The 72,089-nt window shown below is 39.9% G+C and overlaps 2 protein-coding genes and 2 long non-coding RNA genes across 5 annotated transcripts; 2 read left to right on the top strand and 2 right to left on the bottom strand.

Annotated features, from left to right (window-relative positions):
- Positions 1-19,299: 19,299 nt before the first annotated feature.
- ugt8 (UDP glycosyltransferase 8) lies at positions 19,300-41,681 on the bottom strand. Its single transcript, XM_026171075.2, has 6 exons — positions 41,501-41,681; positions 36,173-37,005; positions 31,987-32,129; positions 25,792-25,868; positions 24,535-24,754; positions 19,300-23,499 (listed from the first exon to the last, which is right to left on the bottom strand). The coding sequence occupies exons 2-6, from the start codon at positions 37,001-37,003 to the stop codon at positions 23,121-23,123; spliced, it is 1,650 nt and encodes a 549-aa protein (XP_026026860.1). The 5' UTR covers positions 37,004-37,005; positions 41,501-41,681; the 3' UTR covers positions 19,300-23,120.
- On the top strand, positions 41,647-47,521 carry LOC113024213 (uncharacterized). The gene is made up of 2 exons (XR_003272638.2): positions 41,647-41,781; positions 45,561-47,521. It is a non-coding gene; the product is annotated as an uncharacterized LOC113024213 (long non-coding RNA).
- Positions 47,522-48,493: 972 nt separating this feature from the next.
- Positions 48,494-49,852, bottom strand: LOC113009215 (uncharacterized). 2 transcript variants are annotated; one of them, XR_013909694.1, is made up of 3 exons: positions 49,542-49,852; positions 49,389-49,452; positions 48,494-49,086 (listed from the first exon to the last, which is right to left on the bottom strand). It is a non-coding gene; the product is annotated as an uncharacterized LOC113009215 (long non-coding RNA). The 2 variants fall into 2 exon arrangements; XR_013909693.1 differs by having other exon boundaries at positions 49,547-49,852.
- Positions 49,853-53,784: 3,932 nt separating this feature from the next.
- spock3 (SPARC (osteonectin), cwcv and kazal like domains proteoglycan 3) lies at positions 53,785-71,398 on the top strand. Its single transcript, XM_026171080.2, has 11 exons — positions 53,785-53,934; positions 54,105-54,227; positions 63,735-63,774; positions 65,488-65,596; positions 66,314-66,422; positions 66,563-66,671; positions 66,907-67,020; positions 67,111-67,332; positions 68,143-68,205; positions 68,290-68,427; positions 69,448-71,398. The coding sequence occupies exons 2-11, from the start codon at positions 54,105-54,107 to the stop codon at positions 69,600-69,602; spliced, it is 1,182 nt and encodes a 393-aa protein (XP_026026865.1). The 5' UTR covers positions 53,785-53,934; the 3' UTR covers positions 69,603-71,398.
- Positions 71,399-72,089: the final 691 nt, after the last annotated feature.

Raw genomic sequence — 72,089 nt, 5'->3', positions numbered from 1 at the left:
TACCTCTCTAGTCCTGCTGCCTCCCTTCATCCATTGAGGAGAAAGATCCTATCTGTTCACCCCACCCCACCCCTGCATCCCTGTCCTCTTGACCCACGTGAAGGACAAAGCAGGCCAAGCCAGCAAACTTGGCTAAGGCCTAAACACTTAAAAATAATCCCCTTTTGTTCTTTGTCCTTCCTTGAAACATGCCTGCACTAGACATTTTTTCCTGTCGCCTAAACTCTTTGTGCACCTCTGGGGTCTCATTTTTGCGAGTCATTAACATGTATTACTGTCTCCTTTGCCTCTAGCTTCTAGTCAAACTCATCCCCTGAACTCTATATCTATCTATCACAGCTCCATAAAAAAATAAAAAAAAAACAGCATCGTCAAACACTCTGCAGAGGGTCACTTTAACATAAAATGAGAGGGTAAAAATAAGTCCAAAGCTCACTAATTTTTGTGAGAGGAATAGGAAAAGGGATGAGGTAATGAGTGGAACAAGAGCAGTCATGACTGCAATTGGTGGAAACCAGCACTGATTGCATAGCTGGTAATGTTTTTACCTTGTGAATCTGTCTGTCTGTGTCACTGTGGAAAAATGTGTTGCACAAATCTACTATAGTTAGAACTGCAGCAAAGGCAGTTTTGAGTAGTTTGGTACAAATGTATCTATCTGTCATTGTCTGGATGGATTTTGCCAAGAGAACTGCACGACCACCGTGCAAGATTACAGTAATCATGTAGACCATTACAAAGGCTAAATTCAAACATGCATGTGTCTAAATCAAGTGGAAATCCTTGGGGCTGAAAAATTGAGCTAATGAGCAAGTTTCAAAAACTGCGGTTCCTCAAGTGGCCACTTGAGGCTGGCTCTAAAAGCGACCCAGTCCCCACAGAAACCCCATGCAGAGCAGAAATGAACAGCTTATCAAGCCAGGACAAAATTTGTTTGGGTCTCTGTGGCAAATGGTTTACTTTGCAACAACTGTACAGAGGTTTAAACTCTTTAGATCTAAATTATTTAAATTTCAAGACTTCTTAACATCTGTATCAGTGTGTGGTTGCCAGGTGAGTACAACTAGGCCAGTGGTTATCTGGGCACCTCAACTAATTCAAGTCAGTGAAGCAGAACTCTTGACTTAGTTTTGGAAGTTTGTGCAGTTTAATGAAATTATCTGATGAAAAATATGGCTCGCATTGTGGTTAATTGTAATCATAAATGAAACAATAGGTTTGTGCTCCATTTTTGTTTTTATTATTTGAATCTAAAGTACTGCAAAAAGTCTTGAGCCATGCGTCATGTTTTATTTCTGAGCTACCAGATAGTCTTGTAAATGTTTAAAATGATCTTAAGCAATACTTCTCCAGGATTTTTGGAGATTTCTTTGGGCACTGGCTGCTTTTTCACTCTTTCTACTGTACTTGAGCATTTACAGAGGAAACTTTTGTGTTTGTTTGTAAAGCCACTGATTTATGAATCATTCAAGTATAAAAAGGGCGGATAACTCAAGGGATGAACCAATGTTGTGTCAACACATAACAAACAACGCAGCAAATAAACAGTTTTGTCTTTAGGCACTTTGTTCTTTAGTTGAATCTAAAAAGTAATTTCTTTTTTCATTAACAAGGCTCTGAAAACGTGGCACACACCAGTGTGGTGTCCAGAATGTGCTTAGAAAAATGGCATTAAACTGGACAAATGGAGGAAAAAGGAAGCTTTCTACCGCAGTTTAACCCTCTGGGGTCCAGGGTATAATTGGCCGTTTTTGACTACTTTTGATTTTACCTCTATATTTCACCTTTAAAATATGTTTTTCTTGCCTTGTTTGGTATCATTATTTTCAGCACAACCTCAAATATCTGAAATTTGAGTTATTTTTTCATTTTGGTATACTATATTAGCACAGTTGATCTAAATTCAGACAAAAAATTCAAAACCCGAGTAGAAAAAAGTTATATTTTTTACTGTAAAACCCACAAGCATGTTTAACGAATCATTTTCATAACTTGAAATGCAAATAGAAATTGTACATTTCTAAAAATTATGCACAAGTTTTGCAAACAACAAAGTTATATGGTACTATTTACCTAAAAATGCACCGGGGCTTCAGGTGTTTTTTATATAACCGTTTAAATCTATTTACAAAACAATCAGGTGTGCTGCATCAAATAAGAAGGCACACAAATTATTTGTGCCAGTCCAAAAAATTTAGTTTGTGTTCAGTATAAGACAGAGGAGAACACCATAGGCCTAAACCCTGCAGGTCTGACAGCAGGAGGTGCATGAGTCCAGTTTTCCATGTGGGAACAGCGTTTACACTGGAATCTGCCTTTGACGGCTTTTTTTGGAGAAAATGTGAAATTCAGCAGTCTAACTGGCACACAATACAAGACAATAACCACACAACCCACTAACTACAGCCTCCAAACACGCTAAACGTCACTAATGTCTCACATATGAAAACTCGCTCTCTCTCTCTCTGTCGCTCGCCCGCTTTCTGTCGCAGGTGTCACTCCTAAAAACTTCCCCTTCTCCCTAAACAACCAAATGTCACATGTTGCCATATCATTCTTTTTCATTGGCTGACATGGTAAAACCTAACACCAATAGGGAAGGGGTGTTTTTTCTTTTTCTTTTTTCACTCGCAAGCGGAGAGTGTTTGCTAGCGCTGTCTGTAGAAAACGCAGTTTTTCCCGTTCTTCCCACTGTAAACACCGGTGTTTTGTTCAGAAAAAAACATTGCGTGTATTTTTTATCATAACTCTGGTTTTACGTAGCCCATCGACACAATTCACAAACTGGTATATAGTCTGAAGTCTGCACTTTCGACCCAATTTGAAATGGAGAGTCTGACTTACTGCATCTTGTAGCTGTGTCGTCTTAAATTGGTCATGTGATTTTGACGCACCGGCACGTCCGGCGACCCCAGAGGGCTAATAAGGAGAAATTATTTGGAAGAATTTGAATATGATTTATTGAGGTGGAGAAATTTATGTATTTATTGATTAGATGGCAGAATCCCAGAGGTGAATGAATTTGAGTCTAGACACTGGTAGTGGTGAAGATGAAGACTGAGGTTTGGATGGAGCTCTGACTGAGGTGTCTTTGAGGTGGAGATGCAGAGGAGGTGGGGAGTCTGAAAGGGAGAATGATGTGGAGGCTTATTGGCCCAAAGAAAGCAGGCAATAAGATGACTGGACTAGAGTAATGTTGACAGTATTGAGATTGACAGCGTGGGAAAGAGGTAGTGATGTAGAGAACAGAAAAGCAGCACTCAAGAAAGCAGGCAGATGAGTGATTACAGAGCTCCCTTACTGAACTTGCGCATAAGCTTGATATGAACAGTATCTGAAAGCTCTGATACAGGACCCGAGAGATGCATCTAGCCCTTCAGTTTATCCATGTGTTGCTCACTGAAGTTGCATCAGAAATGGGTGGCTCTCAAGAAGCCATTTTTAAGGAAGGGAAACGGTGAGAAAGGGCTGATTATTCCAAATTACACAAGAACTGGACTGAAAATAAGTGGGAACAGGTCTGATGGAATGAAGAATCCAAATTTGAAAATTTTTGGTTCAAATTGTTGTTAGTATATCATGAGAGGATGGTTTCCGGTTGACGGCATGTCGGAATAGTCGCTCTTCGCAGGGCTCCTACTTTTATCACAACTACTTAATAATTTTCTCACTACCTGCTACAAAGTGGGGACTTATATTGGTGGTATTGTTTGTCTGGTGTCATAATCTGCCAAGATGACCAGTAGAAACACCAGGAACCAGGAGCAAAAAAGAAATGAGCTCGGTGCAGCTAATGAGGCTATCATGGCTATGCTAAAGACCACGCTGGATGAGCACAAAGCCTCGCTTTCGGCAGAATTCAAGACATCCGTTCAGCGACTTGAAAACAAGCTGGACAGCATCCAAACAACTCTCAACAGCCATGACCAACGGATTACAGCTTTGGAAACCACGGCCACAGCTACAAATGCGGAGCTCCAGGATGTGGTGGCTAAGTTAGCGGTAGTGGTAGAGGATAGCGATAAGCTGAGAGCTAGGCTAATCGACATTGAAAGCAGAAGCCGCCGCAACAACATTCACCTCTTGGGGGTCCCTGAAAATATTGAGTGGCCCAGGCCAACTGTGTTCTTTTCTCAGATGCTTGTGGACATATTTGGAGTGGACGTTTTGAAAACGGCCCCGGAGTTGGATCGAGCCCACCAGGCGCTGGTAGCAAGACCAGGCCCCAACGTGAAACCTCGAGCGGTTGTTGTCTATTTCCATAGCGATCAGACCCATCAGCTCGTTGTGTGCAAAGCTCGGGAAATGCGGGGTAAACTGAAATATAAGGGCACCCCCATCCATATTGTCGAGGACTATTGCCCTGCGGTGCTGGAACAATGGTCCGCTTACCGCAGAGTTATGAAGGAGTTGTATGATCTTGGACTCAAGCCTCAGCTTCGCTACCTGGCCAAACTGCTCATTATGACTGACGAAGGGAACCGGAAGCGACTGGCGTCACCAGGCGACGCTACATCGCCTCACACCAACCTCTGAGTTTTAACATTCTGGAGACCTGATCTGAAAACATGGTCATGGTTGGATCCTGCCACTTCCGTAGAAGGGCTCATGACATTTTAGTTTGATGTTTGGTATCTAGAAGACAGCATGGTATGAGTGATTCTAACCTCATTCTTTTTCACTGTTCTTCTCTCATTTTCATTTACAATACCCCTGTTTATACTATTGTTCTAATGCCACTGTTGGCATGCTCACTAGTCTGCTACATACACATATATGTATATACTGTTTTACTTTATATAAACACATATTCTTTTATTATTATTACCTCTCCTACAGTTTGATTCCTGCCATGTACAAATGGAGGACAACAATACCTCAGCCTGCCCTTTGTTGTGCTTTTCTTCTGTCCGTTTTTGTATAGTAAGATACATCCTAGTTCCTCAATTTTTCTAGACGAATATAGACAAGGTATATTTTCATAGTGAGACCTTGCCGCCAAAGGGAAGCCATTTGATAGAGTTGTGATGGCAAAGTCTTCGCAGGGGAATGTTTATACCCTGCTGTGCAATGGACACTTGCAAGTTTTGTTTTCAGGAGTTTCCAGGTCCAATTTATGTTGTTCAACGTGCATGTATGTATTGTCCTGTTTTATGTTTTTTCTGTTTTGTTTTTTTTCCCCTTTCCTGTTCACAGCCTATTACCTCAAGTACAGACACCAGTCTTCCCCTGGCCACTGTCAACTTGTCAAATCAAAGACCTGTCTGAATACAGTAAGGTATGTTGAACACAATCAGCGGTCTTAGAATTGTCTCCTGGAACGTGAGAGGTGTGAGGAATGCAACCAAAATTAACAAAGTTGTGGCGCATTTACAGCAGCTTAAAGGAAATGTGTTTTTTCTTCAAGAGACGCATCTCTGCAACAAAGAAGTGAGGCGACTCAAGAGAAACTGGATCGGCAATATATATCATTCCAAATTTAACGCCAAGGCTAGAGGGACAGCCATACTTATTCGTAATAATATTCTGTTTGAGTAACATAAAGTTATTGCTGATCCAGATGGCCGTTTCACATTTGTGTCAGGAAACTTGCAGGGCTCACTTGTAATACTGGCTAGCGTGTACGGGCCGAATTGGGACGATGACTCTTTTATAGCTAAACTTTTCTCTTCACTTCCAAATTTGGAAAACTATCATCTTATTATTGGAGGGGACTTTAACTTGGTTCAGGACACTCTGCTGGATAGATCGTCAACTAAGGCCTGTTCCTTAAGTAAATCTGCTAAAACCCTAGAATTTTTCAAAACTCAGCTGGGGATTGTGGATCTATGGCGACATGCAAATCCTACTACTAAGGCATTTTCTTTTTTCTCTCATCCCCACCATACATATACACGTATAGACTTTTTTCTTATCGATATTAGGTTTCTGTAAAATTAGCCATTGTGAGTATCATGTTATCGCCATTTCAGATCACTCACCAGTTTCTTTTGATGTGGTATTAGCGACCCCCTCTCGACCCATTAAACATTGGAGATTTAACTCTAGCCTGTTGATAAGGGATGACTACACAAAATTTTTGAGATCACAGTTCTCACTTTTCCTTGAATTGAATAACTCTACTGAAGTGTCAAGAGGTGTACTATGTAGCAGTTACAGACCAATTTCTCTTTTAAATATTGATTTTAAAATACTATCTAAAATTCTCCACACATCGTGCAACTCAATTCCAGAGGTTGTGGTATCTCTTGACGCGGAGAAAGCCTTCGACCACGTCGAGTGGAGCTTCCTCTATGAGGTGATGGATAGTTTTGGCTTAGGGGTTGACTTTATTCTCTGGGTTAAGCTACTATATTCTTCGCCATCCACCTGTATTCGTACTAACAACAACTTGTTTTCGCCTTTTCCACTTGAGAGGAGCACTAGGCAAGGGCACCCTCTCTCACCCCTCCTATTCGCCATTGCTATCGGGCCTCTTGTAATATGGCTGCGTTCAGAGGATAGATTTAAAGGCATTACAAGGTTCGGTGTGACCCACAAACTCTCCCTTTATGCAGGCGACTCCTGTACATTTCTGACCCTCTAAACTCATTCCCAGTGCTTTTTAACATACTGGACCAATATGGTACACTGTCAGGATATAAGCTCAATTATCAAAAAAGCGAGTTGCAACCCCTCAACTCCCTGGCCAGAGCTCTTCCCCACTCAATAGTGCCCTTTAAGTGGGCAGAAACCGGATTTAGATATCTGGGGGTTTTTATTTCCGCTTCTATACCTAAAATGATGAAGGAGAATTTTCTATCCCTACTAGACAATGTTGGGAAAGATTGTGACCGTTGGACTTCACTATCATTGTCAGTGGCAGGGAGAGTTAACCTGATAAAGATGAGTGTCCCCCCCAAATTCTTGTATCTTTTTCAACATGTCCCAAGTCTTCTTACTAAGGCATTCTTCGACAAGATAGAAAAAATTCTGTCACATATCATATGGGGAGGGAAACAAGCTAGAATTCGCAAGTCTATTCTTCAGTCCTGTAAAACTGACGTGGTCTTGGTCTGCCCAATTTTAGACACTACTATTGGGCAGCTAACATACAAAAACTCTTACATTGGGTTCACAACAACCCCCTGTACCAGCCTGGGTACAAATGGAAACTGCATCTAGCTGTTACTCATTATCATCAACACTCAGCTCACCACTCCCTTTCTCTCCAACCCTTGTTGGGGATAATCCAATAGCTAAGGAAGCGGTAACTATTTGGCGACAGTTCAGAAAATACTTTGGGCTACTTGGACTGTCTTTGCTAACACCTTTATTAAAAAATTGTAATTTTGCACCTTCAAACATTGATGCGGCCTTTAGAAGTTGGAAAGATAAAGGACTTAGGACTGTTAAGGACTTGTACAGTCAGGACACCTTTCTATCTTTTGCTGACCTATCGTCTAAATACGACCTGCCTAATTCCAATTTTTTTTCGTTATCTTCAGGCTAGAGGTTTTGTAAAGACGCAGTTCCCTCACTTTCCCAATCTGCCTCCAGAAACAAATCTGGATATCATCCTGCAGACGAACCCTCATCAAAATAGACTGATATCAGCCTTGTATAAAATACTAGATACTTTGGTCCCCAAATCCATTTCTCATACTAAGTTGAGATGGGAGGAAGAGCTACAGACAACCCTGCCAGAACAGCAGTGGGTGTCATGCGGTGTAGTAGGACTCAGGCGCAGAGCAGTGTTCAGGGGAAAACAACATTTATTTACACAATCACCAGATGCAGATATATACAGTGAGGGGAACGGGGGTCCTAGGTCCGAAAGGGAAGTCCGGGATTGGAGTCACTCACACGCTAGCTCTTCTTCTTTACAGTGGTTGAAACAACAGGTTAGTCACAGGTCCGGGGAAAACTGTGCACAGGGGAAAATAAGGTTACACAGAGATCGCAGCAAGTTTACAAAGCTTAAGGATTCGAGGCAGAGGTTCACTGACGTGTCTAGCATAATCATCCAGCAGTGAGGCTGTCTGCGTCCCGGCCTTAAGAGCACAACCCGTTATCAGAGCCTGACGAGATGCAGGTGTGCGCCAAGGGCGGGAACCTGCAGTGAGCTCCGCCCTGGCGAGGAGGAGAGAGGAGAATGTACACCAAACACATGTGGCCTTGTGGAGCTGGCCGGGCAGACACGGGGACCATGACAGTGGGATTCTGCTTTGAAATTGATACACTCGTCCTCAATTTGTGCCTGTCATGCTTTGATTCAGTGCAAGGTGGTCTATAAAGTACATTATACAAACGCAAAATTATCTAAAATCTATCCAACCATTAGTGATCCCTGTAGCAGATGTGGACTATCACCTATGAACCATGTCCACATGTTTTGGTCTTCGACATATTCGACAAACTTAGCCAAGCATATGGCCAGACTGTCCCTCCTAATCCACTCTCCGCAATTTTTGGCATTCCTCCCGACTTGAACTTATCTGGCCCCCTCAAACAGGCCCTAGCCTTTACCACTTTACTAGCTCTGAGGCTTATTCTGTTGAAGTGGAAGCTTCCTCACCCCCCAACTCATAATCATTGGGTGAGAGATGTACTCTTTAACTTAAAGTTGGAAAAACTTAGATTCTCTCTAAAAGGTTCTATTAGGAAATTTAACATAATCTGGAAATCATCTCTCTTACTGGTGGAGTCTGAAGTGAACTGAGTGAAGCTACATTATAAAGTTTGGATTTTTTTTTTTTTATCTTATTTTTACTTTATTTATTTGTTTTTCCTTTGGTTTTGTTTGGTCCCTTTTTTGTTTTTTGTTTTTTGTTTCTGTTTCTGTTTCTGTTTTATTTTGTTTTTTGTGTGTGTGTGTGGGGGGGGGGGGTTGTTGTTGTTGTTTTTTTGGGTTATGCTTGCTATGTGTATGGGTCTTGTGATATTCTTTTTTTGTGTGTGTGGGCAGAGACTGGCTCTCTGCGGTGTCTTGTCTAGTGTGGACCTGGTAGGGGGAGAATTCGTGATGGGGGGGTTGGAGGGGACAATGGACATACAACTGTTCTGAAATCAAGATCGACTTTGCTGTTGCTAACTTTGTATGTCATCGTTGAAATCAATAAAACAAAGTTGGAGTATATCATGAGAGAGGCACAACAGTGAATATCTACAGCCATCTACAGGCCCTGCCATGATTTGGGGCTGCATTTCAGTCAGTGGTGTTGATTCATTCCATCAAAATTGATGGCATGACAATAATCTCAAACACACTGTCAGTGCAGTATAAACACACACACAATGGAACATTAGCAGTCATGGATCGGCCTCTCCCCCACATAGCAAGGAGGTCTGGCCCAGATCTGGTATCAAGGCGGCACTGCTGGCTGACTTCTGGCGTGATAAGGTGTATGTCATCCAGATATGGGCCAGGCCTGGCATAGATGGCACTGTCTATGTGATGGCATGCCATATCTGGCCCGATTGTGGTTTGGTTTATGTGGCCCAGGCCCATAGAAAACAGGTCTTCCCTGGATCAAGCTGGCACTTCTGACTGACTGCTGTCATGGCAGGGTGTATGTCTACCAGATGTGGGCCGGGTCTGGCAATGATGGCACTATTTATGTTCCTATTTTCCTATTTTAGTTAGAAGACCCAAATGCCATGTTGCAATACTATACTGCTATGGTAGCCAACGTTTCAAATGCAGGTTTGACAGGTTTGTGAGTGTACACTTTATCCAAAACCTAGTGACAGTTTACTCATCTTTGCCAGTGGGTGGCTGTAGCTCAGGAGGTAGAGCGGGTCACCTACGGATTAGAAGGTTAGTGGTTCGATCACTGGCTCCTCCAGTCTGCATATCAAGCGTGTGAATGTGTACGAATGTAGTTAGGAAGCACTCAGTTTAGAGAAAGTGGGTGAATGTGGCATGTTACATAGAGCACAATGAGCAATCCAGGAGACTAGAAAAGCGCTATATAAGAGTCAGTCCATTCACTGTCTGAGCAGAGTTTTGTCATGTTACTTTTGCATGTTGTGGCACATGTTGTTATTACATGGCTTGATTAAGATACACATTAGGCTGACATCTGGGGCCAGAGCTGAAACTGTTCTGGGCCAGCACAGGGCCAGCAGTGTGTCTGCAACTGGCCCGTGGCTGCACACAACTTACACATGGCCCACATACTGCAAAGAATGACCGCCGTTTGGTGGCCCAGATCAGGTTTGCCAGAGGTAATCCACACATGGGCCAGCACAGGACCACCAGTGTGTCTGCAACTGGCCTTGTGATCTGGCAAACCAAATCTGGGCCACCGAAAGGCCGTCATTCTTTGCGGTATGTGGGCCATGTGTAAGCACATTGTGTGGGCCAGATCTGGACCATACCAATTTTGCTATGTGGGCCTGAACTTGAAGTAATGGAACAAATGGCAGAAAGCATCATAAAGAAGACCTTTGAACATCCTTCAAGAAGCCTGGAGAAGTATTCCTACTTAAAGAAATAACCAGAAAGCTTGCCTAAGAGAGTTCAGGCTGTGTTGATGAATAAAGGCGGTCATGCCAAACGCTGACTTTCAGGTTCATTAGAATTATATTACAGCACTTGAAATCGTGACGATAATAAAAATAATAATAATATATGAAGCATGGAATAATATATACTATTATCTGGCAGATCGTGGTCTGACAAACAAATAATATTGTATTAAAGGAATTTTTTTCATATGGTATTATATGAAAAATTTAATATGATATTAGGAGAAATCTGTGCCTGTGAGTGAAAGCTGCTAACCTTGCTAGTATGAGCTGATAGGTTACCACCCTATCGTCTTTACTTCAAACAGCTCTTCACAAACCAGCAGTTGACATGTCAACCTTTTACACATATACTGTATACATGTATCATAGTAGCATTAACTGCTGAGAAGCCATGGGCAGAAGATCATGATGGGCTATGCTATCCTCCCAAGATGCTCTCTAATTTCTATACTGCAAGAAAACAAGTATGCGTATTTGAATTCAAACTGATGAAACACAAAGTGATGGCTCATTAATTTTTTATATAATAATGGACAAAAACAAAGAAAATGGACACAGCCATCCAGTGTAAAAGAAACAAGTAAAGAAGCCAAAAAAACCCAAACAAACTACCCTTTTACTCACTGCTTTGGCTGTTATTGTTCCACATTGCTACTCCAATAATCCTTTTAGCCATTGTAGAGGCGCACCAAGATTTACACTAACTACTCACACTCCTCAGCACCAAATTAGACTCACGCGGAGGCAGTTTTCAAAGCAAGCAGGTTGTTTTGGCAAAAGCTGCAGCATAGACAGGTTGCTACTTTGTCAGCTGAGTAACAATCTGTGGGCAGTGTAGTTGTTAAACGAATAAACACATCACTGGCTGAATTACCTCAGCGCAACTCACTCTCATTCATACATGCATGTCTCAAAGGTCGGCCAAGCATTTGTCGCAGTCTCACAAAGCCTCGTCCCTCTTGCACTTGAACACAAAGGAAGGTAAACCAACATCAAAAGCACCTCTGTGAACATTTGGAGGCATGCACGCACACCCTTATAAACCATAAGAAAAGATATTAGGGCCATACCTCAACCTCTGACTACTGTAGGTCAACTGCATCTTTATTCCAGAAATCAGTCCTATTAATAATTCATGCAAAGCCATCAATATTTCAGTCATAAGCAGTCATATTTCTGTTCTGCCTGTAAAAATAAATCATTAATGGCCAGCGGAACTCTTAAAAACAACAGAGCAGAGAGGTGGCGTGCATTTACGTATGTGCGTGCGTGCGCGCGCGCGCCTGTGTGTCCACCTAGACATGCGAGCTGCTGACCCCCAAGCACATCAGCGCATTCATCATTTTATCTGACTCCTATCCTCGATGATTTGTGTGCAGCCATCCTTAAATCACTTCTGAAACAGTGATTTAACACTCTGTGTGGCACGGTCTATGCTCCTGATTAAAAGGAAATTAGTCTTTATTTTTAAACCGCATCATCAGTTGAGACTTATCTCCAGGCCCTCACTGGGAAGTACCGTGATCCCATGCTGAAATTGCTTTTTTTGTGTGTGGAAGTATCAACTATTCAAAGCAATTTTCTGGAAGTGTAATGGCTTTCACATTGTTGTGGAGTCCATATAGAATGCCAGGCTTGACTTAAGGCTGCAGTGACTAGGTGGGTTTGAAACAATAAACAACAAGCTGTTTCTAAGATGACTGTCCTTCTTGTATTTGAATCTGTGCACAAAAGCAACTCCCAAAAAAGATCAAAGTGAGTGCCTTGTGCAGCAAAAGTTTGAAACAAAAAAAGGGTGAGGACGTCACATATCATTAAAAAACACCTTCAGAGGTGAAAGTGGCAGAGAGCGCCGACACGCGAAAGTCATACCAGCGTCACTAACGCGAGAGCTTGCAAAATTTCTTCACAGCTCCCTGGTTTCACTGTCATCAGTATTCACTGACCAGAATGGATGAGAGTAATAGCTGGTAAAATGGCCTGACTGTCACAAAGCAAATTACTTTCATTTCAACCATCAAGTAGGGAAAGCCACTGACATGTAAATAGCAGACAAAAAAAAGAGAGAGAAAAAGAAACGAGAAAGGCACTTACGCAAAAGTCATTGACATGTAAATACCAACAGAGGGAGATGAAAGAGAAAAGAGGAAAGATGATAAGGGAGGGGTAGGGAAACAGAGCGGGTGAAAGAGGGAGAAAGACAGACTCGAAGCAACGTCAAGCTTTCGAGTTTCTGAAGAGCCGTAATGGTCCTCATTCTCATTCAGGTGTAATTTAAATGAATAGGTTGCCAATTTGATTGATAGAATCTTGGATGAGGCTTTCAGCTCTGAATGTAACCTATGAAGAAGGTAAATAACACTCTGCTCTTTCAAGTATCCCTCTCCCTATCTCTCCTCTCCAGCCAAGTGCAGTGCCACCCATGTGAGACAGAGTTGTACATGAGTCACATAATATCCTCTCTTTTGCACCGAAATGGCTTCCTCAGTGTGTCAAGCGCTGTGCTCCGGTGGCTGTCGCAGTTGCATCCCGGGCCCGTGCTGTATGAATGATGACAAGGAGCAACTGGCTTCCATTGGGCTCTAATCAAATGTGAGGGCCCATGCGGCTGCAGCCTGATAGAGAGGCGCTTTAACAGAGCTGCTCAAGGGAGACTCATCCATCAACCTGCAACCAACCAAAGAGCACTGGGCTACCGCTGGCAGTGATGGAGAACTCAGTGACTGACTCAATGGAGGTGTGCAAGCGTCTGCCTGCACATGCGCGTGTATGCGTCGACGCATAGGGGGAACAGAATATGAGGGAACATAACCTCGTTATCCCCGGCTTTAACGCAGACTTTAAAACGAGTTATGTTTGAGAGCACGGATATGTGATATCTGATAGATGTGCTAACAGAGTTACATGACATCAGATGAGGCCTTCTTGAAAACGGCAGGCGGAAGAACCATTAAATTTCGTGTCAGTATCAGTCTTCTCAGCGCACGAATGTTATCAGTCATGACCTTGTGACGATATGGATCCACTGCTGTCTACTGTAAGCTACACCTTGTGAACCAAGTGCTTTTTAAAATCTGTAATCGGCTAACAGGCAGCAGCAATGTCTTTTTAGAAAACCAGCTAAAGAAATGTCTGAGATTACTCGAGTCGTGCAAGTTTACCCTGTTTGAACTTTTTTTTCTTTATCTTAAAGAAAACATTCTCAGCTGAGCAAATAAAAAAAGGCTAACTGTGTGAAGAGCACATTTGGAAAACAGATCATAGCACGATTATCTCCTCCCTTAGGTTTCGGTAGAACAGACGGAAAAGCGACAAGAGAAATGAAGTGAATGAACGCCGATAAGGATCGAATGATTCGCCGATTTCAAAATAAGGGATGGGTTAGCGTGTGTGCAGGTGGGTGCTTTTGTGTGTGTGTTTGTCTTCCTTTATCAGTACAGACAGCAGGCCTGTGAGGTCAGTACCTAATCACAGTGAAGGTTAGATTTCTATCTTACTATTTTCCAAGTCCCTATCTTTCCATCTCACTACTGGCCTCTCTCTAATCTACTGCCAGAGATCCACAGCAGGGCAAAGGATTCAGATAATATTAGTGAAATGTTTCCAGGTATTAACGCACACAAACAGCTACAGAGAATGTGGTGTGTGTTTGCGGCGGGGTGAAAGTAAGCAAGCATGGGAGGTTTAGCAAGAGCAGCAGTAGGTGTTATATATCTAATCAAGCATGGTATTGACTTTATGTTTATTTTGTGCTTATTTATTGTTTTCTTAGTCACATTACCTCTGCGCTGTGTCCCCGCAGTGACACAGCTGTAATTTACTCCCATAATTAAATATCTGGCTGAAAACTCAAAAGCCTGATTTTCTCCAATTGAATTCCCAATTCCTCACAGATACGCTGCATCAGCTTACAGACTCACTGAGGCTCCGGGTTTGGACGATGTTTGGAGATGTGTAAACACAAAGAGAGAGAGAGAAAGAAAGAAAGAGATGCTGGAAAATATGGTGAGATGATATTGTAGAAGCAACGAGGGGAAAAAAGATGAAGAGAAGTTTGAGAGGAGGAATAGAAATTGAGGGTAGAAGGAGCTAGAGAGGATCAGTGAATAAATTAGACAGAGAGAGATTAGATCTGCGACAAGCTGAAAGATGTAGATTTTTTCGGTGCCAGGACAGCATTTGGCCAACCCTCTCCTTTTGGGCGTCGTCCAGACACTTAGAGATGGGTGACACACACTGGCATCTGTTTGTTTGTGTGTCAGAGCAGTGTGTGTGCGTGAGAGAGAGAGTTTACATGTAGCCACTGGAGTTTAGAGATTACAGCGAGAGGTGAGGCCAAACTGACAACAGCTGCTGACATATAAACCACATGACATTGATTTATTTCTGATTCCGGCTTAATACCCCTTCCTTACCCCTTAACGTACAGACACTCGTAACACATACACGCACGCAGTTATAAGTCAGTGTGATTGATATAAAAGCTGTCATGCTCTCTCCTGTGCTGTCAGGCTTCTCTTATCTCCATGGTGACACGGTGACAGGGCTCCATCTATCCCAAAGCCTGTGACACACACATACACAAAGGCATGTGCACAAATGGAACCTATATAAAAACACATGTACATATATAAGGTCTGCATACACAAATATGGCATTTTGGGATTTGTATTATAAAACCACTGATGAGTGAATGATTAGAAATCCTTGGTGTTAATGTAGATCTAACTCTGACACAAACCACCCACCTAAACGTTGCTGAAAACCAACCGACCAACCCCGCTCCTGTTTCTCTGCATGGATCATTAAACTTTCATTTGAAATTGAGCACACACAGCATGCGAAGGCTTCTGATGCTAAAGGCTTCTTCTAACCTACTGGTGGCCAGATCTGTCATGCAGAGTTTAGGTCCAGATATTTTCAAAGGGGGACATTCAAAAGAACTAGAAGCTGTCTATATATATAAACTGAACCAGTGTTTCAATGTCAACCGGCAAAAATCAATAAATAAATTACAGATGCACGCAGCAGCTATTGCAAGATCAGAAACCCAAAGCTGAAAACTTCTGTCAACAGGTTGCTCAGCTGTTGGACAAAGCAGAGGAGCAGCAAAACAAAAAGACTGACAGGCAGAGAGGAAAAGAGAAGCACAAGCCAACTACAGTAGTTACTTATGATATACTACTACCCTCTGCTGGACGTGAGGGTAACCTGCAGGATATTATCTTCTTTAATTCTCTCCTTTTTTTTAACACTCAAATTCTCATTATGCTAGTTACATTGATCTTTTTTATTTTTTAATCTAGCAGACAAAGTCCTTGGATGTATTGACTTTCACCTTTAAATACACGAAACACCAGACTAATCCAGCTTGTCTACCTCTCTCTGGAATAAAAAATGACAAAGAAGATTAATCAAAAAAAGAGTATAAAAGAGAGCTTGAGAAAAGTATTGACTTATTGGATGTATGCTAAAGTGAGCCAAATACATTTTGTTTTAAGAGGAGATGAATCAATCACTGACAGCTTTCTTGGTAGCTATGGGCCTTTAGCAAGAGGATTGCATTAACTGTTAGTAGCTGTTGTGTTGCATCAGTTTTGTGGTTCTTGCGTCTGGGAATAATTTTCCTAAATCTGTATGATTTTATGATTTAGCTCATTCAAACTCAGGGTGAAGAAAACCTTAAAGCCTTCTATGAATGACCACGTCGCTGCAGCTGGTTAAGGACCAACTTTTAAAGTTAGTTTCACTGAGGACCACACTATAAAATGAAGATAATAGCAAGAGCCCAAAAACCAGTATAAATATGGAACATTTAGTAAAATTAAATACATGCTTATGTAAAACCAAAGTAATTGCATATAGTTCCATAAGTCCTACAAGTCTTAACATAACAACTCAGTAGCTATCGAACCCAGTCATTCAGTTTTGTCTCTACAACGCAGACTAATCTTCTGCCTGCACATAAAAATGTACAAATACACTGAAGCTCAGTGCTTTTAAGATTTGGTTGAAAAAACATTATCTGCTGTAGCCACGTCTCTTTTTAGCAGCAGCTACCCATTTATCTTTTCTGGTATGTGGACCCAAACATCAAACTGACACTTCAAATTATCTTCTTTGCAAAAGAAAAATATAAATGGTTATAAAGTTATCTCATGGCAAAGAGATCCATGGATTGCTGTGCTATTCTCTGTTAGCTTGCTTGCTAGTTTGAAGCTGCAGTAGAGATTTGCCATCACAAGTGTAGCTTCAGCTGGGCATTGTATGGTCCCATTTCATCCACCAAACACTTCCAATCAGATAATGACCATCTGCTTTTTATGCAAAATCACATTTTGTAGGAAAACATAATTTTGCTTTTGTTTTGAAGGCAACTGCTATTTTTTAAAACTTATGTACATGTGTGCAAGTAGATGAGTCTTCATTGTAAATGTTTTGGTACTGCTGTTTATGAGAGATGTGTGCTGTGTTTTTGAAAGATGAATATAGACCGTTTTGTGGGTCTACAGGTTGAATTGCCATTACATAACTAAACAGAGAAAGGACCTCCAAACCTTTGCTAGCAAAGCTGCAAAGGCAGCAACTTCCTCCCACAGTACTCTTGAGTGATGGTGGAATCGAACCGTGGATTCGGACTGTTTTACTGTGAGACAACAGTGGTAATTGTCACTCAATGAAAGAGAGGTGGGGGGGTCACAGAGGTAACAGCATGCCTGGATAGGCTTGGGCCGAAATGGGCCAAAATATGAATGCTGTTTCTATAGCAATAATTGTTGGTAGTTGTCCTGTCTGCAACATCTAATTTTATCAGTATCACTTGATGAAGAGTGCACACTTTTCTGTTGTAAAATAGGATAATGAAAGCAAACACAATAACCAAATATTATACGTACAGAATAAAATATATACAGTATGTGCAGAAGATTAATATTGGAGAGAAGTGAGTTAAAGTTATTGTTGCAGCCCTAACAGCCCCAGTTTCTTTACAGTGTCCATGGACGTGGTTGTGCCAATTAGAGATAAAACTGGGTATGTAAAAATTTGAAAATAGCCTTAAATGACAGGTAGACTCAAAAATATTTGAGTTTGCCCTTTGCAAAATCCTTTCCCAGGAGTCTATCCCACCTCTCTTATTGAAATCATTGAATTAGATCTCGCATTCATGTTTGGTGCCTTTTGAAGCTTTAGGTTTTCATACTTTCATATGAATAAATAAGATGGCTATCTTGCAGTTAACTGCAAAAACAGCCTTTCCAAGAAGTGTGGTTTCCATTACTGGTAAGTGAAACATTAGTAATTTATCACTTAACGCTAATTAGCTGGTATGTGTGTCTGTGCAGTGCACCAACATAGTGCTAGCAAGCTTTCTGTCCTCAGCTGATAACTTAACACTGCACTGTCCAGAAAGTCAACATGGAGGGAGAGTATGACATCACTGTCTTCCACGTGCTCCATCTGTGGTGTCGGCCATTAAAGGGATAAAATGAACCTCATTTCTGATGTGCAAAGGTCTCCAGCTTAACTATTTTCAATGAAATAATTCATCTTAATTACCTACTTTTTATTATGTCAAGGTCAGTTTAGCTGTTGGTAGTGGAAAAGTCTTTCAATCCTGTTAAATCATTTACAAAGAAATACTAATTGCTTCTTGGGCAGATCCATAGGGAGAGCTCTCAGAATAGGCTGTGAAGAAGATGAACATACAGTGACAGAAGGCCATCTTTCATTTACGCTCGTACAAGCTAAGTCAACAGTTTCCAAAAAGACACCCTTAACAGACTAATGCACACAAGAGAAGTCCAACATCTTCTTTCAGGTGCATCTCAGGTAAAGACTTAAGATGTCAGTGGACGTAAGATCACAGCACACCCTGTTCTCATACTATTGACAAATCCATCACACAGATATTGTGCAGAGAGGGAGGACTTTGCACTCAATATGGTAAGCCCACTTAGTCCATCACAAAGTGTTCAGTAGCTCCTGATGATTGCCCTTGGAGGCAAGATAATAGGCACTAGCAAGGTATAAAGAGGGAAATGTGGCTAAGAATGACTGGAGGGTGTCATGAATGATGCCCACTGTGTTTTTCTGCAACATCAGATTTCTGATCAGCACCCCCCCATACGTCTCAGTTAACAGAAGAGCGCCCACACAGGGCCACCAGCGACAACAAAACAACTTGAAGAATGTAAATTAAACATACCTGCAGATGCTTTTTTTTTTTTAAAAACTGTGAGTCACTGTGTCTGTGTGCGTGGAAAGGGGGGGGGGGGGGGGGGGTGCATGCGGGGGGAGAAGTGGGGGTTGGTTGGTCTGCAGGCCCCAGCAGGCAGAGTGAATAATTAAGTAAGCGAAGCAGAGTACCAAGCTGGGTGTTTTGTTACCCCCACTCTCACTCAGCACAAGCATACAGCATTAGATAACCCCATCTATCCACGTGTGTGTGCGTGCATGTGCAGTTGGCTACTTTAGATGATTCGACCATTTGATACCTACAAAAGCCTCTTGCTGCTTGGTAACAATTCCAGACAGAAAGCCTATACATCCCCTATCACACTGAGACTGGCTGCATCAACTGCTGCAATCAGCATCAGCCTTGTCTGGGCTCAAAAACATGAATCGCATGCGCTCCTCTGTTCAATACTGCTGCACAGTGGCATCGAGGGCATGTAACAGTTTATAACGATATGATTTTGTTTTTCTTATTCTTGTATATTTTAGTTTGGCGAGAAATTATATGCGACACTGTAGGAAGCGCGGGAAAAAAGTTTCAGTCATCTCTGCAAACAAAATATGCTTTTTTTATTCAGCATTAGCATTTTGTTTACAATCTATTTACAACATGGACACACATGACAGAACAAGTGAGGACTTTTTTTTTTTTTTTGCCTAGATTTAAAATGAAAGTAAAATAATGTCGAACCAACTACAGTGAAGTGAGGACAGGTAAGGATGGCGCAAAAGACGGCAGAATACACAAGGAATTAAAGAGAAAGACAAAGATGTGGACAAAGGGAACAAGCTAGTACACTACAGAAAACAGAGCAATGATCAGTTATTCAAGCAGGTAAAATATAGACATCACGAGAACAGATACACTCGACTTTATATTTACTGAAACATAAAGTTGGGACATTTAAGTATGTAGGGTACAACATTATTAATACTGAAAAAATAAAAAAAATAAAAAAACAAAAAAAACAACCATCTTTACAAACATTTCTCTTCAGATCCTGTTCATAGCTTGCGTAGCACTAGCAGGCCCATCAGCCATACCCACCATGGGCTGGGTTGGGCTGTGCAAGTGATGTTATAGCTCACAGAGAAAGGAAGGTCATAAAACTTCTCTGAAATATTTTAAAGTATTTGTGAACATTTTGTTCTTAACAACGTTGACTAGGTTAAATGTTCCGTTGCCATTACATTAAGGTTGTTGTTGTTGGTAAACAGTCCCTCTGCTATGATTCCATCCATTAAAAAAAAGGTAGAAGAACAAGAAGAAGCACAGTATGTGTAGCTTGGTAGTTTGATAAATCAACTAAAGATCCCACGTTCGTGATTTTTTTTTCTTCTCCTATGCCTACGAGCACCTTCTAAAATACAAATTAGAAGGATAATGAAACCCTGCAGACTCTAAAGATGATCTTCGACTGGCCTTGTACTTTGAACTCAGCAAAAGAGAATTTCCCCACAGGGACAGTTATCACTTTGACACATCATTATTCATTGTAAATGAGGGGTTTATTTCTATAGTTTGAACTATGTCAATCCTTTTTTCCCTTTTAAATACCTCTCTGTTACCTGTATTTACAATTAGCAGGCACAGTGGCAAAAATTAAGAGTAGAAATAGTGACAACAGTTAGGTCATATACAGTCATGGCCAGAGTTTTGGATAGTTTTGACTTGACTCTTCAAGATTCAGCTCAAGTGCAGTTATTGAATCATCAAAGGGTTAAACAAAAATACTGCATGAACAACTAAAGAATTAAAACCTTTTTTTCCAATGCAGTTTCTTATTTTCAAGATCTCAGATATAATTGAAAAGACCGGGTGAGTTTTTTTTTTTTTGTTGTTCCTCTTCCCATAAATTTAGCAGGTAAAATAGATTTCAAGCATGGAATTTGCATTTGGAAATCATAGCTGTGAAATGAGGTCAAAAGGAATCTCAATAAAACTGAAACAGACCTCATTCAAGGTCCCAAAACAAAGCAAATTCATTAGATACACAAAGAAAAACCAGGGTTTTGGTGAAGAGGAAAATAAGCCTGGATGCTAAATGAAGGCAACAGGTGTATGATCCCAGGATCCTTTATACAATAAAAACACCAAAACCAGAAGAAACCAACCAAACTTCATAAAAGCTATTAGAAAAGTCAGACCACTTCTGGAATTGCACTCTTCAACAGGTTGAAACTTAGAGCGGACCATGTCCAGAATGATGGAAAGAAAAAAAAGATACACGATATTTGGGACAACTCACAATCAATAACATAACACGGTAAGGCCAATATAATGAATGGGCTTGAGTGGTTTCAAGTGGCTCTGGGTCACTAGTATTTACTGATGATGGGACAGTCTAAAGTCAACAGATCGATACTTTCTGCTCATATTTAGCCAAATGCAGCAAAGCTGACTGGGTAACTGTTCAGACGGACAATGACCGAAAGCATGTTGTGAAATGAACCCAGTTTTTGAAGTTAATGACCTGGAATATTGTGCAATCACTGAAGCGGCCCTCTGATCTCAACCTGATTAAGCTGCATTTCACTTCCAAAGCAAACCTAAAGACTGAAGACAATAACTGAAAAAAACCTTAGACATGTCCATGGGTTCTAGGCATCAGTAGTTACTGAGTGCAAGTAATTTTTAACCCTTTATTAAAAGAATGACTATTTTATTTACCAATTATATTTGAGCCCGAGAAAACAGGCTTAAACTGTTGTACTTCGACAGTTAATGCAGCGTTTTTGTTCGGACCCCTGAATTAAAACAAAGCCTCCACTTGAACTGATATTGATATTTTGATATTGTGAGTGCCACTGTTCAAACACCACACGTGAACCACATCTGTTGTGCTTCATTCATGCACCCATCCTAGTCCAGAACAACCACACACACGTATTCAAGCACACTGCGTACCCATAAATCTGTGTAACTGTGTACAGAATGTGAATAACTCACACTCAGAATTAATATAATTACAGAAGGTAAGTTCGCACATAAACCTCAACAGCATTTCTAAAAGATTTACAGAAGTGAAGCGCTGAGTGGAAATCTACCTGAACAGAATAATTTAAAAATATCTGTAACACATTAGAATTAAAACATTTATTAACAAATCATTAACAGCTGAATCATAGTTGAATGATGTACAATGTGAAGTGTAGCACTGGAAATGACATCAAAAAATAGGAGAGAGAGATGAGGGCTGAAGAATTAAAATATGGGGCTGATGATGCAACTAATCATGAGTGTAAGTAATGCCCAGACTCCTCCCCTCACTACATGAGCTTAAGTAGCTTTCTGATTTTACTTTGCCTGTTCATAATATTGTAATATCGTTACTGCAGAAAAAAAGAAAAAAAGAAAAAAAAAAACATGATCACCTTTTCACAAGGACAAGCCACATAGAGTTCGGCAGAGTCGCTCTCTACCACAACAAAAGTCAGTCAAGAGATAATGCAAAGACCGCACAGCTAAGTGCAGTCACAAGTTGGCACCACCTTGTGAAAAGGGAAAACAGTGCATGAACAAACTGGCCAGCCTGAAGACAACAGTACATTCTGTGGATAATGCAATTAAAGAACACGCAGACTGGGCCATACTCACGCTGACTGCTGCCATCAGCTGTTTCTTTGTTTGTCTGTTTCACGAGTATGAAGGACAAGGGTGGAGTGCAGATGTGGGCTAAGGATTCGGAGTGTACATGGTGCTGTCACACCGACCGAGATATGAAATAAATTAAAAATAAGACGCGTTAAAAAGTCTGATCATTAAAATGCATTTGTACAGTAATAAATAGTTTTACCCTCTATTTACAGTTCACCAAACACTTCTGCAGTTAAAAACATTTAATGCTAAATCTTTCAAAAGCCATCTTAATTTGTTTTGTTTTGATTTTTCGAGGATGAGAGGGTTGGCGCTCAAGATTCCCCCTCTTCATCATCCTTCCACTGGTAAGGAAGGCAGGAAGACAGAGAACAGGCAGGAAAGAAGACGCACGGGTAGAAATAATGTCCCCAAATATGTCTTTCCTGTGTTTCATCCTCAAAGAATTCACAAATTTAATGATGTATTGCTGCACCTGCTGTTGTGGTTGTTAAAGTTTTTGTTAAATATACCTCATTACACACACACACACACACATTCACCCATATTCACACACACACACAGATTTTGAGCACCCGATGTCTTGCTCTGTCCTCACACGACGCATTGTGTATCCTTTCCACAGCCTCTTGCTTGTTCTGAGTAGCAGTTGCCACTAGACGCAGACCTAAGAACAGCCTTCTTTCCAAACTTTCATAAAACCAGTGAACCAAAAGCTAGAGCTGAGTCTGTAGGGCAACTTCTTCCTCATCCCTCCTAACCTTTCGAAGCATCAATTGATCTTCTTTTCATTTTTCAAGGAGCCGTTGCGTTTGTGTTTCCCATTGGCCATGTTCTCATTATGGCAATGTCCATTGGCCATGCTGCCATCATCTCTGACGTTATCGCCTCTGCTGTGGTCCCTGGACCTGCCCCTCAGCAATCGTGCCAACCGGCGTAGGGCAAAGACCGCAAGAGCCATGGCAGCCCCTACAGTAATGACCACATCCAGCAGGAAATACTGGTAGAGGGACACCTCATATACAGCTGAGCGCAGGTGGCTCGCACCGTTGTGACGGAGAATATAGCCGATCCAGTAAACAGCCCTGCTCACAGGGTGGCCTGGTTGATCTTTGTGAATATTGGAGAGATAACGGGCTTGCTGGCGGTACCTAGGTTGGTAGGTAGAGGAAAAGTGAGATGGCATAAAAAATGAGGAAGGAGATTTGTTGAACAAACACTGCAGTCACAACCAAATCAACATATAGCTTAAAATATGAAATATTATAGACACCCTAAATCACAATGACCTGATATCATGAAAGGTCACCAGGGGGTGTGCTACGACGCTAAGAAAAGCTCGAAGTCAGAGTTCCCTGTGTGGCTTTCTTTATCTTGCTAAATCACCATAGTAACTACTGTTGAACACATAACCTAGTCAGGAGGTTAGGTTCACCGAAAGAATCACCAATTCTCTCTTTTATTGCATGTTTTAAGAGCAATGTAAACTCTATGCAGGGAGAATGCGTGTGCAGGTTGTTAAAACATACTTTATGAAAAACACTAAATGAACTGTAGGTAGCAATGCCAGAATGTACATGTGCAGAAAATATAGAAATGTTTTTGTATTGTAGCTATTTTTGAATTGCAGCAATAAAGTTAACTGGCAACTAACTAAAGTGATTTCCACGCCTCCGATATTAGGCAGTAACATTTAATGTTTAAACGTATCCAATTAAAAGTTTCAGAGCTCTAATGTGTGGCTGTCATCTTAAAAATAAACAGCAGCACAGAGCGCTGTTGACAGTAATTAAACTGAATTAAAATGTTTATTTTACCACAGTGTGTTAAATCACCAGATTAACCGTTTTCTGCAGCATTAATCTCGTCTTAAATCGCAACAATTGCATTTTACTGTTATTTTTTAATGTTAATTAAAGATTTTTGTCAGGTTTTTTTAATCATCATCGGCACCATCAGATAACATTCACTCAGAGGGATCATTTTGTGCAGAACAGCAGTCACATGATCTGTGAAAAACGCCTTTTTATATGAATGGAGTCTCAAGCATAGAGCCCAGCCTACTTCATAATACCCGTTATCTCTGACTTGGGTTTTAGGTTTTAGGTAAGCTAAAACCTAAAAGCCTTTTATCAGATCTCACTGATAAAAGCAATAATACACAAAGCAGTACAAGACAAACTAACCTGGTGTCTGTGATGACGCTGCTCAGGGCTGTAAAGAGGTCTTCCTCTGTCATGTATTTCCAGTGCAACATGATTCCCATTCCTTTGGCTGCTACGCGCGTCATAGTATCATAATGGTCACCAAAAAGAGGTACACCCACCACCGGCACACCATGATACATGGCCTCATAGATGCTATTCAAGCCCCCATGGCTCAGGAACGCTCTTGTGTTAGCGTGACCTAGATGACAAGAAACAACAGGTGGTTTTTTGTATGTTATGCATAAAGTTTTTGACGGGGCTGTTTTGCTAAGGTTAGAAACAGTTTAGAGAAAGTGAAACAGCAGCACATCAGGCATCATTCAAAAAGAAAACCAGAAAAAAAAAAAAAAAAAGGAAAACATTTTATGACCATGGCTTAGAGCAGTGGGTAACCATAACACCACAGAAAAACATACATTGTTATTTTTAATTTTATAATGCTTACTGTCCTAGTGTGTGTCCTGCAGGTAAAATGGCATTACATCGTCGCATAATCAAGTCCTTGCTGTCAGACTTTGAATGTGGCATATTCCTCATCCCTGTCAGGCACAATGAACCTGTGTGTATTCTTTCTAGTGAGGTTAATAAGTATGTGAAGAAGGGATCCATACTACACAAAACCTAGTGAGCCACACCCACAGGGTGAAACCAACAACTCCTGAGGGATGTGTAAAAACTTGTCATCAAGCAGTAGTACAAAAAATTTACGTTCTTACTTTTTTCAAGGTAAATATAATAACAGAAGAGTTCCTACAGTTTTTTAAAATCTTGTTTTTATTTTCTTTGAGTTTAGTTTCATTTAGTTTTCAGTGTGAGTTTACATCTTTCAGACTCATTTCTGTAATTTTAATGTTTTATATTTGATATTGTGAATTATTGTAATGGGGGCTCTTCATCAGATTAGAATTTAAGAAGGTCTGAACGGGTATTATAACACAAACGACACTTTGTGGAAACGGTTAACTCACATACATGTTAGTGTTACCGTTTCTAGGAAATGCACTGAGGTCTGCTCATATTTGTTAAATTTGACTAATCTTGCAAAGACAAGATCAAAATTACATGGTCTATATATTTTTAATTTATTTCTCGATGAACATGAACAATGATTTTTTAACTACATGTATTTTGATTTGCAGTTTTAGTTAACTAGAATCACCTCGATCTGAGTCGCAAACAAAATATGTTGATAAAAGAACTGGATGCTACGTTTTTTTAATGATCTCATGTCCTTACCTAATAAGTCATTCTGAGGCATCCAATCAACAAGCTTGGTGTTGTTGCCAAGGTTACTGGGTGGCACGCCAGAGAATCTGAGGAGGAGGAAACAATGCAGAGGACAAACATTGAAGCAATTTATTTTAGTTTTGAGAAGAAAATCTTAAATTTAAGCCAATTGAGAAAAAAAAAAATCTTGAGGTGCTTTAAGCAAAGTAACAATTTATTAGATTGAATAACGCACTTGCTAACACCTTGATAAAGTGTGACATTATTTTAAAGTGCTACCCAGACTTTACCAGTAAAAATCAAGTAAGAAAGTCCAAGTTTCTTCATACTACACAAGTGTTTGCATGTCACACTGTCTCTTGATTGCAGTTTTCAAATGCTAAATGAGGTCAGTAATATAGAGCACGGTTGGTAGAGCGTGGGGCCAGAAATAGTCTGTTTCCAACCACAGTGACTAACTCCGCACTGTGGTGCAGTGGCAAACAGTGTCGGTTGTGTAGCTCAAGCAGTCTAGTGCCACATCTACTAATTGCGATTCTTTCTGCTACAATGTATAATTTCTTAACACTTCTAAGACACTGGGGGGGGAAATAATTAAAATTATGAAAATATAAAAGAACAAAAGGGGACTACTGAGTGTACAACGACACTCACTGCACAGGTTTTCACCTTGATTGCTAATGAACACTTAGTGATTAGTGTGAATTTCCACAATAATGTGCTCAGTCAAATTCTTTTTTTTTTTAAACAATGTAGTGTTTTAACACAAAGATTTGGATGTTTAGTCCTAAGAGATCAGAAGTTATCCATAAAGATTATGCGAGTTGTGTTCATCCCTCACATTATTGCGAGGATTAGTCTGCCAGACAAATCACAGTGACTAACTTTAAAAAACGATATAACCGACAAACTAAAGAGACAGTCTGGTCAATGCATTTTTTTAGCTGCTAAGAGCTGTGATATATGTAAATGAGGATAATAGTAAATGCCAGCCAGACAAGGTCATTTCGAAACTGTAAGAAAACGTATACACAAAATGAATCATGCACAAAATATAGAAAATCGTATCTTTTGAAAAATGAGACCGATACTACGGCAACAGTGAATCTACACTGACCTATATTAACAAATTTAGTTGTTACAATCCACCTGCCAACACCTTTAGCAGCACATGGTAACATTATCTTATTTCTGTTTTTTCCCACCCCTTTTTGTCCAGCCTCAAAAACCTTTTTGTTTACTTCGTCTTGGTTTACATTCTTTTACTGATAATCTTTTTCTCTTTGGCTTAATGTGTAACTTCCCCTGGATAATGAAACGGCCCAGTCTTTGTTAATTTTGTTAAATGGTGCGAGTCCTATCGTCAGTTAACCATATCTAAGACAGAAGTACGCATACACAAGAGGTCACATTGTCTAAGGGTCAGATAGTGGAATGTATTTGTTCTCAAAAATATCTCGCAACAGTCACTGACTCTAAACTGAACTTTGAAGCAAACTGTGAAGCTGTGTGCACAAAAAGAGGCTATCATGTTTGAGGAAGCTCTGTCATCTCCACATTGATAAAACCCACTGATGATTTTATCATGCTTCTTTTGAATGTCTTTTGTCCTTTTCCTTGGTATCATATCTGTAATGAACAGAAACTCACTCAAATTGTTAAATTGTCTGATCTGTGAGCCACAGCTGAGCCCAGCACCCCTCTATACCCTGTATTTCCTCAGTATTTTGTATTATGCTTATCTGTTAGCTATGGTCCATGTTTGTATTGAAAAATGGAGAACAGAATACAAACACACACCTTTAATATCACGAAAAAACTCTAGGACTGACTCTCAGGTAATAAATCTACATCGTTTACCTCTATGCAAGTTTCTGTGTGCAAAGTGTAGAAGTAAATTACTGGTCACTAAAACACTTGTCAAGTGGTTTCTGGCTCTCTGTGATATCGCCAACTGATCAGGGGAGACATATTGCTTAACCAAATGGTGATGCCAAAACGACATGAAATACACCAGTGATTTATTCATTCTGAACTTCTCTTTCACACTCGTGCTTCTTTGGGCCTCAATCAACTACTTTGTTGATAATGTTCGATCTAAAATTTCAAGTGTTGCCGATGCAGTTGCTTACATCATGGTAAAAAATCTAAATGTAGATACGCTTATTATGAGTTTTATAAATGCCTTTGGTTATCGTATATCAGGGAAAAAAAAAAAAAAAAACACACACACACACTTCAGAAAATTTTTAACATACTTCTAGACTGACTGGAAATGTGGGTGTGTCTTTCTGGCACAGTACTGAACTGGTTTGAATCTAAGTAACAGGGAGAAGTTGTGTCAACTGGCAGTAGCACTTCAGTACAGACAAAAATGACATTACGATCCACAGCATGCTACTTCAAACTTAAATCATGGGAACCAAAAAGTAATAAATAAAAGGAAAATTAAAAAGAAACAAGTTTGTAAAAAATTTCTTACTGTAATTATGCAACTTAAACACAAATCTGCAAACCATATCTCCAGGGGACTTTAAGCCATTACATAAACTTAATCAATGTTTACATGTGCAAAACAATATTTCTTAATTCAATGACAAAAACTAGCTATATGGATTACACCAGCTCGCAGTGGTTTTAAATCAGTGCCCCCCAAATCTGCAGTTGTGACAGGGATGTTAACTGGGCTTTTTTGTTCTGCACATTGTGCAACTTAAAAAGTAAATGTTAAAAAAACTAAAAAAACAACACAACGTACAGTTGTACTTACTCTTGATCTATTGTTTTATGCAAAGCATTTAGAATTACCTTGAGGTTGAAAGCACCTAGACAAATGAACTTGATTTGCATCAACAAAAGCTGAAAAGCAAAAGTGCTTTTGTACTCACAGGTGTTTAAGTTCTTCTAAATGCCTGTGTATGTCTGCATGTAAGCGTCAATAGAAAATTTTTTATATACTTTTTTTTTTTTATGTCTTTGACATTGAAAATGTTATGTGGTGGAAGCAAAACATTAAAATTAATTACCGGTACATATTTTTTCTGACTGACATTTCTGGCAAGAATCCCTTTGACTGTCTACAGCGCCCGAGACATAGAACAGTGATACATAAATTTTTTGTTGCAAAATTACATAAGCATTGCAAGTACCTATAGAGCTTCAAAGAACATCACCATCATTGATCGGGTGGAATTCCTTGCGGTTGTGCCACGTGACTTACTGCTTGGAACAGTATGTTTACTTAAATAACAAAAGTCTTTCCAATAAGCTGACATTTTCCTAGAGCCACAAGACATGCAAAGTTTACCGAGCAAGCCTACCTGAATTTTGCCACCACTTTATATGTACACAGCACATTTTAAAGGTAGCGTTTACAAACTAAAAACTTAAGCAAAACTCATTAACTTAATCATCTTAGGTCTCATGTTTATTTCTGGGGCACCCTGACCTCCAAGACAGAAAAAAAATAATACTTAGAATTTCTTGGTTCATTTTAAATATATCAAAAATAAAACAATTCCATTGCATTTTATTTTGAATTTAAAATTCATTACTTAAATACCATTTTCAATTCTCTTCTTGGTCGGCAATAAAGAAAATAATGCACTCGACTCAAAAATATGCAGATCATGCCACTGACTAAATACTCGTGTGTTTTTTGTGTGGGGAGGCATTTCCGCAAATTCAGCATATGCATGCTACATTATGACTCCCATCTGTCCATCTCTGTCTGCTTCCCTCCCCAGCCCAAACTCTTTCATCTGTCTTTAACAAAGCACCAATTCACCATCCTGCCCATCAAAGCCTACATTCATGGAGCCAATTATCAATGACACAATTCATTTGGCTCCCTGATACCGTCATCAGCCTTCTTCCTTTTTAACCTCTTAGTTTAGAAGGGAAACTAAAAGCTGCATTAACATACAATATCGCATAACTGTTGCCCTTTAAAAGAGGATCTTGTTTGTTCTCTACTGTGATGAGATTCCTGTATAAAAAGCCTGATTATCATACCATGAAAAATTAGGGAAGTGAAAATAGGGAATGTGTTTCATTTTACTATACGCAACAAAAGAGATGAATCCGTATCATAAAATGTTGCACACATAAACACAACCCGCATTTTTTTTTTTTTTTTTAATAGTCATCAAGGTAATATTGCAACCACAATGGAATCATCTGAGGTCCCTCCACCCAGTTTTTACAACAGTCAATTCTTGCAGTTTAACATTGCATGGGTAAGTTCACTTGTTCCTCTTTACCACCTCTCTCACCAAAACTAAATAAAAGACGTCACGCATATGTACGATGGCCTCATTTTACTAAGACACAGAAGGTCAGTAAGCTAACACGAATAAACTGGCACACGGCAAGAACAAAGGAGTCCTATTTCGCCTTGAGCTTTAGCGATCTGTTTAATCTGTATTTTCCAAAAGAAAAGAAAACAATCCCAATAAGATAATCAGTAAAGTCAGCACAGAGGTCTTTTTTTTTTAAATTATTTATTTATTTATTTATTAGTGACTCTGAAATTTATCCTTGCACTTCTTGCCTTTTCTTTTTCACCACGTGTGGGATTTAAACGTGTGATGATAGTATACAAAGGCCAACTCGAGAGAAAAGGAATGGCACAATGTGGTATTATCTCTTTTTAAGACTTAAGTGTTACAATAAAATGAAGACTGATCACTGAAATATCTGTACTTGCAGTCCGAACACAAAAAACATGACAAGAAAACCTAAATCTCTGACCTAAAACCTAATAAAGACAGCATGCAGTGACATACCTGCATTTACACAGAGGAAAACATAATGGAAGGTTAACAGTTCACTTGCATGACATCACTGGAAACTGTGTAGTCAGGCCTCTACAAACTAGCTGCCAACCCTCTACATGCAGGTGCCTGTTCTGCATTATATACCCATCAGTGTAATGTTAAGTGTATCTACTGCAAATCAGTACTTTGCTCCTGGATTCACATTACACAAAAAAAAAGTATTATTATGTGATAAAATTTCCTTAAACCAAATAGTTATCCTTTATCCCATATTTAGTTAAAATATCCATAGAAATGTGGGTCAATGTGGTAAATGAATGGCAAGCTTTTCAAATATACCTGTTAATGATTAAAAGGTTGATGGATGGTTTTAATGTAACATTAAACTACTACCTCTCGTTATTAATTAATCCTGAAAGCAGTAAACAGAACTGAATATGCTGCAAATGCAGTTCTGCGGCTAAAAGTGAAGTAGCTCCTGTCGTGTCACATGGTCATATATTGTCTGCACCTCATTCACATATGCAAAAGTGTGTTTATCAGAGCAGTACTCGGGCTGAATTACTTGTGGCTAAATTTAGAAAGGAAAAAAAATTGCAAAGGTACTTCCATCCTTAAACTATAAAGTCACTGTCAACTGATCAAGTTTTACTGTGGCACGAACAAGTTTCAGCATTCATGGCGCAATTTTATTTGATCTACCAGATGACCTCTAGTAAAAAATGTTATGTCTCTTTCTTATGGTGGAGTAATGGCCACTGACCTTAACAGAGGCAAGTGAGGCCTAAAGTTCTTTGGATGTTGTTCTGGGGTCTTTTGTGACCTCTTAGATGAGTCGTTGCTCCGTTCTTGTAATTTTGGTCGGCCTGAGAAGGTTCACCATTGTTCCATGTTTCCACCATTTGTGGATAATGACTCTCACTGTGGTTTGCTGGAGTCCCACAGCTTTAGAAATGGCTTCATAACCTTTTCCACACTGAGAGATCCCAATTACTTTGTTTCCCATTTGTTCCTGAATTAACCTTTGAGAATGTTTTGGTCTACTCCACTTTATCAGGCAGGTTTTATTTAAATCATTTCGAGATTATCGAGAACAGGTGTGGCTTTCCGAACATGTGATACACAGCAGTTAATTTATATCATAACACCTTTATTTAGAAACTACGTTAACTTGCGTTATCTTTGTCTAATATTTAAATTTGGTTGATGATCTGAAGCATTTAAGTGAGACAAACATACAGAAACACAGAAAATCAGGAAGAGCGCATACACGTTTTACCACCACTGCAGGTTTCTCCATAAAACACAACAAACAACCAAAAAAAGAAACAGAAAAGAAAAAAAAATGCCTAGTGGAAGACTGTTGTTAATTTTAGGTTTTAGAAAGTTCTATTCACATCTTTTAAATTGAAAGTAGATTCTTTACCTCCAGATAACACGTTGGGGCAGTCTGGCAAGGGCACCTGCTAGTTTGTGAGCAATGTCACTGGAAAGGTACTTTACGCCGGCTCCAAATGACACAACTACAAAGCCGTGCTCTTCTGTGTCTTTCACCCAGTCTTCAAAACCCTGTAGGAACATGAGAAAAAAAGACCAGGGAGGGATAAAGTACAGCTTTAAAAAAAAGAAAGAAAAAAAAACATGTATTTCATATTTGAAAGTGCTTCAATTTACAATTTAACTCAGGATTTTCTTTTAGAGCCTTAAGAACAAATACATGACATCAGCGTCAATAAAGCATGACTAAGTCACATAAACTCTAAACACTGTTTTAGTTATCTGCGAAGGTTTGCAGTCACGCCTATGTGACGATAGCATTTATTGTACTGACATAGCAGAGTTTATTGTGCACATCCATTTTGACAGGTTTGCATATAAATGTAGGATGACAGTATAAGACTGAATAAATGCTACAATCTAACTTTAATATGAAAACGCAGTACACTAAACTACTTTTTTAATAATGTTAGAACAACCGGTAATCATGTCTGAAGGCTGATAAGTACAGAGGCTCTAAAACCCAATAACATATTCCAGCCTGAAAACTCTGTAGAGATGCATCTAAGCTCAGATCCTTTGATTTTTAGAATGAAATTATATGTTAATTAACAAAAAACGTAATACTCTACAACCTCAACCATTTAGTATCAACTTTGTACTACTGTCAGATTTTTCTGTGTATGAGCTGTTGATATAGGTGCAATCAAAAAACATTAGTCATTCCTGATCATCAGCAACCAAGCCCAGAAAAACTGACGCTAAATAACATTCAATATGTACACAAGTCTTTTATAACACATTTTCACCTATTCAAAATATAAACTCACATAGATGGTAATATACGTAAAGGCCAGTTAGCAACCACAGGGTATCACCAATTGCAAGGAACAAATGTATATTCCTAAATGGTCAGGAGGGTTGCTGCCTGTCACGGTGAAAATGATAACCGCTAAAGCTCCAAAGAGACAGAATCAGTTACCACCTGACAACCACGGGTCAGTGGGAGAAAAAAACAAAAGTGGATTCTCCAACTGGTTGGCAAGTAGATGCTAAAGCAGGCTTACATTTTAGTTTGAAATTCTAAGGTTTGATATATTTAAAGTTTCTAAGAAAAACAGGACTTCTTGTTGCTCGAAGAAAACTCAGCAGAGGCCTCTATCAAGAAGCAATGTCACAGATCCCTTTCAAGAGATCCCTTCATTTGAATTGCCTTTACTGGAAGCAACCCTGGTGCCTACAGTTGGCCATGTAGGAGAGTGAAATCACCAGGGTAACAATAAATTTGAGTATAGTTATCCATAATGGTGGACTGGAGCAGACGTCATTAACCCATGAATGTTTGTTTTTGAGCACTTCTGTATTATTTAAAGCCAAGTTGGGTATTTCTGTGCTCCAAGTTATAATTACTAATTGAATGTTTAACAGTCTTTGCAAGTTTGAGGCTGGCAAGGTATAGTATTATCTCTATGAGTTACAACAAGGTTAAAACATTACCTTTTATGGTATCATTTTCCAAGTAAAGCCTTTTTACAAAAAAACAAAGCAAAAAAAACAACAACTTTTGAGTACTATTGATGTGTTGAACCTAAGATTCTAGCTATCCTAATTAGAGACCATCCAATACCTTAAATGCTCGCTCTATTCAAATAAAAGATGTAAAACTATCAGCACAACAACTGAAATAACAGAACTCACGGGTTCCTACAAACTACACTAAGAAAATTATAACCACAAATCTACATATAAATCCAATACCATACGCTTTTAAAGCACTCTTCCTGTAAAAAACGAGGAGTCGTCCATGAGCAAACCTGCAACATGGAACACTCTGCCATGTGGTGCTGTTTTTTGGGGGGTGTTTTTCTTTTTTTAGTAACAGCCTGCCATTACTTGGACTACAGTGCTTCTCAACAGGCACTTGAAAGAAGAAATCATGACAAACAGTCATTTGAGTTTGGGTTTGCTAGGGTTGGATGACTGGACTAATCTATGTTGGCTGTTTGCAGTTGTTTTTTTGTCTGTGATTGTTGTCATTTTATTTTGCTAATTTAGTTGTCTGAGAATTTCAGTTGGTAGGTAATTAATTTTAAAAAGATGTGAAGTCTCCTTTTAGGTTGTGTTGAGCTAGAGCTGAGAGTTGACAGTTATTGAGATTCTTAGCAATATTATAAGGAAAAGTCATACAAGAAGACCTTAAATGTCAACAAGTCTGTGTACTTTAGCATCATATGTTATGCCCAGCTTTTTATTAATTTACAGGCATTTACACATCTCTAAAAATATATTTGCTCTTACAGGTTGTTGAAAGGACAACAGGCAGTTGGATATTAACCCAACCCTGGGGCGTGTCCTGATGTGCACTTAAGAAACCATTAGTTTGTCCAATAGTAAAATATATTTTTGTAAAAGTGAGGATGGACTGACTAACAGTGGTTAGGGACCGATCAGGGAGCAGCCATGTTGGAGAGACAGGATTGCCGGACAAGTAGGGAGAGAGGGAGGCTAACGGTCCAGCTGCAGGAGCTAAGGCTGCCCTGGCACAGAGCAGCTTCACGGGCACACTGGGCTCTGTGTCCCAGCAGCATACCCCCTACTGTCCCTACAACACGGCCTTAGTGACCCCATAAAAGAGTCTCAGTGTCCCCAGAGTTAGGGTTAGAACAATGACCTCGTTCTCCCTCCACTTCCATTATAACCCTCCACACAACACTGCACAATACTCCCTATTGGCTGGTGTGGCATTCCTAAAACCCTCCGCAGCAGATACCGACAGCCCGCGCTCGCAATGTCCAAACGCTGGACTAACCCCCCCATCACTACCCGCCTCTCCTCAACACCCTTCCCCCTTTTGCTCAAAATCTGCCGTGTACATTGAACCTAAACCAATCATCACACCAGACTTTTCTAGAAAGGGTCACTTTGTAGCACATTGTGATTAGAAAATATCACAAGTGATAAAAAACAATAGATAATGGAAACTAGCTAGTGTGAATAACAGCAAACTGTGAAGACATAAAGACGAAGTCGTTTCAAGAGATAAAAGTGCAGAAAAACAATTCATTAACTAGAGATGTGTGAATTTGATTAAAATTCAAGAGGAACGTTGCAGCCAAGCTTTTGCAAGTTCCCAAAGGGTTGTTTTTCAACAAGTGGTTAATTACTCGGCAACTATTTTGGAAAAAAAAAAAAAGCCAACATTTTATTGGCTCCAAATTCTCGTGTGACGATTTCATTTTTATCTTATGACTGGCTATAAGAAACATGGATTAGCCATTATTTTCTACTTAATGATACTACAGTTTAACAGATTAGGGCCTTTTCTGAAAAAGGGCTGCGTCTTTGATTAACTCTGAATAATTCAGTGACAAAAGAGAAACAGTTTGCAGAATGGATTTAGGCTAAAGAATGGAAAAAAATAAGGAGTATGTCCTTTCTCATGCCTTTATAATACCTCTCATAACTCTTCAGGGTTCTCAAACACAGACCACACCCATAACAAAATTTACTGTATTAATCTAATTATACTAATATACTAATATTAGTATAATACTTAGAAAAACAATGCAGCTTCCCATTCTGACCAATAAAGACACATATTTGCATAATGACCTGTTTCAACTCTGTTCCCATGAGCCAGCTGTACTACAGTGCTTCTGTCACCAGTGCATAAGAGCGCTCATTTTATGCTCAGGCTCCTATAGAGGCCTCTGTGAGCACTAGATGCAGATGCATTCATGAAATGTAGGCTCCATTGTTCAGATCTTGAAATGAATGAGCCTATCTCAAATACAAGTTTAGCATTGGGCCTGAGTACAAGAGAATAGGACATGTAAAGGCGTGAGGTGACACACCTGAAAATTTGAATGCAATAATTGTTGGATTTTTAACATTTGCTGCTTTCTTATGATACTGTCAGCAGTGTTTCATATGAAGGATAAGGACTGATTCAAGACTATGGTCACATTTGTATCAATGTATCAAAATACCTTGCTGTGCGAGCTGTTTAAATGCTGCATTAGCCAAAAGGAGACTGCACAAGTTCTCTTGGACATGACAAAATAGAACAACCCTCATAATAAGCTCGTCAGCTTTGTGTCCCTTTTGGTACCGACCTGTGGCAGTGGGCTGGGAGGCTTGGTGAGGATGCCACCTATGTACACCACATGTGGAAGGGTGGGTCTGGGGAATTCCAGAGCCATGTCAGTGCACAGCATCCACAGCCGGCTTCCCTGCACCAAGTCAGCCATGGCCACTTGAGGCTTTACTCCGTGTTTCTTCATAATCCGGTCATACTTGGGCAGTGCGATGTAATGGACTCCAAAGCGCTGTACGAGGTAAACAGCTGTGTTTGCAATCCTCTGCATCAAGGACATGCGGTCGGTCAGCAGCGAGTTGAATTCCGGTACGTATGATAACGGGGCCGGGGCTCCAACCTCTGCAGGGTACCACAGGCCGGTGCTGAAAACAGCATATTGCACACCCAGGATATGAGCAATCACAAAACCGCACATTTCATTGGGGTCCACTAGCAGCAGGTCAAACTTGGCCTCTTTCAGCCGATTCATTACTTCAGTATTGCCAACGACAGCATCGCAGTTCTGAGAGTAGTGGTCAAGAATGTCAAACAGTTCGAGAAATGTCAGGCGGCCTGAGAAGATGTTGGTGACTTTGGATTGGAGAAAATTGTCAGCTGTGGTGCTGTTAAAGATCCCTTGATAGCGCTGTAAATGGTAGTGAGGAGAGGGCGGGACCTCACGACCCTCTGAAACTAGAAAATGGGTCTCGTGGCCCTCCTTGTGTAGAGCTGTTGCCAGCGTTTTGAAGATGTAGAGGTGCGATTCAAACATGATGGGTGGGACCACAATCACTTTAGCGGCTCTTGTCGTACTGGGACTCCATGTGAGGAGGCCCAGGAGGAGTAGGAGTGATGAGGGTAGTAGCATGGCTGAAACAATAATAATAATAAAAAGAGCAATATTAGGATTACAGCTGCAAAATACACAGTACAGACATTCCAATGCAATATTATAATACAGATACAGATCACCGTTTATCCAAAAGCAATGCATCATAAAACTTTGTTTACTAGGAGTTACTTGTCTGTGTGCTTTGCACCTTCAAGGAGGAGGCTGATGGAAAATTACTAATCAGACGAGTTTATTTAGTTGAGATAAACCTTTATCTCTATCAGCAGAGCATGATTCAGAGAGTTGAAAGTCTTATTTCCTGTTCATTGAACTTCAAGCCTGGAAATGAATTCTGCTGTATAAATTTTCTTTCAGTTCTCTCATACATACAAATCCATATGAAGAAATTACAAGGTCTCAGCTTTCATTTTTCTGGCATCAAAACATTACATTTCCTTATCAACTTCTTCTTTCTTCTGACGTACTTCGATTCCACCGCTCCATTTCTAATCACCCTGTGCGCAACTGTCGCTGACATGGTGTGGGTAGCACCAACGTCATTCTGAACCTCCAGCCGCCCTATTCACAAATACAAACACAAAGAACTATTATTGAGCCTCCATTTCATAGCCTGTGCCCTATATGCCTACACCCATTCTCTTGCTCTCTCTCTCGGCCCCTCTCATTTGGATTAATGATTAACAGTGAAAGCCTTTTTATGGAGGGTCGTCCACTACGCGGGTTACATTTATCTACAGTGCCTAACCCATAAGTTGCTACAGTTAGCTGTGTGGTGATGACATCCAACGGAAATGTATGGGTGCTATTTAAATACCTATAGATGAATATAGAAAGTTGAAAGGCTTCCAGACCAACATACAAGGGTGAGCCATTTATGATATCCTCTCTGCCCCACAATACATCTCCTACATTTTGTTTTGTCATGGCACAAGTAATATCTCCCGATTGTATTACAATTGCACCTGTTGATTCTGCTCGCCTTATAGCATTCAATCATAATAGGAAGACACTTGTTTAATCACAATATGGAGTTTCTCTCTTCAAGGCAAGGTATGAAGAGGACTAAAGGATGTCACCATTTTGCATTAAAATAGCCTCAGCATGTTGTTACAGACACTTCTCAGCACAGACTGTTGATGGTAACTATAGAAACCAGCCAATGTCTACTGAGGACTAAGATGCGTCATGACTTAGGTTACCAACAATGGAGTCTGGTTACCGTGTGTGCAGGGACAGCTGAGGAAGTGATCTGGATTCAGAGAATTGAAGGATATAATATTATGGGATTATATGGATGGAGACAAAATGAGATGGGGAAGATTAGAGCAAACCTTGGGAAGACAGCTATTGTAGTTTGTAAGATAATAGTCAGCAGGGGAATGCTGGGAGATAAATCAGTGTAATGTTGATACTTTTGATATTGTGCGATTCATCTTACGAGCTAAGCCGCTGTTAAAATATACAAAGGTAATCAGACAAATGTGATGTAGGCAGTAATGGCTGCATTTTCCAAATCTACAATTAACGTCTTAGTCTGCCCATGCAGGATACTGATTTCCTTTAGATTTACATGATAATTAACAATGATTAATAAACTATTAAGCTTAACGAGATAAACTTTGTACAGTGTTTAACAAGTTTATTAGTCCACCACCCAATGTAAGGCTTATGCCACAGCTGCTCTAAATTAACAGTATTGGTCATTTAAAGAAAAATCTAAATTTAATGTATCTGCAACAGTTAATCTTCCACAACGCACCACCTCTTTAATCAAAAAGATAGAGACTCCGTTTTTTGTTTTGATGAAGATGCTAAATTACAGTTATTTAACAGGAAAAAAATGGTTTCAGTCGTTGAATATGATGCATGATCAATATCTGACAGCTCAGACATACAAAATATTTCTTAAAACAAAAAAAAACTAAGCATAACAACTCTTCTGCACAATAATTTGTATTTTTTTTTATTCAAAATCAACACAAAAGTAACTGAGAAAGAAAGTATTTAATAGTTTTTGAGGGGGGGACTTTAACTATGTGATTATCTTAAAATTAGTCTTCCATTCAGGTTCCCTGTTTTGTAGCATTTTCTGCACACATAATCTCTTATGCATTACTAAAAATCAAACCAAGTATAGTTTTGGCAGGAAGCACTTTTATCCAATCAGTGCCACAATGTGGTAATTATACCGTGATTAACACTCTCTAATGCAGACTAACGTTTTCGGGATGTAACACAGCAGGAGGCCCCTTGCTGTTTCCACAGTGGGGGCTCATTAGTTCAATTCACCCTGGTGAGAGCGGAGAAGTGACGTCCAAGAGCTGATATTAAGTCAAACACAAGTCAGCCTTTAGCTATTTATTTTTGGCTCATATCTCTCAAGTGAAGCAAGATAAACTGGTCTTAGGTTTATTTGCTGCAAAAAAAAAAAAAAGAACCCAGCTGAGGACCTTGAAGGGCAAGACTGGCTAGCCTGAGGTAATAACGCTTGAATTTTAGAAAAATCAAAGAAAAAACAATCTAAAAGATTAAATGGGTTCAGACATCCAGATGATGGTAGCTTTGAAGTCCTATTGCTCGGCTAGCTGGTGACTACTGGCGGAAGACGGCTTCGTAACCTGCTGAAAGGTGTGATGCAATCCTTTTCTTTTAAATCATGCCCGAGGTTAAACCCTCATAATGAAATTTGACATAGCAACACGTATCTGGGCCTAGTGGCTGCATACAAGTGTCATCAGCAAAAAAAATGCAAGTGCACATATGTGTGAAAAGTTATAACAGGTCGAGTATATAAAAGGTTAGTTGAAATTCTGTGATATCTGGAAACAATACTTTGTACTGTTAACTCTAAGATGGAAGGTGATGCAAGAGCACTTCACAGATAAGTAAAGGTCAAGAGCCTTTAGATCTGCTCAGGGACAACGTGTTCTCCACTGACAAAGGGAAAAATCACAGCTTTTTGTCCAGTATAAGGTATTTTCCCCTCACCTTTACCTTGATTCTGAACACGCGACTACCCTTACTGCTCCCTCCCTTTCATCATGATTATGGCACTGCTACACGAGAACAGGTCAGACAGGCTCCGTCTTTTAAAACATTATGTCAGCAAATAAACAAAGACAGAGCGAATGAGTTTACAGTGATGGTATCTCATTAATGTGAACTACAGATAAGGAAGCACCAATCAATGTGGTCAGACATGGTCTGTCTTTTTCAAGAGATAAACATTGTGTCAGGAAATAAAGAAGGATAAAATAAAAAGGAGACTGGGATAAAGCCAATGTGTTCCAGCAACCGAGGTGAACCAGAAATAAGAAAGAAGTGATGAATGTGATAGTGATGGTATTAAATTCCCCTATTTGCTTAAAAATATTATCAATGGGGAAACAAAATAGGATTGGCCCTAAGTAAGTGGGAACACAGTTTGTTAAGTAAGGCAGGCTGTCACAGTCTAGGAGGGATATCCTTTTATCCCTTATAATAAGGGTAAGATTTGAGCAAAGGCACACGTCATAACACAAACCAACAGTCTGACTGTTAAATCAATACCGCAAAGAATTTCTGAGGACGAAATTCCTCCCAATCGAAATTCAAGTTGGACTTACTTTGGTCTGTTTAGCAGTGACTGTCACACACGCACGAGTGACATAACTACCTCTGGCCTGACAGAGACTGAGCAGTCAAGAAAAAGAAAAATGTCAGGTGATCACTTTGCGTCGGAGGAACAGGACTGGCTTAACAGGTGCTCTGATGTTGACCCTCCCACAAGGAAAAAAAAAGTCACAGAGAATCGCCGTCTTTACGCCTGGTATTGAAATACCTTAGCTTAAGGTCATATAAGACAGTCCACTGGACACGTGATATTAAACTGTAAACTCTAAACATCTGTAATGGAACGTAAAAGTCCGGCCAACAGATTTGATATCATGTGTGATAAGTAAGCTAACTAAAAAAAAACCCCAAAAAAAACCAAACACCAATGTAGTAGTGGTCGTGTTTGCCTATTTCTACAGGTCTTTATATGTTTTATAGCTCTCTCTATATATATATCGATCATAGCTTAAGTCATGGGTGAAAAGGTTAATCCTTCAAGTCAAGAAGGGCAAAAATCCAGGGACCAAAAATTATATTTTTATGAGGAAAAATGTATGAATAAAGCTGCGCACGCACACACACACATATATATATATATCCAACTCTGCAAAATGGATCAGCTTTTAAATTTAAGGAAAAAATGCGAAACAATGATTCTCGGCTAAAGAAAGATATTTTCGGCGTGGATATTTCGCAAGGGACGTGAACACAGCATAAGATAGCAACCTGACTACACCTGCACCTCGAGGGGGATGGGGACAGCCGGCTGAGCTTTAAAAGAAAAGGTAAGAAAGTAGCCTGTAACCTGTCATCTTCATCAATATCAGCCACCTGTATGAAAAAATAAAACTGCCAAGTTTTATGGGCGAACCAGGTAAAAGCACCTGTTGACTAAAAGTTCGCCTGGGTTGGCCTTACCTGGGGACTTCAGTGTAGTTCGGGAGAAATTAAAGGTGAAACTGCAGCAGTCTCGATTTTCCTGAAGAGAATTTTACGCGTCGTGTAGAAACAACGCAAAAGGTAGTCAGTAAAACACGTCCCCCGGCAACCGAGAAGGAGCGGAGGGAGCATTAAACTCAGAGTCCCACACAGGAGTGGCCGAAAGGCGGGGCTATCTGTGTTGCAGGATGGAAGTGAAGGGAGTGGCAGAAAGAAGGGAAAAAACACGACGGAGCGGTGGAGTATAACAGCCCATACAGGTAAGCCTACATACTAGGTGACTCAGTTTGTGTTGACACAATCGTTTTGGGTTTTTGTATTGTTTTTTTTGGGGTTTTTTTTAAATGAGCGTAGCGATCGAAGGTAAGGTAGAAAAGGAGGCGCCATGTTAAGTCTTTTAAATTCAAATCGATTAAATCAAGCAGAAAATTAAATTATATTCACTTTTATTTACTGTTATTTGTAGCCACAATCAGTAAGTTTGGACTTGTGTAATGACCGGATATTATGAGGTCTCGTAGTATCACTTCATAAGGCACCCTTTACAAAAGATTTCTTTATTTCTCTCACCTTTTATGTGGGTGTGCTTCTAATTAGTTCCTGATGGTGCCGGTGTTCAACACTCGGCCCACCGAAACTCATAAACGCTTCTAAATGTTGGGTGTGAACAACTTCAATACGCCGTCTGTTCCACCGCTTTGTAAGTTTGTTTTAACAGTAAGAAGAATTATAATGGATAATCAAACGATATCAGCTGATGACAGTGTGAATAAAATATATATTTTCCCAGATCATCTATTTACAGGAATACAGCACTATATGCACACTATACCCGATATTAGCTGCTTTGCTGTTATTGCTTTTGGGAAAGTGGGCTTGCTTAACTCCCCACCTACAAAAAGGTATGAATAAGGGAGAGATTCTTATCAGACAGCAAAGAGGTAGGAATAAAGAATTTAAAGGGGGGTGATTGCAATAAATGCTGACGGTGTAAGTTGTAACTGGTGTTACACAAAGAAGCAGGTCTGTTTACACAGCAAGCACAGAAATATAGGTGGGAATGCAACGTAATTTGGATGGTGGGGTTGAGGGATACTGGAGAGCAGGACCATAATGTGTGTTGCTAAAGACAAATGGATGGTTCTTCTCTAACTCACAGTGATCCATTTGTTTATAGCCTGCCCTCCACACAAAGACACCCCCCCCCCCCCCCTACATTCAGTGCCCTCTCCATCCCATTTCCTCAGCTATGCCCTGAGTCATCACAATATGCAATTCAGCTACTGGCTGCTGGGCCTGAGCATCCACTCAGTCCGCCAATCCAAAGGGGGGCCTGTATGTGGATTTACAGCGTATGCAACCATGTACTTGTTATTTGTCTGTGAGCTGGCCTTCAGCCTTCACTCTCCCATCATTATATGTCTCTATCCTACTCTACCCCTGGACACTATTTCTCTCTGTTTCACTCTCTCTTTTCCACCCCCCTCACTCTTCCGATGCTATTGTCTTTCTCCCCCACCCCCCAGATATCAGGTGCGTTACCTGAGCCCCATATCAATAGTTAATCACCCTGGGACACTCAATCTACAGCTCGCTGGCGAGGTCTCCCATTGAGAGTGGCGGCATTCGTGGTGTGCATCTTCATCTGTGTTTGAGAACAGAAAGCCTGCAAAGACTTTTATATTGTAACAGAAGCTGCTGTGTGTGCTGGGAAGGAGAATGGGCAAGGAAACAAGAAAAATAGAAGAGAGCTAGAGAGATCAGTAAAAGAAGTGTAGACACAGAGGGAATGGGGTAATAAAAATCACACTGCACATGTGTGCATGTACCGGAGATTAGCAAATCTGACAAATAAGTGCTTGTGTGGAATTTTAGTTTGCGCTTCTTTGTGTATTCAGGGAATATAAAACTGACATGGTCGGGGAGCAGTCCTCATCAAAAAAATGACTGGGGGGTAGTTGGAGGACAACGAATGCTGAAATGTTTGATTCATTTGTGTTTGTCTTGTAAACTGGACCAAAATAAAAAAATTTAAATGGGGCACTGTGCTTCATGTCCTGTGCTATCCCCTAGTGGAGAAACAATAGTATTACAATTTAGTGTGAAGCTGCCTGTGCTAACATGTTTAAAATAAAGGTGTGTTTTTGAAACAAGGGCACTGATGACCTTTTAAAGAAAGTTCCCATTTCAATTCCTGTAATTAAAATGGATAGAATCACCTTTATTGTCATAGTACATGTACAACGAAATTGTGGGTGCACCACACCAACTGTGCTGGAATAAAATATAAGTAGTAGACAGCAGGAATAAAGAGCAAACAAGTGAAACGTGCAAAAATAAGAGAAAGGAACACATTAGAGAACAAATTGCAAAGTGGTTGGAATTACTGCAAAGAAAGGACTTGGTCTGAACAGAGTCCGTGTGTGAGTGGCCTGAGTGATGAGCGTTACTCAGTCCATGATACTCAGTTCAGATTAGTGAGGTGGGTGGTCATCAGTGGGGTGTAGGGGGATAGTGTTTATTAACAGTCCAAATGGGCCCACGAAAGGAAGCTGTTTGTGAGTCTGGAGGTGTGGGACCTAACTGACCCAGAGGGCAGCAGGTCAAACAGGTGGTCATTTGTGATGGCCCAGGTTTTCCTGAGACAAGAGGATCAGGCGATGGCCTCTAGGAGTGGCAGAGGGCAGCCAATTATTTTTCTGGGCAGCGTTAATTACCCTCTGCACAGCCTTCCCCGTTCACAGTTGTGGCCCCTGCGTACCAAACACCCAGGCAGAGTGCGCTCTCCACTGAGGAGTGATAGAAGGCCAGCAGTAGCTTCTGGTCCAGGTTATTTCTTCTCAGGACATGGAGGAAGTGCATCCACTGCTGGGCCTTCTTTACTAGGGCGACGGTGTTGTGGCTCCAGGTCAGACCGGCAAAGCTATGGGTGCCCAGATGGATGGATGGGATGTTGACCAGTTACTCATTTCATTAGACAGGCTGGCTTTGTAAGAAGCTGAATAAACCAAGGAATAATTTAATCGGGTACAACAGAATCTTTGTGACAATTTTCAAAGCTAAAAGTAATGATGTCGCATTTGAGTGCAGCTCATTGTAAAGTATGAAAATTGTAAGGTATGAAAATGGTGGCTGGCAAAACATTAGAAACATTAGAAACCTGCTAATGTTTCTAAGTCGTTTCAACAAGACTCCTTTAAATGTGAGCAGAGCTGCATATTAAAACTGGGTAACAGTTGTTTTTGTTGCAGGGTAACCAATGAATTGCATTGTACTAGAGGTGCAGCCAGTTCATTGGTTACAAATGGGTCAAATTTAAATGTTTTGCAGGATTCTGCTGTAATACAATCATATATATTTTGAAGAATGAAAAGAATTATGACCAGAAAGGCTGTTCTTATGAAGACCGTCACTATGTTCTACTCGAAGTATATTTCAGTAACTGATTAGCTGATTCCAGGTGATTAGTTGGCTTACACCTCTTTTTTTGATGTCATGTAATATGTAATGATCACCACAAGGGGGAGAACAAACACCATGACCAAAAAGCCTGTATTAATCTCTGTAAGTTGGCCACTAAGTGATAAATGAATCAGCCTTTCTGTCAGCAACCTTTCTCCTTTACATTTTAAAGCTTATTTCTCACGCTAAGTAGGAATACATACACATATACCTGTCTTTTCTTTACATTTTGCTTCCAAGGAACCAGACTTTCTTATCCCATGATTAAGACCAAGTGGTATTGCGCAATAGTTCTGAGAGTTTTCCTTTGCACATTGGCCATTTAAAAAAAAAAAAAAATCAAATCATTTTCAGTCCAGTCTATTTTTAGAAGAAAGGTTGCTTTGGGAGGGGGGATTGTTCTTGTTTAGCAGAGAACGAATTCAAAACCAGTTCTCTGCCTTAGGTTACATAATCTGTTCCAATTTCTTTAATTTGACAGTTTAACAGGTATAAAATGGTACTTTTGCAACAACACAATGATTTCCAAACTTTCCAAGTTAACTGACAACCTGGCATATCTCACCATGATGCGCAGTGTGGTGTTCAAGTAAATTTGAAGAACCTGGAGGACAAAAGTGGAGGACAAAAGTGGAGGACAAAAGAAGAAGTGGAAGGTAAAGGAGGTACAGGAGAGAGATACAACAGTAAGTGTTTACAGCCATCTGTGAAACATGGTGGAGTCTCTGCCATGAATTGGAGCGGTTGGGAATCATGTAAAAATGAATGGAAATATAAATGCAGACAAGCAGCATCAGATTTTAACCACCATGCAATACCATTGAGAAAGCAACCAACTGGTAACATCATCCACTTTTTTTTTTCTGCTAGAAAAACACAAAATAAAACACTATCAGTCATGGAATGGCCTCCCCAGAGCCTGGATTGCTACATTATTACAGCACGGGATCATCTTGACAGAAAATAAAACAAACAGCAGTCAGGATCCAAAAAAGAGCTTTGTAGGAACTCTGTTTTTGCCTTTTATGTATCTATAGTTTCAGGCATGTTTGCATGTTCATACTATAATGACTGTAGCTTCTGTTTGTATGTTCCTCCTAGAGGAAGAGTTCTTCCTCCTAGACAAGTGCATCAATCTTGACGAAATTTTGCAAAAACATTGCCTAGGGTACTGTTAATGCAACATCTATGTAAATATTTTATACAAACTGTCGTATATAATTGTACATGTGATGGCTCAGTTTAACTAAATAATAACCTTACAAGGCATTCACTGTGTGCTACGCACAGGTCTTTGTATTTATAAAAAATGCAATTTTTTTATACATCCAAGTTTACTGTGACTTATGTCATTTTTAGATCAGCGATCTCCTGTCAAATCTCCCAACTTGAAAACTGAGTGGACCGATAGTGGGACAGGGATGCAATAGTATATGGAAACACTGCAGGTGGATTCACTTGATTCATTTGGATAGTCAAAAAAGTGTGTTTCATTATGTCATTCATGTCCCATACGACTGAATATAAGCGACAAAGTGAGAGATGCTGAATTTTGTCCTTTGTAAGTCATGGATGTTAAACGATTACCTTGTCAGATAGTCATTCAATCATTTTAATGTGAGTCACAGAAATACAGCAGACAAGCACCCATAATTTTTTTTAATATCCCTAACGTTGTTCTTTCTGTCTCCTCCTCAGTTTTCTCTCTTCCTCTTTCTAATGCTAGCACAGTAGCTCTGCAATCAGCCTTCTCAGCGATCAGCATTTTGTTTTCGTCCACCTTATCTCCTGTTTGCAGTTCCCTCTCTGTCATTATTATGCTATTAGTTTTTTATCCTGGGGCTAAAACATTGACCTTGAAGTCACTGCTATGCTCAAAACATGGTTTCCAAGATAGCTTTTTCCTCACCCCACATCTGAGAGTTGTCCCTATATCTTTCTCTCTCAATACATGAACACACACACACACACACACACACACACACACGTACATATACAGTTCCAGTTTAAATTCACTGTATATACTTGCGAAGACTAAGTTATGCACATTCATTTGGATCCAGTTCTAAACTCTGCTCATAAACACGACATCACTGTTTCCTTTTTGAATAAATGGCATAAGAGTGTCGCAGAACTAAAAACCCATTTGTTTTATTACACTGAAGCAAGAAAGGAGATTGTGTGGAATCCAATTAAAGATTTCAGCACACCTGAGTCTCACTCACGACCTTTTTATTTTCCTGTCCTGTCATGGTGGAAGAAGACCGAGGGAGAGTGTTATTTTTATATCATTGTATTATTTCAATCATAATGCTTTCATTCTTTTCAATCGTCATTCAAAGAAGATGAGATGCTGCGTAAAATGTAAATAACAACATTATTGTTTTAAATATTTATGTTGTATTTTTAAGTTAAACTTGTGCAAAAACATCAAATGTTAAAGATTCAGAGAATCCAGAGAAATCTTTGTTTGTAATAGTGCAATAATGCTGTTATTAATGACTTTAACCCACACTGCAATAATAAAGCTAAAGCAGTTTTGTGCTGTAGTGTCAATTCTTGGGCTCAGAAGCACTTACCACTGTATCTTACCATGCATTTTAAAATCATGAACTTTAGCATTAAAAATAAAGGGAACTACTGGATTGTTGTGACCACAGAGTTCAAAATTCAGAATTGGTGTGCGTTAGTGCACATGCATCATTAATGATGAACAATGTATACGAGCATGCTGCCATTCTCAATATATTCTATTTTAGTACTGGTCTGTCTGCAGCATCCAGTCCTGTCAATCATTGTAAACAAATTGATTTTATGGAGCAAATAATGTAACAATGGAGGACCGAAACGGAGAAGGTGAAACCCAGTAATAAGCAAAAAAAACTTTGCATTTGGTATCTAAGGTTCACTAACACGTCATCTCATTAGATACCTCATAACACAGTTATATGTTACATTCTAGACTTTATTTTTTATTTTGCTGGCTCCAAATTTAAGTCACTTCAACTGGATCCTGTACCAGCTGCCATAGGATGAGAAGCAGGGTGCACCCTGGACAAGTATTCAGTCTGTCACAGACATCTCTCCGGACTCACACTGACACATAAGTCAAAGGGGAGTGGGAAAGAACCCACACAAGCGTGGAGAGAACAGGCAAACTCCACACAGAAAGGCCCTAGTTGGCTGGTGGATTTCAATTCATGACCCTCTTGCTGTGAGGCAATAGGGCTAACCACTGTACCACTGTGCAGAGTCCTTTTACTTTTCCTAATGCGCTATTTGGCATAAAGGACTCGTAAATCATTGTAATATACAGCTTTACTAAAAGTATTGTGTGACACATATAAAAATAGAGTATATAAAGTTGCATTGGTGTAGCACGCAAAAGATGCTATCTTATGTGTGTGTAACACAGTAAGGGGAATTGTTGAAAAGAATATATCAATGGGCCAATAGGCTCGACTATAGGAGCACAGGGGTGTGTTCAAATGAGACACAGAGACAAGAATGTAACTCAAAAGAACCAGCCAACTTTAGTGACATAAACCATAAGGTTGACAAGCACAGGTTAAAGACACTTTACAATGGTAGAAAGGAAACTTACAAAAATTAAAAGAAAAGTAAAACACAAACTACTAAAGCAATGACTTGGCCAAGTGTTATTTTTGGTTTTCAATGTTTGGGTTTCAATGCTCGGGTGCACCCTAGTAACCTGACTCCTTAACTCTTATAGAAACAGATTACACAAATCCAATGTACATTCAAATGAAAATTTCACACTCTTTTCACATGTGGAGAATGCTCTACACAACAGCTCATTATTTAAAGTCCCAAATAAAAAATGTCCAAGGGGTAAAGTCCAAAAAATTCCCAGGGTGTGAAAGAAAATAGGGATGAAAGAATGTCAGTCAGTGGTCTTATGTATAACCAGCTGTGCGTGAAAGTGTGAGTGATACAGTCCTACCACACCGCAAGGTGCAGCAGATCATCAAGTGGAAAAGAAGCGAATCTCAGTCTCTCTAAGTCCAGGTGGGGAGGCTCGCCATCTATTTCACTGGAGGAATCCACCTCAGGAACAATTCAGCATACAAAAAAAACCTGACCTGTCAACAGACATGGTCAGAAGAGCAATTCAAATATTAATTATGCTGTTCTAGCTATAATTCACAACTTAGGATTTTGTTTAAATCACATTCAACATAAATTTGCAATAAAAATACTCAATTTTGCAAAAATAAAACATCTCTCTTACACAAACTATGCATTAAACCAAGTAAAGTCAGTGCATATGCATATATGTCGCATATGCGGCAATTATTAATCAAACAATTGAGATTAATTCAGTTTCTCAACGATAAAATGTGAAACAGACATGAACTAACTGAGACATACAACATGTGCTCACCGATCTCAGCGCATCACGGCCGAAGACAATGGCATAGTGTCTCTCGGTCGGAAAATGCAGGGCTCTAAATAACGTAACAGGACATGTTTTCTCTTTAATAACCGTAATACGACATGAAGGAAAAATAAACATAAGTTGCGCTTCAAGTGTTACCTTACTTCTGGAAGCAGATTGAGATGAACTTCCAGGCAGTTGATAGCAACCAGAGCTAACAAAGGCTAACAGTTTAGCTCCACGCGGTACTTTTTAAAGTCACCAGAAAAATGCAGCATTTGCCTGCTTACTCACTGTGGCTACTTTTAACATGAAAGGTAGCTGATAACCAGTGAACTTATGTGCAACACAGTTGGTTGCAACTTATATCTAATACTTTTTTTCCAGCTCAAAAGCTTCAGTCTCTCTTTTCTCCTGCCAGCACGCGACTACCTCCACGCATAGCAGCAAACACAGAGCACGTAGGTGGGACATACAGCGGCAGACTGCTCTCCCATTGGTCAAAACATACTGGGACCTGTGCATTTCGATTGGTTGGGCAGGCTGTCCATCTCTCCTCATATCAGTCCTTAAAGTGGTACCCCCATTTTATGTGGGTTACATGTGCAACTGCATACACAGATTAACCTCTGTGCATTTCTAGTTTGGGGATGTTTTCCATGACTTTGACCAGTTAAGAGAACTAATGATCTACTGATATTGTTACTAATAAATTAAATGTGAGCATTATTTTATTAGAAATGGTTACAATTGCTTTTTATATACAACACAGTGTGACAGTAGGAAGCTTGCAAAATACCAGAAAAAAGTGGAGCATTTAGAGCGCTGTCAGTGCTTTGAGGATGACTTGGGACTCAGAGCTAGGCTTCATGGTTCAACCCTCTGGTGGCTGAAAGTGGGAAAATCCCTCCAGGTAGATTTGGGAAGGTTTTCCACAATATTCAAGAGAGTCGAGGCTATAGTAATGCCCTTTGTTCCCAGTCTTTCAAATAAATTATATATATATATATATATATATATATATATATATATATATATATATATATATATATATATATATATATATATATATATATATATATATATATATATATATATATAATATAATACAGTATTAATAAAATATTTTTTGGGGGGAGTGGGTATGTAGGTGTTCTTCAATAAAGGACCAGTATCATGGTACTTCACAGCATGCCTCTGTGCACTTTTTAAAAAAATAATAATAATACCGTATACACTAAACTCCATGATGTGCTTAGCCTGGCTCTCTCAATAAAATTCAACTCTCTTTTACCTCAAACCTCCTCACCTTGCCACTTTTTTTCCTTCTCATTTTCTCCCTCCCACCGCCTCAGCGAGCAGGTGCACAGTGACAGAGTCACTGAGCTGTGAAATCTCTGCTCCTTGAGACACATTTCATGCCCCTCCCATCCAAATGCACACAGAGCCCCGCACACTCACACATTATGTTGTTTTTGTCCTATTTTCCAGCCCATCCTTTTCTCCGTCTCTCCTCTCGCGTGTTTCTCTCACTGCCTGCGCAAAGACTGAGGCAACAATGTGAGATCTTTATTAATTTTACTCTGTGGATAAAAAGAGGAATCAAACTGCAGAGCAGTGAAAAATGTTTGCAGAGTTTCAATTAGGCAGCAACATATTTGCGTGCATTGCTATGCTTGTCTGTGTGCGAGTGTTCCCTGTGTCTCTCCTGCATATGTCTCTGACCACATCTACATCTTTAATGTCTGAGACTGAATAATGTATGAACCTCCTGGCCTTTGAAACACACACACACACACACCTCTTTTGCAGCTTCCTATTGCACAAATTTCATAAAGCACAAAGGAATGGCAAGCCATGAAAAATACAAATAAAATAAAATGTCATAACCAAGATTAAATCACTTTTTGTTGATCAACAGTTCAGAGTAGACCAACACTTCCTGCTCCTACAACCACCATAGTTTTTTCTACTATTGGCTTCCTGTTTACATGTTGCAAACTTCCTGTTGGAACAAACACAGAGTGCACTTCAAACATTTTCTTTGGGTTGTCTACATCTAGTTGTACTTATGCGGTTGACCATTTATCTTCCAAGTTGTGCACGGCCGCATGGTGCACTCTTGTGTGTCTTCCCGATGCAGTCATGCATGCCTCATAGTTCTAATTTGACTTTCAGATGTCGGTACTCTGTCATCCTTTTCACATGCCCACACACACTCTCCTGTAGATGTGAAGCTGAGGTCAAGGTTGGTTTCTACAGCAACTGTGCATTATAATGCCATGACCCACCTGACCACCAGGACTCTCTCCTCTCAGACTGGTAATAATCGGCTTTAACTTGGTCATCCATAAGTGGTTACAAGGCTTTTGCTCTTTTTCTTTTTAAATCATCATCTTTTGCGTCAGGTTGACAAATTAAAGGTAATATCTGGATAAACACATCCTCACTGTGTCACTGGACGGTATATGGAGGAAGAAAATGAAGTGATATTCTTAATTTTTGAAAAATTAAGAATATCACTTTTGAAAAACTGTGTTTCATCTTCCAGAATGTGGGAGGGCATGGTGTTGGAGTGGTTAACGGGGTTTTCTCACCTCAAGAAGGGTTTGAAGCTGCTGGTCAGCTGAAGCCTCTCAGCGTGACGTTTGAGTGTGTGTGTGTGTGTGTCCTGTGGTTTAGATAAATAGGTTGATTGGGTTTTCTAAATTGGCTACTTTTGTAGATATATGAGTGTTTGGTTGCCCGTCTCTCTGTGATGCCATTATGATGGACTGGCGATGAGCCAAAGGTAACACTGGAATAACTGTCAGTTAAATAATGTATATATTATTATAAACAATATTGCTTCAGTCATTTCAGTCACATGGAGCATTTCTCAAAGAGCCATCCTGCAGAGGATAGTTAACTCAACAACTGTATAGTTTGTTGCTGGTTCCTTTTGTCCCTTTAAATGTGCCACCCATCAGGCTACTTTCAGCTGCTCCCGTGTCACAAAGGTTCACCACAGCAGGATGCCCCTCCTCACACAATCCCTGGAAGTGAACCAGCAACCTTTCTCTTGTCAAGCTAATGTGTTAACCACTACACTATGGAGGCAAGGTATGAGCCATCATATAGCTGTAAACCATAACAATAAAGCCACAATGTGGTCCTGAGATGTTCTTTGAAAACCAAAAGTACTGCCCCACACAGAGAGCCACTGTGAGGAAGATCTTGGACTTTGCATGTTCAAAATTGGGGTTAACCTAACAGAGAGTGGCTCCACCCATACCCACAGATTATGCAGAGTGGTTCATTTGGGGGAATTTCTGACCTTTCAGCTGACCTTGGAGTGAAACTCTCTCACACATCACTCCTGGGCAAACAGCACTGATGAGACTGATTTATTTGGGAGAAAACACTTTTCTCTTTTTCTTTGAATTCATTTTTGATCATATTTTAATTCGAATAATTACTTTTATTATCCTTTTTACAAAATATAAAATGTCTCTGCAACCTTCCTTTATGATTAGATTACTTAACGCACACTGTAAATGAAATCTGTATTTTAACAGGATTTTAATTTTAAAAAATTTACAGAATGTTCCCATTATTTTAAATACATGGAATATCAATATAATTACCTAAATTAGTCTGTGAGTTAACTTGTCTAATGTAAAATAACATGAAAAAATTGTGCCTAATAAACATGATTTTTGCATATTTTTTTAAAAGAAAATTTATTTCTTTTTACAACCAAAAAAACACAGTCACAATTTTACTAAAATTTCACATATATTACTTTTAAAAAAAAGAAGAAAAAAGATTGTTGTTAAATTCTCCTTTTATCTCGTGCTATTAGCCTAATATTAATCCCATTAATATACAGCACCAGATAGAGTTTACGCTCATACATGACATTTTCTGAAAAATACAGTTTTACTTTATTAAATTAGGGTTTTTTAAAGACATGTTTGGGATTTCATTTTTAAAACTCTTTGTGGGAACAACTGAATATGAATATTATAATCTACATTTTTAAAAGCCATCATTACCCTTTAAAAACATGCAAAGCGAAGTTTGCGGTAGGCCTTATTTGACTGCTGGAACAGTCCAAATCAGAACTGCACATGAACTGCTCTTCCCAAGAGATCTTTTTTTAGATGTGTTTGTTTTTACCTCCTTTTGTGTATTTAATTGAAAAAGTATACAAGAAAATGTACATCATAGATACTGACAGTAATTTATTGTTGGAGTGCGAATTACAATAGATTCTTACACAAAACTGTAAATACTGAAGACCAGCGCTACAGTTTTCGTAAGCGGTAATCACTGGAAATCGCTTTAGCTGATAGCAGCACCACATCCAACAATCAGGAGCGTCTGCTACGCGCGGATACAAAAAAACAGAAAAAGACACAGAGCTCGTGCACGCATCCGAGCGCGTTCCCGTTTTCTGCTGCGCACAGACAGCCGGTGCGGAGAGACGGTGAGGGAGGAGAGGCTGCTATTACTAGTGACAGGAACGGCAGCGAGCACATACAGTCTGGAGAGCAGCTGATGCGACAAGGTAGGAAAAAACCACCAGAAAGCTCCGTGTTGATATTTACCGAGCTGACGCTCAGCGTTCGTCGCAGATGCGACGCAGATTGAACTGCTTCTGTTTCAGCGCGATTGCGGTGTCCTACAGCCGGACCCAATGTCCTCTCTCTATCTGTGTGTGCTGTTGTGTGTCCGCAGATGCTGAGCGTCGCCTTGCTGTGTGTGTGCGCCGTCGCCTTTGGACACGTCTCCGCTCGCTCCGAGAGCGGCAATTTTCTGGATGATAAGTGGCTCACGGGGAAATGGGATAAATTCAGAGATGTAAGTAACATTTCAGGCTTATATTATTATCGCCCCCACCACCCCAACTCCACATTATCTCATTTACGCCCCGCTCCAGCCCCCCTCTTTTCTCTCCCTCTAGCCACCCTCATTGGTTTGTGATCACGCGCTCCTCGTTTTGTCGTTGTGTCCAAGCGCCGCGTCACGGGGCCCGTTGTGCCGTTTGTCACACGTTCATCAGCCGCTCCGCTGAGACAGTAAATACACTAATAGCGATGCTGGGATGATCCTTGCCTGTGAGTGTGTTTCCGCGATAGCAGACCCTGCTTAGCAGAGATAGCCGAGGCCTGTGCGAATCACAAAGGCGCAGAGCAGTCTGTGAGGCACCACAGAGTCCCCCCAAAAAGGGGCCTAATTATAATAAGCAGGTATGAGGAGAGAGTCAGCAGCAGCAAGGCCTAGAGCGAGTCCACTTTAAACCCACACACCGTGGGTCCCTGTGGGAATATTAAAGGAATATAACGCAATGTGTTGTGCGCCTTTTGGTCTCCTCTTTTAACAGCTTCTTAACTAGCTGACTTCAAGAAGGTGCTGTCAGCCACGATTAACCTGACGTGGGTATTTAGGGCCACTTAGTGAAGTTAATGCCGCCACTGATTGTCATGGCACATACCAGTAGCCTCTGACCATGTGGTCCTGCTGCCAGGCTGCATGCATATGTCCCATAAACAACTGTCATTCTTTACAGTAATGGAAATACTTTTTTTTTTTTACCTTGAGCAATACTTAAAGATTTTTTAGCTTGTAATTAAAGGCATAACATCTGTATTATACAGATAAAAAACTGGAAATAGTCCAATAGAGTTTAGGTGGTGTGTATTTGCTAAAAAAAAACACGTCTTCCCTCTAGGCACAGATTAAATGGCTCCACACCAGGACTGATTTGTGCAGGCTTGAACTTGTTCTCACTCACAAGATGGGATATATGAAAATAAGCATGTCTGCACATAACAGTCTTTATGTACTGTACCTCAGTGACTGAAAAACAAACAGATTTAACATGATAGAAAAAATGTACTCCAGCTCTGAGTGGTTTTACCACACTGCTGAACAAATGCACTGGGAATTGTTACCTGAAGGTCCTTGACGTGTTTGATATCCGACAGAGAGGCAGAGCAACAAAAGCGCAAGTGAAATGTATTTTTTATTTTTTTTTTTAAAGCTAAGAGAAAGTGCTGTTTTTTATACACGGCTTTCTATGTAACTTGTACTTATTTGTCTCACTTTCTCTGCCAGTCACACTTGTGTGAGATCCCATCAGCTCAGGTGGAGCCATGTGATACATTCAGGTCCAACTATTGAACAGGATTTGGATTATCCAAATAGAGTGTCAGAACCAAGAAGAGAGGAAATGTGATTAACTGCGCACCGTGTGCTATTTAGGATGATCTGACATCCTGAGCTACAAGAAGGCGGTAGAAAGAAAGTTAGCAGAGCTTTGTTACTGTGTTAATGCATAAGAATTGATAGATAGATGGACAGATAGACAGGTGAGAAGAAGCGGCAGAGTAATGAGAGTGGAAAGGAAACATGAAAGCATGTAGAATGATTGTCGGTGAGCTGAAAGCTTCGTGTGCATTCACATCTGTGTGATTTAACCTTGAGGCTCAGCAGGCATTAGAGTTAGAGGTGGAGTGCAAAAGTACTGAATGCTCTGTATATACATGTGTGCCTTTCATTTCCCGTTTTAAGGTTGTGTCCCAAATTGTCTGTCTGTGTGGTTTTGTTGTTTGTTTTTTTTCTTTTTTGCACTGTTGCACGCAGTAATGTATCTGTGCATTTTATAAAGCAGCTATGTTCAATCTATTCATCTTTCCTTTCGGATATTTTGTATGCATTTCAACACTGTGGTTGAAATCCAACAATCCAAATATAGGTCCATTAAAATCGAAGTTTTTAAAAAAAGAAATAAAATCATATTCAGTGCACCTATCTGGAACTAGATGAAACACATGTGTTGTTAGGCTTGCTGTGTTTGTAGATCATTAACACCTGTGCAGTGCTTCTGGAGTCTAATTTCCGATTCTGTTTCTGTGCTAATGATGATGCACTATAGTTAGAGGTGATGGCAATTTGACTGATATAGTCATGCATTAAGGAACACAATCACTTCAGCAGCGTCACGCTGCTGTCACATACTGTGTGCACTCGCTGTACAGAGGTTAGAGCTCGAGGGGCCAGCAAGCAGCACAGGAAAGCTGCAACCGACTGTCACAAGACATCGAGCACAACTTGTGAATACATATGAACTTTGTTTTGGAGACATGGCCTACATAATGTTTCTATACAGGAAGTGGTTACATCAGCTTTTTTTAAAGTTGGGGTTTCCCCTGCAGGGATTCAAAGACTATTTAATTAAAGTCATGTGATTGCAATGCATGAAGTTGTCTTTTAACTGTTCCATAGCTGTCAAAGATTCACAAAGGACCACAAATGAAAAAATATTCCCATAAGACTTTGTCAAATGACCAAATAGCAGGCTAGGTTATCTTAAACATTTTCTCTAACTTTAAATGTTGTGAGTGTTACAAATCCTTGTGTGCATCTGCAGTTACGCAAAAGCCACCCCGCGTTTCTTTACATTGTGCTACCAAGGATCCAGGCTTTCTTGGTTTTGGTTTTTTTAATGGTCTTGACTAATAGTTCTTCAGTCTTTCTGGTCTTTCAAAGTTTTTCATTGGACATTGGCTGCTTTTTCACTCATTTTCAACCTAGTCCCTGTAACTGTAAAATGTTTATATTTTATTTGTTAGTTTGTTTGTTAACACTGACCTATGAGTCAATCAATTATACAAAAAAGCACCTAACTCGAGGTTTGAGCCAGTTGTATCTACAAAGCAAACGACTTAGCAAAGAACCGATTTTCAATTGTATGTTTAAGCACTTTGTTAGTAGCAGCCTGTCGTAAAAACAGAGAATTTGCTCCTGTTTCTTTAGTTGAATTTATGAAAAATGCCAAAGATAACTTAATTTGACAGATATAAAATTGTATTTTTGCACCAACAAGGTGAATTCCAAAGAGACACTAGCCGACAACTTGGTGTGTCACAACAGGTGTGCAGTGTGTACTTAAATAAATTTGAGGAAACTGTGGAAGACAAATGAAGACGTGGCAAGCCTTAAAAAGAATCTACAGCAGATGAACAGTATCTAAAAGTTATGAGAGATACATCTGGCCCTGCAGTTGATCCATCTGTGTGGGATCATCTTGAAAAATAAAGCTGGTCATACCACACAATGACTTTCAAGCACGTTAGAATTGTACAAATTATTTTTCCTTTTCACTTGTAAGTTTACCTATTTCAGTAAATCTCTGCACCAATTTCCATAAAAATGAAAGGTGATAAGAGGTGGCTGAAGTTAATAGCAATAAAAACAAATGGAACAAAGTTGAAAATAGTTTAAAACAAATTAAAAGCTAAAAAGGATTTTTTTTAAAATAGTGAAACATACACAGTTCTTCCACCAGTGCACTGGGATTCTGTGCACAACTTTTTTTTTCCTGTGATTTTCATTTTATATGTCAGGCCTGTATTTTTTAAAATTTTTTTTATTGTTTTTACATCTTTCAGCAAGAGCCATAAGTGGGTTTCATGCTAAGTGCACTATATGGGATTTTGGCCACTGGTTAACTGTTAAGTCCTGTTAGGGTGGCTGTGGAGGCCTGGGGCTGTCTTATTCAGCACTGGTGCCATCTCAGTTTTTAGATATTCTGCTTCTCTTGCTGGACCTTGGCCTGCTTGCAGCACTGGCACAGAGCGAAGAGACTGTTAACAATTGGAGGAAAAACACGATGAGTGATGCGTGATGACATTCACGCCAATTTATTGTGCGGTATATTATAGGAGGAAAATAACATCCTGTGTAGGCCACTCTCATAAGAGCAGATTATACCTTTTTGTAGTCGCTCCTGTCTCTGTGTTTTCTCTGTATGTGTGTGTGTGTGTGTGTGTGTGTGTGTGTGTGTGTGTGTGTGTGTGTGTGTGTGTGTGTGTGTGTGTGTGTGTGTGTGTGTGTGTGTGTGTGTGTGTGTGAGAGAGAGTCCTACACTGTTTGTGTTGTGGAGTGTGAATGATGTAGGAAAGGTACAGAGCTTCAGGCGTTTTCCGCTTCAAAGCACCTCAGTGTAGATTTGTATGTGTTTGCGAGTGCATGCATGCGACAAGCTTGAGCAAGACGAGCAGAGCTGGCACAGTGAAAAAAATGTACATATTTCTCCTGTTAGACATCAGAAGGAAGGTAACAAGGACAGGAAAGGAGGTCATTAGGATGCAATTAGAAGCACCGAAATCAGATCTGGGAAAATGTGAAGTAAAGGTGAGAAAAGCGGTTGTCGGAAGCAAGATAGTCACTAGGAAATGTTTCTACAGGCATCCGGATAAAACCGCATCAAATCGATACCCACAGCAGCAAATTAGGGTATTAGCCACACACTGTTGTGTTTGCATGATTTGGTGCACATGAGGAAAAAAAGGCTGTTAGAACCATGAGGGAGAGCAAAGAATAGAGGTGGAAACAAATGGAGAGATAAATTGAAAAGTTGCCATTTTCGAGCACACTCAGGAGACCTTTAGGTCTATTGTTGAATTTTAGGTTTTCTGTGTTTTTTAGGAAAGTGGGTGGCGGGTTGCATGTGCACTGAAGTGCATTCTTCCAGTTATTTGATGTTTTGTAGTGCTGACAGATTCTGACACTGCAGTCAGGGCTGTGGTGATAAGTATGTTTGTTTGCAGAGCTGTCTGTGCATGGACGTGCGCTCATGTGTGCGTGTGTGTGAGTCCGTGCTTGTGTGCGTGCGTCTGTTGATTCCATTAAGGAATCAGACCGCAAGCACTTTTGTTGTCTTGACTGGTCCAGAGGGCCTGGCCCTATAATGCAATGTTCTCATTATTCAGTCTCCACAGTTTGCACTGCTGGAAGGGGCACATCCTGAACAGAAACAAATACCTCACTATATGGCTCCATCTCTGCTCTGTGTGTTTTCCTAATGCTAAGGAAGACCTCAGATTGTGTGTGTAACTCTAAGCAAGAGAAGCAGATGCTCACCTTTACCACAGCGTTTTTTATTATTATTTGAAGCTAGAGACACACGATGTGAAGAGTACCAAAGAGTCTGTAGTGAAGGTCAGAAGGATTAACAATAAAGGACAAGATGGAGAAATTAATTAGAGCTAAGAAAGAGCAAGAGTTGACCCTATTCCTCCACACAGCAGGCAAGGAAGCGAGACACAGGGAGACACTCTTGACAGTTGAAGTTGTGTTTTTTCATAATGGGGATGTTGGGGTAAACAGCTTCAGTTCAACAGTGTAAATAATTCTACATCATTGTCACTTATAGACTACAAAAAAAAGTAAAATAGAAGCATTTGCTTTGCCTTCATACATTTAGTATAATTGGTTTAAGTCAAGATACAACATTTAGTCATATACTGCAGGTCAGCAACTCTGTCGCTGTGAGCAGTTCTTTCATTGGTCCAAATACAAGCAAGCAAGCAAGCAATTTATTTATATAGCGCTTTCAGATCAGCCACCAGCTGAACACAAAGTGCTGTACACTTGACATGCCAAACATGATACATTGAGCATGTTAAAAAAATGAGAAAAATAGTAATAATAATATAAGATAAGTAAAACATATATATATAAAAAACACACACATTTAAAACAATAAAATCAGCACATTAGATTAAAACAATAAAATCAGGGTCAGACTGTGTCATAAGCCAAAGGGTAAAAATGAGTTTTAAGACGTGTTTTAAAAGTGGACAGTGAAGGGGCCTCTCTAATAGAATAGAATAGAATAGAATAGAATAGCCTTTATTGTCATTGTACAGAGTACAACGAAATTGGAGTGCCACTCCCTTGGTGCAAGTTTCAATAATAAATATAAATGTAAAATATAAAAAGTACAAAAAAAACAATCGTAAGTACTCAAACAATAGTATGTACAATATATACAGGATAGCAGCATTAATATAATGACAGTATGAATAGCAGCATAATATAATGACATATATGATATAATGTGCTGGGAAAGATTGTTCCACAGATTAGGAGCAGCAATAGAGAAGGCCCTGTCCCCTCTGAGCTTTCTCTTGGACCTGGGTACCTCCAGGAGCAGCTTGTCAGCTGACTTGAGAGACCTGGGGGGTGAGTAAGGATGCAGAAGCTCAGAGAGGTAAGTTGGGGCAAGACCATTTAAACATTTAAACACAAACATGAGAATTTTAAAATGAACTCTAAGATATACAGGCAGCCAATGGAGTGAAGCCAGGACGGGAGTTATGTGCTCTCTTTTACGAGTTCTGGTTAAAAGTCGTGCAGCAGAATTTTGGACCAGCTGCAGACGAGAGAGAAGATGCTGACTAACTCCACAATATAGTGCATTACAGTAATTTAAACGACATGAAATAAAAGCATGGATTACCGTTTCAAGATGCGGCCTGGATAAAATAGGTCTTATCTTTGCCAAGCGCCTTAGATGATAAAAACTGGACTTGACAGTACCCCTAATTTGACTATCTAATTTAAAATCACTGTCCATCTTAAAACCCAGGTTTGTAACAACAGATACAAGCCGTCTGCAGTACTGTGTGCTATGATTGCTAAAAATCTTAAACAAAACTTAAGATAATCTTAAGTGAATCTATACAAGTGAACTGGAGTAAGATGTTAGAAAAACAGTGCAAACTTGTCAAGCACATCCAAAGTAGATAATTTGGAATAGCACACTGCAGTACTTCATATTTGTAAAAGTACACTCATATTCCCAAACGTCCTGCCATGCCAGAGCTGTAAAGCTCAACTTGGCTGTCTTCTTCTTCTTCTTCTTCTTCTTCTTTTTAAACTTCCTTTCATCTTCATTTAAGTTTTTAACGTGTGTTTGGTGGAGCACATTTGTCTTTGCTGTTGTGTAGTTTCTCACTGTGGCCCAAGCAATAACTGCTTCATAACTGTAGTTACTCTGGCCTTCCGCTGTCATTGCTTTTTCACAATTCATCTCTCGCCCGTCCAAACCACTGCACCACATCGCATTTCTCCATGTACAAAGTGATGTATGGCCAAAATATATCACAGCAGCACAATTAATCTGCTCTGTACGAGGGAGAACGCGAGGAAACTGTGTCCATAGAAATCAGAGGCCACTAAAAAAAATGTTTCTTTGAAGCCATACACTCATACCTAAACTTATTTATGTATTCTAAGTGAAATTATGAGTAATAGAAGTAAAGACACATGGCTTGTTATTTTCGTTTTCATTCATGTATTAATGTGCAGCAGACTGATGCGCGAGCTAGTTCACATTCATAATGTCTAATACTGCAAACGTCATGCTGTAACTTCTTCTAGAGAGACACTTAGCAAACCCATTTCAGAAAAGTGGCCTCCAATCACAGTCACATGCTGAAGAGTACTGCACAAAGCAAGCACGGCTTCACTGTTTTGCATTTGAGTACGCAGAGGAAGGTCATCATTAAGGAAGGCATCTCCATCAGTACTGTGGGAGTTTTTCACTTTGTGCTTTTAGACTTCAGCTTTTGAAATCTGTGGGATGGGTTTTTTCTGTTTGTCCAGCTGTGGCCACAACAGCACAGGGTCAGGGTTTTTTCCAGAAGCAACTTCTGTTTTCCAAGTTAAAAATTTGACATTATGGGGGGTTTTGGGGGGCAGAGATTTTTCCTACTTTGGAAGTCAAGTTGAGCCCATTGATGTATGAGGCGCTCTCATAGGTCCTGGGACAGTTTCTGATGTATTCACAGGTGGTTTTGTCATTCTTGTGTTGTGGTTCTGCTTTAAATGACTCCAGTCATAAATAGAACATGAACGACTTCCTAATCATTCCTCATCCCATATTTAGAGAAGAAGAAGAGCCTAAGGAACTCCACAGAACTGAACCATCAGTGCATGATTTATGAATTTCCAACTACAATTTATCACTAAATTCACAAGGAGAGTTTTTGGTCTTTGTGCATTGTAGTTGTGCTGAAATGAGTCGTTCTTATAAGATCTTTAAACTATCTTTCTGATCTGTGGCATGGAGGTCAGTGGTTGCTTTTTAGACTTTAGAGTCATTCGAAAAAAGGACTTGGGTGAATAATTGGATTTGAAATTGTCTCTGTGTTTTCAGCTGCATTGCCATTATGTTTAAAACACAAATCCCTTGTCATAATTGTATTTTGTCATTAAAACTCTGAAATTAGCTCTAACTGCTAACAGTAAATTTAGTTTCATTTGTTGCTTTTGTTCTTTCTGGAAAGTTTGTAGTTTGTAATGATTGCACTGGAAACTCTAAATATGACAGTTTTATAAATGAGTTGTGTTTTTTGATTACTGTATGCAAACATCATGTATGACTAAAAGGTTCAGTGCTAGTACACACATATGAGAAAAAACATTAATCTTTTGGATTTTTGGTTTATTCCTTGTAACGGATGTAATCTCCAGTAATGTGTGTGAGTGTGACTGAACGTGGACGATAAACACAACAGAAAGCAGGCAGGTGAGACGACAACAACGGGTTACCATTGTGACAGAATCCGAGAGACCGCGGTGCGGTGTTGGGTTTGAATGGATGCCCAGAGACAGAGGGAGAGACCAGACAGTGAGATCTTTGACCTCAGCAAAACAACACAGAGCTCACAAGTTCTTAAGCTCCTTTTACATTTGCATCATAAGCCAGCGCCCGCTGGGTGTGTCTCCATCTTGGCCTTCTATTAAAAGCTGGCAAATTGCTCACCTCTGCGAATTCCTTTTTTAGACTGTGGGAACATTTTCACAGGCAATGAACCGACTCATTCAACTACACCGAGGAAGATTTTAATAGAGCAGAGCATTTTGTAGGATGTTAAATATAAAAATGAATCACAAAAAACTTATATTTTCGGGTTATATATTTTTATCTCTGTAGCCTTACAGAGATAAAAATATATGCAGAGAACATAAAAAAGATCTCTTAGTTTGCAAATTTTTATAGAGGTGCTCTTATGATACCACAATTTAGCTTATTTGTTAATCATCCTTTTTATTTCAATCATATCCAGTTACTAACAGCAATTTTACACAACTTAAATGGTGCAAAGCTTCACCAGCTGCACCACTATTGCACTGTCGTGTAGAAGCATGTGTTGCATGAAACAAATTTCTCTTTTCAGTGATATGAAGAAGTATAAAGCACATGCACTGACACACAGTGAGACAAGGACATCTTTTATCCACGGAGAGCTACTTTCATAACATCGATATTATCGTGACAAAATCAAAGCATGCTCAATGATACCGGATGACACTGTATGCTTGTGTGTGTGTGTCTCCAAGTGCTAAACCTAATCAGAATTAATTCCTGCCTCTCTGTTTCCGTAATGCTTTCTCATAAAGGAAGTTGAGGTTTGTATGACTCTTTAATCTGTAGTCTGTGTACGGTGATCATGTGTAGTGAAATATTTGCTTAATATGTGATCTGAGCAGTATTTTCATGATATGTTTCAGGAGCCTGGAACATGGACTCCATCCAAGCCCTTTGATCAAGGTGGGTGTGATTGAGAAAGAGTCAGAACTGAAGTGGCTGTGTTAGTCCTAAAATAATCAAAATAAGAGCACGGAATAGTCATAGCTATATATTTACAACTTAGCCCATGTGTTCTTTGTGATTAAGAAATATAGGAGGTAATGTCAGGCAGGTTAAGCTTGTAGAGACTCATTTGATGAACATTTAGCATCTTCGTCAGTCTGCAGACATATGGTCAGATTTGCTAAATGTGATCAAAATAACACGTGAGTGCAATCCCAAATACAAAAGTTGTGCTGTTTCCTAAACACAGGCACATTCAGTTCACTTCGATATGAAGTGCAAAAAATAACATAAGAATAAAAACATTCCACATTAAATGTTGATGCAATTAGAAGTAAATTGTGTGTCACAAAAGTTAGTAAATCAGGTTTTGTACTTGATTTAAAATATCTTCCTATATTTTTGCACCTTGAGAAAAGAACTTCTAGAAATACATATGCAACACAGACAGTCGCAAAAAGTTCGCACGTCTAACACACACGATCGTGTCACTGCACCTTCTTTTTAAAGTGCATTAGTAAGTCGGACCCTTGATGTATGCATCGATCTGCAGCCGTAGTGTAATATGAACTGGTCAAAGCAGGAAAAAAAAGATTAATACACTTTCAACAGTTTCCTGTTCTTATAGAAGTTGTCACTCTGTTTGGCATCCACCAGCTTGTTGTGCAGGTTGATACAAGCCATGCTCATATCCAGTGTATAAATATCATCATGGTGGCTCTTTCTTATAAAACGAGATTTTGAAGGTTTTACTTGTAAGCCATCCCCAATTATTTTAACCTCAGCACCCAGCTGAAAAAAACAGGATGATTTCCTGTTCTTTTATCTTCTAATGTCCCATTGTATTACTGACAGTGCTAAGCTCTTACACACATCGAGGCACGTCAGGACATGAACTCTCACTTATCGCTGTATCCTCAAACGCATCCACACACACAGACATGTCAGGCAAACAATAGCATTAGATAGTGTGTTGGTGGGTGGAGGCAGGATAATCTTCCAAAGCTGCTCAGGGATTACAGTAAGGTTCTTTAGCGCAAAGGTCATTCACAGACTGTTCTGGGAACAGCTAAGGGCCTTAGGTTTTGCTCATAGGTGACTCGCTGAAAGCTGACACAGGGTCAGAAGCAGCTAGCTTGTCTTTACTGGCAGGGATCATACCGTCTGCTTCAGATTCAGATCCAAAATCAGCCCCCACCTTTAGTGCCATATGCCTCTCTGCCTGTGTGATCTGACAGTAAATCAGTTTGAGGATCTCCACAAGAGCACACATATAAATGATACTCAACGGATGCTGATGTAAGATCAGAAGTAGCTTCTAAAACCATTTCCATCTGTTTTTAGCTGCAAGGATACTTAACGGCATTATGGCTCTGAGTTTAGTGTGGGAGACACGTGGCCAGTGTACTCTGTGAATAAATACCGACTCAAATAAACACACGCAAATGCACTTCAGCTTTAAACAACTTTTCACGTCACTGAGATGTGAAAGTGAAAAGAAGCACTTCGTTTAACTATGAACCATTGATCTAGATTTTGAAACAACAAAAAGGAAAAGCTAACCGTTGCTCGTAGTATTACGAATTATTGGAAACTGTAAATAGAGAGGCTATAAATGTTGCATACACATGTTAAAAAGCATGTTTGTGTATGTCTCTTCTGTATTTTTAGGCCTTGATCCAGCCAAAGACCCTTGTCTGAAAATCAAATGCAGTCGCCACAAGGTGTGTGTGGCTGAGGATTTTAAGACTGCCACTTGTGTCAGCCAGAGGCGAGTTAGGTAAGAGTGTACACACACACACACGCTTGATATTTTAACAAGCCTGTGTGTCCAGCTGCCCCTTATTTTTCTTTTCAGATGTTTCTGTTATGAAGTGGAACATGAATGAGAGAGAATTTTGGAAAAAAATAAAAGCAGAGTTTTGTGTTTTGCATTTTTTTTTTGTTCTTTTAATGTATGGGGCATAATAAGTAGCAGCACCAGAGGGGCTGCTGTTCTCCTTCTCTTCCAGCTGGTTTACTGGTTTTCCAGTCTCTCTTGCGACTGTTGTGTGACATTACAGTTTGGTCCAATTACCCGCAGCACTGGTGCTTTCTTACAATGGACCCAAAGTCCTGCCAAGTGATATGAATGGGCTTTGTACGTGTGTGTGTTTTTCTGTCTAGGACACTGCAGACTGGGCAGAGGACAGTAACATCATACTGACCCCATTTCCCATTCTTAGCAACAACACAATTCCCACTACAGTGTACAAGCAAATCAGAAAATAATCACACACAAATCCTAAATCCTCGTCTCATTTTTTTGAACAAGACAATCCAGCACAGATCCAAAATGCTTAGAAAAGATTTAGATTTAAAGGAAACTGGGAGGGTGGGCCCGACGAGGCACTGTGATGAAGGCATCATTGTTAAATGGGACTTCATTTGACATGTTTTAACACTCAGATATTCAGTGATTGTGAAAAACAACAAGTCTTTTCAATCTTCTCTCCAGCTTTAAAGATGCCAATCTGTACCAGAGTCCAGGGTCAAAGTGCACACCGTGCCCCGTGGTTCACCCCTCGCCTGTATGTGGAAGTGATGGCCACACCTACTCCACCAAGGTGCCTGCACACACAAACACATAATCTAATCACCTCTCACCCATAAGTCGCACTTTTTTCATTTCCCCCTGATGAGACATGCATCCTGATTCTGCTTCCTCTTCTGCCTCGTCCCTTCTGTCTCTGTCGCTCTCAATCAGTGTAAGTTAGACTACCAAGCATGCATCACGGGAAAGAAGATTACTGTGAAGTGCCCTGGCATGTGTCCTTGTCCCTCTCAGCTTGAACAGAGCTCCGCAGAGAAGAAAGGTACACAGTTTTGCACACTTGAATGCACACGCTGCAAGCCTGGGTGGGGTTTGCCACGGTGTTCAGCCCCATCTTTATTATAAAACTCCTGCCCTGGTGAAGGGTCGTTGCGATAGCAAATTGCTTAGAGTTTCTGTGCCATAGCTGACTCTTAACTCCTGGTGTCCATGAGGAGGCAGGAGGACATTAAAGTGTCACTTTCCTGTCATTAATCTTTAGTGTCACTATTCTGCAGTGTGCAGCGAGTCGGAGCTGAAGGAGGTGGTGAGCCGCCTGAGAGACTGGTTCAGAGTGCTGCATGAGAATGGCAACCACAAGAGGGTCAAGATCCAGAAGCCAGAGAAGAACAGTGAGTAGGCTGGCTTTAGTGACACACTCAGTCATAAACAAAAACTCTTAATATAGCCACCCACTCTCTTTGATCTCCCCCCACCCACAGAGTTTGAAGTTGGGACATCAGCTATTTGTAAGGACCCCCTGGGTTGGATGTTCTCCCGGCTGGACACTAACTTTGACCTACAGCTGGACCAATCAGAGATCAGGAGCCTCTATCTGGACAGGAATGAGCCCTGCTCAGATGCTTTCTTCAAATCTTGCGATATAAACGCAGACAAATTTATAACCAGCTCTGAGTGGTGCACAGGCTTCCAGAGGTACACAGGTAAGGACACACCTGTTTTCTTTACTGTAACACTGTTTGCACTGAATAATGTGCTGAGATCTTAGTGGAAGAAACACAAGGACCCAGTCATATTAGTTTGCCGAGATTTATTTGGAAAAGACATTTACATTAAATTAGTAAAATGATGACCTCAGCTGTCCGCTATTGCAAACATGGTAAAGATTCAATTTGGTGTTCATGCTCACTTTTTCTTTACAGAGACAAATTATTAGCAACCTTTGAAATGCATTTTAAATTTTACCACCTAAATAAAGTGGTTTATATTATTTAACCTAGCCGTTTGCTTATGAACCTGCCTGATGGACTGATTTGTGATGTCTGTCCTGCTGCGTCTTTATCGCTTTAATGTAGCAGTTTTACTTTGCTATTCAGTCTCTTCTGTCACTTTAGCAAGCCATAATCAACTGAAATTGTGCAAAGGTTTGAAAACAAGATCTAAGTTTTCAGTCTCAAACTTCTACAGATATAATAATAAGAGAGACCTTGTATTCAGTCGCAGCAGCCTTTTTTTCTCAGCACTGGATATTATTGTAGTCTGTACAGCACAATAAAATGCAAAACAGTGTCATACAAAAAAAATGCATGAAAAACACATTTGTATGAAACCAGGGATGAAAACTTGTTTTGGGGTAATAAAGGGAGACTATTTACCCACGAGTCACAGGAGGTACACAAACAAGCATCGATATGAAAGCACAAAAGCAGACAAAGGAAGGAAGATTTACGCATTCCCAGAAAAGCAGACTTCTGCAGTCTGTCAACAGTGTGTCCCTTGTCGGTCTCTTTCAGATTCCCCATGCAAAGCAGAGCTGTCCATTATCAACAAAAAGCAAGCAGGCAAGAAGTTACTCGGTGAGACGCACGCAGAATCACAAATACGCGCACAAACGCTGTGCGGCCTGAACTCATGGTGTGTGTTTTGGCTCGCTCCTGTAGGTCAGTATTTGCCATCTTGTGATGAGGAAGGTTACTATCGGACCCACCAGTGTCACAGCAGCAGCGGCCAGTGCTGGTGTGTGGATCGCTATGGCAACGAGGTGGCTGGCTCACGCACTCATGGCCCTGCAGACTGCGGTAGGCAAGACATCCAAGCGTGTCAAGTGTGTGTGTTTAAGAAAATGAGAGACACACAGCATGATGAGAAAAATTAAGGGAGAGGAAATAAATCACAGATATCAATGTAAGCTCATGAAGCCTGTCATCTGTTTCTGTTCATCAATTTGCTGGAGGCTGGATAAGAAGATCGTTGCCACTGCCATAGTATTTAGCTACATCCACCAGCTAGGTAGTTTAGCTTAGCACAGCAACTGAAAAGAGGGGAAACCTAGCGAGTGCAGCTCTTTCAATGGCAACAAAATCCCGAAGCTCGATTTTTCTCACCTAAGCTTATCTCCACACTATTGCTTTAAGTGTAAGGCCAAATGAAATCTGTTTTGGGCAGTCATGGTGATATCTTTGGCTTTGACTCCAAATGTGTGGCTGCATCACACAGGGAGAGAGGTTCTGGTCCATAATATTATGGTGCAGGCAAAGATAGTCCACTGAACCAAATTTCTATCAGAGTCAGTGGAATACATTCACTATGTGACTGTAAATAACAGACAGAAGTAGCCATAGTGAGGTCACACATTGGTTAATGAGTGTTTTTGCTCTCACAGTAATAGCTTTTTGAAGCCAGACAACTCGAGCACAGGGCAGCTCTGTCTGCAGCTAATCAGATTAATTGTGAACATGTCAGTCACACAATTGGGTATAAAAAGAGGATCTTAAAGAGGCGTAGTTTCTTGGAAGTAAACATAGGCAGATGTTCACTCAAAAAATGCTTAAGAACTGATGCAGCATTGCAAAGAATAGTGGTATAAAATTCTTCCACAAAGATGTGAGAGACAAAGTCATACAGAAAGCATTTACTTTAAGTTACTGTTGCTAAAGGTAGTTCTACAAGCTGCTGAATCACTGGATGTACTTTGTTTTTCTCAGGGGTGCGTAGAGTCCTAGGAAAGCTTTCATTTTCATGACTGTATAGATTACATTTTTCCTATAAAAGTATCAGACTTTATTAGATACAAAACTGGGTTTCCTTCCTGTTTCCAGGTGTGATTTTGGAATCTTCCGGAGACCTTGGCAGTGGAGACTCGCTGTTCACTGATGACGATGAAGACTCGTTTGTCCTCAATGACCAGACCGGTATGGATGATGAGGACATTGAAGATGAGGATGATGATGACGACGACGAATACCTGTCATAAATTTAAAAAACAAGAAAAAAAAGAAAAAAAAAAGAGAAAACTGTTTGTTTGGTCAAACTGCACGTTTCTAGGTGACTCCCCGGGCAGATACTTAATCGTAATAACAGCCTATGGACTATTCTCTGTGTATTGTTTGTTCATAAGTTAGAAAAAAAAATCAGTATTCCTGGAAAAAAGTTTATGATTTCTGTTCCTGTTTAAGTATAAAATATGAGTGGTTCATGGCACTTGTTCACTTATGTGTCAGCCAACCAGAGAATATTATAAGGACTAATCGATAACCAATCCACTGCGTTGGATTTGGTCACATGTGCAAAGACCTTTCCCTTCATTGGACAGTCCGTGTCCTCCAGTCTGTGTCCTGTCTTTGTGCACCACTCCGATGCCCGAGTGTGTTGATGCCAAAGGCACAATGTTAAAGAGATTTCCCCCCCCCCCCCCCCCCCCCCATTCTTCATTCCTCCATCTTCTCCCCTGCACCCACCTCTTTAATCCTTATCAAATGTTCCTGTTGTATAGGTGGGATGTTGATGATGTAGATAAGAGAATATTGCACTCTTTAGGTTTCTTTTGATCTTGATTTGTAACTGTGACTGTAACTGTGTGGAAAAACAAGATAAGAGTTAGACATGCTTCATTAGGAGAATTAAGGCAAAAAATAAAACCAACAAAAAATGCCAGTTGGATAACAATCAGAAGCGACGTGCTAGCTGTTTTCAATGAGACACAAATCAAATGCTCAGCAACAAGGAAAGACAAATTACTATGTGGCCGGTGGTGGTGTTGGTGGGGTATTACTGTTATCTGGTTTCTGATCCACTTTAGGATGAATACAGAAGATGAAGCAGATTTGTCTTAGCATGTCCAATACTGCGTGATGTTGTTTTTATTGAACCCAAGGCCAAACCTTTGAGGAATTCAAAAAAAGTTGTAAAGTGGTTCAGCCACAAATCCATGTAATTAAAACATGTTTATTGACCTTTAATGGGTTGATGAGCACAAAGAAAACTGCTGAAAATTTCTTTAAAAGATAGCGTGCAGTTGATGTTTTTGCATTTTCAGATACGAGTCTCTGACTTAACGTGTTAGCACACAGAGTAACAGAACAAGTCTCCTGCACAGCAGTAACAACATAGATCCATGCAGGTCTGATGACATGATATGTTGGGCGAAGGTTAAAGGGGAAAGGTGTGCCTTGTAGTGGTGGTCGAAGTCGGGGAAGCATGCTTTCTGGACTGACTTAAACGCACCGTTACACTGCATAAGAGCGGCTTCACTGTTAAGCCTGTATACTACTTGGACTTTGGTCTGGCATGTGTTTTGGGTCTCTCTTATGATGGTGTTACTTAGGCCATACTTCAGATTTTCTGATTTGTTACATAGGATAGCTAGAATGTAGATAAGCACAGAGATGCTTAGCAGTTAAGGCGTAAAAACACTTAGATTCTGCTGGTTTTGAAAATGTTTTATATATTATACACTGGCTAGAGGAAGCTTTGGTTTAGACAGCTTTATATGAGAAGACAATGTTCATCTTACAGTGTTTGCTTTTACTTTGTTTCAAAAGCTTAATTTGTATCTGATCTGCTCTAAACTACTTATTGTGTGTCAGGGTTGAAAACTGAATCTGATCCCAGATGTGTATTGTCGATAAGTCACGTGACTGTCTATGCAGACCCGGGATCACCTAAGCTCCTATGTTAATTTTTATTGATTAGTCTGCCATTTGGCTTCATTTTGGATCAAATATCTGTTGAAATTCCATGTTAACACATTAAAAGTGCCATGTAACTGTTTTTTTTTTCTCCATCTCTAACTTTTGTTTTTTGCTCTCCTCATTCGCTCTAACATGGAATTTCAATTCACTTTATGAACCTGGAAAGCATTTCGGTCTTAAAGTGTGCCGTTTCATGAGTGTAACAACGTGCAAATCATTTTGATGACCTCAGACACTGTAGACACTCTCAACCAATCACACACTGTCATCACAGCTCTGATAGTGTTTAAAGGTTATGATACAGATGCATTTTTTTACAGTCTATGTATGATTTGCTGAAATAAAAACTATATTGACCAATTTTGTCATCATCACAAGTGTTGCAGGACAAGAATCTGCGCAGAAAAGCTCTTGTTTCTTTTTGAGAGCGTTTCTGTTCTCTATTTCTGTTCTCATATTTGGGAAAAGAACGATACTGCTGAGGCTTGTATGTGTGCAGGAGGATTGGGGCCACTAAAAACAAAAGGGTAGCATAAGAACTGAAACAGAGAACAGAAACATTGTCAGGAATAAAGAAGTTGTGGTGGGGTTTTGTTTTGTTTGTTTGCATATTTGTTTTTACAGTTCTGACATCATCTTAGCTTTTCTAGCACACTCACAGAATTCTGGAAAACAGACCATAGGATAAGGTTCGGGAAAAGCCCGAATATATTGAATAAACCTGGAATATATTGAATCAACCTCAAATATATGAAATAAAAGTCTGAATA

The sequence above is a fragment of the Astatotilapia calliptera genome, chromosome 6 (genome assembly GCF_964374335.1).
Source record: "Astatotilapia calliptera chromosome 6, fAstCal68.1, whole genome shotgun sequence".
Taxonomy (NCBI): Eukaryota; Metazoa; Chordata; class Actinopteri; order Cichliformes; family Cichlidae; genus Astatotilapia; species Astatotilapia calliptera.
The sequence above is the reverse complement of the archived record's forward strand: the minus strand, read 5'-3'. Positions and strand labels throughout refer to the sequence as shown.

Excerpts from the sequence above, each read along its gene's own strand:
- spock3 (XM_026171080.2), top strand. The coding sequence starts at position 54,105 with ATGCTGAGCGTCGCCTTGCTGTGTGTGTGCGCCGTCGCCTTTGGACAC. Across the intron at positions 66,423-66,562 it reads GCCACACCTACTCCACCAAG|TGTAAGTTAGACTACCAAGC; the intron begins GTGCCTGCACAC and ends GCTCTCAATCAG. Across the intron at positions 66,672-66,906 it reads GAGCTCCGCAGAGAAGAAAG|TGTGCAGCGAGTCGGAGCTG; the intron begins GTACACAGTTTT and ends ACTATTCTGCAG.
- ugt8 (XM_026171075.2), bottom strand. The coding sequence starts at position 37,003 with ATGCTACTACCCTCATCACTCCTACTCCTCCTGGGCCTCCTCACATGG. Across the intron at positions 25,869-31,986 it reads CCCCAACGTGTTATCTGGAG|ATTCTCTGGCGTGCCACCCA; the intron begins GTAAAGAATCTA and ends CCTCCTCCTCAG. Across the intron at positions 24,755-25,791 it reads GCCTCAGAATGACTTATTAG|GTCACGCTAACACAAGAGCG; the intron begins GTAAGGACATGA and ends CTTGTCATCTAG.